Here is a 72,089-nt window from a genome sequence, read left to right on the forward strand (position 1 = left end):
GCAGCGGCGCAAGGAAGGTTTGGAGGAGGACGAAGGTGAACAGGACTCGGGTTCAACCCGGTCCAAACCTTAACCCACTTGCCTGGCCCACTGCCCACTTGACCCAATTAGCTCCAAAATCGGTCCATTCCACTCAGCCCAATAATTAACCGGTCCTGTTAATTGGTTTATCATTAATATGACAACTGATTATAATTCTAATCAAAATAATCCTAATAATTAACCTAAAATATGATAATATCGGTCCTGATTAATCACTCAATTATTACTAATATCACCAATAATAATAATTAATAATAATATTAAAAATAATGATAATAAAACTCCTAATGATAATAATAACCAATAATAAGAAAATTCTAATAATAACTAATACTAATTAATAATAATAGACTGACCATAATATATTATATATAAAAAATGATTAAATCATGAATTTTGCAAATAATATAAAAGGATAATAATGATATTCAATTAACCAACCAATTAGAAATACATGATTAAATGATTAAAACCTTAAAATAAAACAAATGGGCCAAGAACAAATTGGATTCAACATGATTTCTGTTCACACTTTTATTTTATTTTAACCAATTTATAAGAGGATTTTATAAGAGATCAGGTTTAACAATAGATATGTTAACCCCATAGCTCTTAATTTTAACATCCCTTAGTAAAAAGATGTGAATCGTGTCGGGTAAATTTTGGGGTATGACACAGTGATTTCAAGTAAACAACCGCTAGTCCTCCAAATTCTATATGTTTGGTAACTTACAGGATTGACTAGATTGATCCTATGACATGTGTCTAAGTGATGTTATCTTTATGATTGAATTCATATTTTGTATCTACTTCTTTTGACAAAGGTATTCAAGGCTTTTATAAAGGTTGTGATATGGGTAAATAAAAATGACTTCGACTATGAATTCTAAGTAACCAGAATAAAAAGTTTCAAGTTTAAAGTTGGCAGGAAAGTAAAAGAACATGTGAAAAAGAAATAACTTAAAGACTTTTAACTGAAATATAAAGGAAATCGACAGAGATGTATAAATGACTTGTATTGATAAAGTGAAAATAACTTTGAAAGTAATACTGGTGTTACATGTACATTCTCAACGAACTTTTTCTCTTACGCTTGGTACTTGAGTATTTTTTAGTGATTTTGTACAAATTGAACACCCCTGAACCCTAACACTACGATCCCTATTTATACTAATTCGACCCTAACGGTCTCCTAATAAGAATATGCCACGTTCGACATTTCAAATGCTTCGATCTTTTAAAGCTTCCACGTGTCCTTCTAGCCAAAACGTACTTGTTTGAATTTCAAACTTTCCCGCTCGAAGTTTCAAAATGCAACCAACGTGACCGTTGAAGTGTTTCCTCCAAAATTTCTGAAAATATTCTAAGTCATTTTTATTCCTTCAAACTCAGAGTAACTTAGCTTGGACTCCACTTCAACATCATATTAAGTTCTTCATAAGAATGAACTCACAAATGGCCTTATGAAGCCATACCTCATGCTTATTCTTCGAAACATGGTATCCTTAAATCGACATTAATTGCATGTCGAAATCTCCAGCTAACTGTTAATACTTGCACTTTTTATTTCAACTGCACCATGAGGGAAAATATTAATAACAACAAAAAGGGCAACCCACTTGGATCGAAGTTTCTCAGCCATAAATTTTAGGCGGGAGTTAAACAATAAAACTTTCTGGCCAACAAAGAATTCCTTCCTAGAAATCATCTTATCATGGAAGTGTTTAGTTTTCTCTATATAAATTCTACAATTTTCATATGCTTCTAGCCTAAGCTCTCCAAGATGTTGTAATTGGAGTTTTCTTTCCATGCCTTCTTTCTGCATTTCCAAATTATAACTTTGGACCGCCCAATAGGCACGGTGCTCAATTTCTACAGGGAGGTGAAATGCCTTAACAAATACAAGTCGATAGGGAGACATCCCTATTGGAGTTTTGAAAACCGTTCTTTGAGTCCAAAGCGCGTATTCTAGACGGTGGCTCCAGTTCTTTCTATTTTGCATCACCATTTTTTATAGAAACTGTTTAATTTCCCTATTTGAGATCTCAGCTTGCCCATTAGTTTAGGGGTGATATGCAGTAGAGATCTGATGCACAACACCGTACTTTTGTAGCAAAGCTTCCATGGTGCGATTACAAAAATGATTTCCTTGGTCACTTATGACAGCTCAGGGTATTCAAACCTGCAAAACATATTTGAACAGACAAAATCTGCAACAACTCTAGAATCATTAGTCCTAGTGGGGATAGCTTACACCCACTTTGAAACATAATCAACATTAAGTAAAATATAAACAAAACCAAAAGATATAGGGAAGAGACCCATAAAATAAATTCCTCATACATCAAACACCTCACATAAAAGCATTGGTTGCTGAGGCATTTCACTCTTACAAGTGATGGTTGTACCTGCTATCTGACATTGTTTACAAGTGCGGTAAGTCTCCTAAGCATCCTTAAAAACAATAGGCCAAAAGAAACCCGAGTCTAGGACTTTTTCTTGCTTTTATTTGAGTATCGAAATGTCCTCCAACTATAGAAGTAAGAGAAAACTATAAAATAAATTCAATCTCATAGTCGGGGATACATCTCCTAATTACCTGATCACTACCAAAATTTCATAAATATGGATCATTCCACACATAATATTTTGCATCACTTTTGAGTTTGTGAGTTTGTTCCTAGATGCAACTGCAAGTAAAACTCCAACAACCAGATAATTAACTAAACCAGCATACTAAGGAGTTACCTCACGCAACTGTAGAAGCTGCTCATTAGGAAAGTCATCCTGAATTGGAAAAGGATCTTCATGTCGCTCTATTCTGCTCAAGTGGTCAACCACTAAATTCTCAACTCCATTTTTATATTTAATATCCACATTGAACTCTTGGAGCAACAACATCCACCAAATCAATATCGATTTCGCTTCTAGTTTCTTCAACAGGTGCTTCAAAGATGCATGGTCAGTAAAAACAAACTACCTTGGAACCTAGCAAATATGATATAAATTTATCAAGAGCAAAAACAATAGGTAAAAGTTCTTTTTCAATAGTGGTGTAATTAGCCTGTGCAGAATCTAAAGTCCTAGAAGCATAATAAATATCATGGGAAGCCTTGTCAACTCTTTGTGCTAGGACCGCCCCTACTGCATAGTTAGATTCGTCGCACATGATTTCAAAAGGGAGGTTCCAGTTAGATGGCTAGATGATGGGAGTAGAGGTCAGTGCTTTCTTCAAGAAATCAAACGCCTTTTTTGCATTTATCATCAAAGTTGAAAGTGACATCATTTTTTAACAAATTTGACAATGGAAGAGCTATCTTGCTGAAATCCTTTATTAAGCGCCTATAAAAACCTGCGTGACAAGAAAAGAACGGATCTCCCGAATGCAAGATGGTTAAGGAAGACTAGAAATCACATCAATCTTAGCATGATCCACTGAAATTCCTTTTATGGAGATTATGTACCCTAAAACAATTCCTTGTTCGACCATAAAATGACATTTTTCATAATTCAAAACAAGGTCAATTTCAATGCATATTTCTAAAATGATATCTAAACTCTTCAAGCATGCATAAAATTAAGAACCATAAAGGGAAAAATCATCCATAAACATTTCCAAGCATTTTTCAATAAATTCAACAAAAATACTAATCATGCGTCAGTGGAACGTGCTAGGATCATTGCACAGAACAAAGGGCATCCTCCTGTAAGCAAATGTACCAAATGGGTACGTAAAATTTGTCTTTTATTGATCCTCAGGTGCAATATGGATTTGAAAGTAACTTGACAAATCATCAAGAAAATAATAATGTGATTTACCAGCCAACCAATCAAGCATTTGATCAATGAACGGTAAATGAAAGTGATGCTTTCTAGTTGTTTGGTTCAATTGCCTGTAATCAATACGAAATCTCTAACTGTTCTGAACTCTATTGGGAACAAGATCATTTTTTTCATTTCCTACCACTGGGAGACCATATTTCTTAGGTACCACCTATACTGGAGTTACGCAATTACTGTTAGAGATAGGATATATGATACTTGCTTGCAACAACTTGGTTTCCTCATTATTCACAACATTAAGAATCAAAGGGGTAATTCTTCTTTGGGGATGCCTCACTGCCTTAGCTTCGTCCTCAAGTAAAATCTTATGCATACACATGGAGGGGCTAATACCATGTATGTCAGCCAAGGTCCACCCAATCGCCTTCTTATTCTTCTTCAAAACGTGCAAAAGCTTATCTTCTTGATCAAAATCTAGATTAGAGGAAATAATAACAGATAGCATTTCACTCCTCTCCAAAAATTCATATTTCAGATTGTGAGGAAATGGTTTGAGCTCTAAGGAAGGTGGTTGCTCAATTGACAATGTGGTTGGGGTAGCCGGGATGTCGAGAGCTTCAACTACATAAACAACTTCATCAAAACCTTTATCTGTAGGAAAAATGTTAACTTGTAAGGCAGCATCAATCTTAGCACAAACAAAACAAAGGTTAGTGGTAGTACATAAATCACAACAACAAGTATCATAAAAGTCAAACAATAATATAAAATCAACTGAAAATAAGTCAGAATAAGTATCATCAACTAACTCATAAAGCAATTCAATGTGAAAAATATAATGTTCCTTCATGGTATGTTTCATAGCATAAAAAATGTTAAATTTAACAATGATATCACCAAACTCCACGAACATAAATTTTTGTTTTTGCTATTTTCATGAATGGCCTGTCTAAAATGACAGGTGCCCTACTTGACTTAGTTTCTCCTTCCATGTCCAGAGTGTAAAAATAGGCAGGAAAAATCAACTCATTAACTTGAACAAGGGCATCTTTTACCACTCTAACAGGGACGACATTATTTATGTTCGCTAGTTGAATGGTTAAACTTGAATTTTGCAAAGGACCAAGATCAAGATTGTTATAAACATAAGTTGGCATAACATTAATAGATGATCCTAGATCCAACATGAAATTTTCGAGTTTATAATCCCCAATGGTATATGGAAAAGCAAAAGTTCCTGGATCTTTGCACTTTTGGGGCATGGCCTGAGAGAGAGCTGAAACATTTTTCTCAGTTGTAGCTTTTTCAGGTACTATAGGCTGAATGAAGGAAGAAACATTCCTTCTCATATTAACTCCCTTATTCTCCTTCAATCTCCTCTTACGAGTGCATATGTCTTTCATAAATTTGGCATATTTGAGAATTTGCTTAATCACATCAAGAAGTAGAATGTTTACCACTACCTTCACGAATATGTCCAAAATATCGTTATCCTTATCTTCCTCATCCATCTTCATAACTTTCAGTAATCTCTGTGGGAATGGAATGGGTGGTACGTAACATATGAATCAAGCTTAGGTGTAGGCTTAAGTATGGGCTTAACATCTTTGTTATTTTTCCTCGTGTAGGGGTGCTGAAGCGGTAAAGCGGCAAGCAACAAAAGTTTTGGAAGTATTTATCCGGGAAATTATCGTCTCCACATGGACTAGTGCATTGAACTGCCGTTCAACAGTTTCCACAGTTATGAGTTTGGTTTTGAATGAATTTAAATATGAAAACGCAAAAGTAAATATTAACACAAAAGAATTCATTCTTCGGAAAGAAGAGACTTATCAAGCCTGGTATATAATCTACTTCTCACTAACTTAAACTTATCGACCAGTTACACTCAACCTACAATACTCATCAATCTCATCCGGCATCGCTCACACTCTAAGTAATTTCTAACCCAAAATAGAGAGAACTACTATGTCATCTCGGCGACGATCTCTCAACACACCTCAACAACACAGCAGACATCCATATCAATCGTATCGACGATCTCTCAACCGACACAACTAACACGAAAGCATTAAGCTTCGACACCCATAAATATTGTTAGCTCTAAATCTATCTCTAAAACCCAGAAACTAACAGATAATCATCCTAGATAAGGATTCAAGAAGTCTATCTCTAAAACAACCCAAATCCCTAGCATAGAGCAAAAGTCTAAGACAACAATCAACAAAGATTTGTAAAGCAAACTTTATATAACACCATGATCAACAAATATACATGAGTTCAAAGTAACATCATTTACAAAACCCCACCAAAGAGAAATACACAAAGAAGAAGAGAAATGAAGCAAAAATCTCTCGGTTTGTCAGCTCCGATTGATGACCAATCCACCTCTGATCATCCAAATGCAAGCTCCATAGTTGTTTTCTAAGCTAATCTACCTAAAAAATGTTTGGTGATGGAGTGGGAGAAAAAAATACCCAACCCATAACCTAAAAAAATGTGTTTTTGGCCCTTAAAACATGTTTCTGTCAGCACCGCTTCGCGCGGCGGCTCAATGATCAGTGCATTTTGATGCATGTTCCTTTATGTTTGTACTTAGGCATTTCTATGGTTTGGTTTGTTTATTTTTCTATTTTATTATGTTTTTATATTTGAGTTTATTTTTATTGTTATTTCATTTTCGTACTTATTTTTCAGCTTTGGAAGTCTCCACTAAAACGATCATAACTGGAGCTCTGGGAATCAGATCGATGCGTTCTAATAATTTCCGGAAAGATAATAGAAAGAGCTGCAACTTTTATGTTGGAGTCAAAGTCAGATTCGGAGGGCATATTTTCCATAATTTCGTTTGAAGCTGCAGCATTAGTTTTATTTAGTTTTGGGTCATTTGTTATGGGCCTGGGTTATGTTTCCGACCCAGTTTGAGTTAGGTGTGGAAACCCTTATTTTGTTTTATAAGGGTTGGCAGCCGCTAGAATACTTTAGACCGTTTTTTTTACCACAAATTTTACTTTGGCTTTCATGATTAGAATGAAGAACTAATTCCCGAAGGCAAATCTTGCTGCTTATGGGTTCCATTGCTTTGAGGTTATTCTAATACTAATTTAAATTCGATTTCTATTCAATTCTTTTCTATGAAATCATTTGCTTAATTTGATTACAATTGTTTGCTTAATTCGATTGTTGTTCATAGGATAGAATTGATTAAATTCGATTGTATGCATGTTCCTAAATTTAATTGCGTGTTATCGTTTGCTTAATTCGTTAACTCGTCATATTCTTAACCGTTTGCTTAATTCGGTAAATAGGAACGTAACTCGTATGATTTTGATAAGCGCTTGTCTGATTAATCTCATAATCGAATAGGATCGAAGACGTTTAAGGATTGGTGTTATTATAACCGATGATAAGTCGGAACCCGAATCAGTAGGATTAGTCGTTTAGCTTATTTTGATAATCACTTAATTTACTCTGTTTTATAAATTGATTCTAAAACCATAAACCTCCAATTCGATTTTTAATTAGTTAATAATAATACAAGAATCCTTGCGATACGATACTCGAGTCATTGTCGCTAAACTACAGTTTTAAAAATACTCATTTTTTTGATCCGTGCGCGACAGCGGATCACTCAACACAGCAACTTTTCACGTTTTTTGGTCAGTCAGGCTCGCCCGATGAGCCCAAAATTCGCCCGGCGAAACACACCAGAACCAAAATTAATGATTTTTAACATCCTTATTTTGAGCCTTATTCTTTGATGAATTGGTTTCGTTGCTCAAAATCGCGCGTTTGAAGTCATGTCTTCGACACTTTATTGCTCATGCTCCAAATACGCCTCAATACCTACAAAATGAATGGAAAACTATCAAAAGGTATATAAATGAATAAAAAAATACAAGTATACATAAAATTAACGTATTTACACAAAAGTTGGGTTTATTCAACCGAAATTAACAACAAAGAGTCAATAAGTGCACTAAAAAGTATATGCAAAAATAGCTATAATTTGCACTTATCAAACTCACCCAAACTTGAACTTGTTTTTCCCTAAACAAGAATAAACTAACTCAGGGAAACAAAAGCAATATCCAAGAAATTATGCAACAAAAAATTTTGAAAAACGAAAACAAATGCATGGCTCAAATGAACAACAATACACACAAAGAAACATACTTACCACTAACTACGATGATAACATAAACATGTTACAAATGCTAAATACAAAGAATATGATAAACATTCTAAAACAATAGTAGTTCAAAAATGAATCACACCTAGCACACAATCATCGGTAAATGAAAAACACAAAAGTGGGGTATTTTCACTCATCCAACAATCTTGCAAACAAAAGACCAAATTATGCAACCATCCAAAAATCATGTTGAAAACACAAAGGCAAGAATCACAAGGACTTTTCAAGGTTGTAATGTGGCTTGGTTAACAATTAAGGGATAATTCCTAAGGCTAATCGAAACAAAAACTTGCCCAAACCTAAGGGAGTGATCAACTCGTAAAAGTTCAAACACAAAATTTCAATCAAACTTCTTCATAATCCCAAATTTATCAAACCAATCACATACTTATTAACACAACATTATTCCACACTCTTTTGTTTTTCTTTTTCAAAACTTTTTCTCTTTTTTCTTTCTTTTTCTTTTCACTTCTTTTTCACATTTTTTCTTTTCTTTTCACAACCTCATAATCAATCAACTAAAAAGCAAGTAAACATTCTCTCCCCAACTTGAATTCAACCATATTATCAAAGTGTGAATACTCCCTACTTTCTAAGGCAAGGTAAAAATTCAAACCAAAAATCATGGTTGAGGGTTCAAGAAAACAAAGAATCAACATCCATACAAAAATGAGAACCAAACACTCATAGACAAGCATTTAGCAAAAACAACATGGGCATTAACAAAAAGGCTCAAAAGGGATACTAATGATCACACACTCACAAGGTGAATTGAATATATGGCCAAGGTAGTTGCTCAAAATGGAACAAAAATGCCTTGATCACTTTCAAGCATCATATAATCAACACAAATAAAAGATTAAGCATAATAAAATCCAGTTAGAACAAGAATTATGGTCTCCAGCATATGTCAACAATGGAAAGCTACCTCACAAAAAGGGTAGGAACTAAAGTGATTCACAAACGAACAAGTATACAAAAGAATGAATGGCATAAAAATTGTAAAAAGCCTAAGTATCATGAATATGCTATAGTCTAGAAAGCGATAAACACATACCTTGGACATGTACAAAACTTTAACAAAATCATTACCATACACTCGCAAGTCGAAACGATCAAACTTGGAAAATCACCTCAAATTCCTCAAGCTACTCAAAACAAGCTCAAAGACAAACACACAACTATTAATATACACAAACTAAAAGACCAAATGAAATTGTCTAAACAAATTTAAAAGTGAAGATTTAAAATTTAAGAACTGGTCCGATCTAAATTTGTTGAGACAATTGCATTACACTACCTAAACAAAACAAATATTAAAAAGAATAAACATGCTTGTTTTACGTCGTAAGCTCGACGCCTGTTATTTAAGAACGTTTCTCCAAGTTACTTCCGCCCGACTATTCCTAACCACACACAAGCAAACATGAAAAGAACAAACAATGATATAACAAATTCACAAATATAAGTATAAATATAAACAAATAAGAATATACCATATGTGCGATATATACAAAACTCAAAACGTTAGAAACTAATGCGATGCAAATTCAATAAAACATCAATCCCCGACAACAGCGCCATTTTGCTGAAGCAGTAAAGCGGCAAGTAACAAAAGTTTTGGAAGTACTTATCCGAGAAATTATCGTCTCCACAGGAACTAGTGCGTTGAACTGCCGTTTTACAGTTTCCACAGTTATGAGTTTGGTTTTAAATGAATTTAAATATGAAAACGCAAAAGTAAATATTAACACAAAAGAATTCATTCTTCGGAAAGAAGAGACTTATCAAGCCTGGTATATAATCTACTTCTCACAAACTTAAACTTATCGACTAGTTACATTCAGCCTACAATACTCGCCAATGTCATCCGGCATCGCTCACACTCTAAGTAATTTCTAACCCAAAGTAGAGAGAACTACTATATCATCTCGGCAACGATCTCTCAGCACACCTCAACAACACAGCACACATCCATATCAATCGTATCAACAATCTCTCAACTGACACAACTAACACGAAAGCATTAAGCTTCGACACCCATAAAGATTGTTAGCTCTAAATCTATCTCTAAAATCCAGAAACTAACAGATAATCATCCTAGATAAGGATTCAAGAAGTCTATCTCTAAAACAATCCAAATCCCTTGCACAGAGAAAAAATCTAAGACAACAATCAACAAAGATTTGTAAAGCAAACTTTAAATAACACCATGATCAACAAACATATATGAGTTCAAAGTAAAATCATATACAAAACCCAACCAAAGAGAAATACACAAAGAAGAAGAGAAATGAACCGAAAATCTCCCAGTTTGTCAACTCCGATTGATGACCAATCCACTTCCGATCATCCAAATACAAGCTCCATAGTTGTTTTCTAAGCTAATCTACCTAAAAAATGTTTGGTGATGGAGTGGGAGCAAAAAATACCCAACCCATAACCTAAAAAAAATGTGTTTTTGTCCCTTAAAACGTGTTTCTGTCAGCACCGCTTCGCCCGACGGCTCAACACAACAACTTTCCACGTTTTTTGGTCAGTCAGGCTCGCCCGGCGAGCCCAAAATTCGTCCGGCGAAATACACCAGAAACAACAAAAAACTTTGCGTCCGGTTCGAAGCGTTGGAAAGCTTATTTAATGCTCTATGTAGCAATGACAAAATGGCAACCAAATTGATGATTTTTATCATCCTTATTTTGAGCCTTATTCTTTGATGAATTTGTTTCATTGCTAAAAATCGTGCGTTTGAAGTCGTGTCTTCGACACTTTATTGCTCATGCTCCAAATACGCCTCAATATCTACAAATGAATGGAAAACTATCAAAAGTTATATAAATGAATCAAAAATACAAGTATACACAAACTAAACGTATTTACACAAAAGTTGGGTTTATTCAACCGAAATTAACAACAAAGAGTCAATAAGTGCACTAAAAAGTATTTTCCAAAATAGCTATAATTTGCACTTATCAAGGGGCTGATTCAATAATCTTTCTGGATATCAAAGAAATTACACTCACTTTAGAGCCTTTTGGATTCACTAGTGTTTGGGGGAGGTAGTTGGGTTGATCCTTTAGCTTGCTGCATGGCATTCATTGAAGTGGCAAGTTGTCCAATCTATGTCTGAAAATTCTAAATATTGTAATTAGTTATTTGTTAAAATTGGATATTGTGTACAACCATTTGCTTGACAAGGTCCTCTAGTGAAGTTCTGGAAGGTGCGGAGGTGGTTACATGGGAAGGGTTTTGTGGTGGTGACAGTGGTGTCTTCAATGGTATTTGGGTGGGTTGCTATTGTATTGATGGATTACCATACTAGAGGTTTGGATGGTTTCTCCAGTTGGGATAGTACTACCTTTGTTCCTTTTTATAAGAGACAAGTCACTTTTTAGGTTCATTGAATAACCAATGTATTTGGTCTATTTATAGACTAGATACATTGATTATTCAATGAACCTAAAAAGTGAGTTGTCTCTTATAAAAAGGAACAAAGGTAGTACTTATTAGTGGAAAGATCACGGGTGGGATACATGTACTCGTTATTATTCTGAGAGTTGTAAATGTTTTAATAAGGAGACTCGTATTTAATGCACCTTTCCCTAGGTTATTCAAGATGACTTCCAAACCTTTTTCATATTTCCAAGCTACGATCCCGATACATGGAATGCGGCCCAGTTCTCTGAAAGGCTTCTCGCTACTATGCCATGAGAAACCTTAGGTGGCAACTGTTTTGCGTCGGTCAAAGGTCCAATAAGGAAAAACCTCACATTTGATCCAGGTCTTGAACACCTCAACCAACTCTCATATATAAAGTATCCCATGTTAAGGAAAAAGTATGACTCGAATCCATTAACTCACACATTACTTCTTATTCTTTAACGGACTCGGATGTTGAAGTGCTAACCTTGCAGGTTAGCTCCTTCTCCACTGCACTAGAATCATAAATCTACCGCAACAAGACATTACTTTATCATTCACCAATCATTTCTAGTTTTGAACTGAACAATATACCAATTAGGAAAGATGTGGAAGATCTTTAAGCTCACACACAAAGATTGTGTGGATAAATTGGTTATGCTAAAAGTATCATTTGTTTGGCGGTTGTTTAAAAACACTCTCTACAAAAGATAAATTGGTCGTTCCATGAGACATTGGACCCGTTTGTTTTGACTTCTTTTTTTTAAAAATAATTTTATAGTGTTACATAATTTTGTGTAAAAAAAATTTACAAAGAAACTTTTCATAAAAGCTTCAAATGAAAATCTGGTTTTAATAGTTATTATTAAAATGTTATTTTAGGTATTTCATCATTTTATTGAAATTTTTTTGGACATCAAAATTATAAAAAAATACTTATTTTTAAAGCTATTTCAAATAGATTTTTATGAAAATCATTTTTAAAATATAACTTTTAAAAAAAAATTGTTATTTTGAATAATTTTGGTCTTCAATAATGTATGTTTATATTATAGAATGCTAAAATTAGTATTTCATTTTATAAAAAACGAATATTAAAAAATTTATAATATTTTAAAAAACAGTTTTTGTAATTTTTTTCTTCTAAAATGCAAAATAAAAATTCATTTTTTTAAAGCTGTTTTCACTTCAAAATATCTATTATGTTTAGAAGGGTGCATGAAAAATGAAAGCTTTCCTCAACACTTAATTTTTCATTGTGCTTCGGTTGGTTATGTGTGGTATGATCTCTTGAATTAGTTGGACATTTCAAGTGTTCTTCCAAATATCTTCTTTATTTACAAACTATTCGGTGGCGAATGTTTGTGCTTTGCAAAAACAGCGCATCAATAATCATCTCTTATTTTTCTTAAAAAACATCAATATATCACTATCATATTTGATTTTTTTTTTTTGAGTAAATGAAGAATTTTATTCCAAAAACATGGTGAGCACATCAGCCGATTATACATCCAGGCTTCTACATAACAAAGTCAAAACAGAACCTAAAACATAAGATAATTATAACTTATTGCAATAGGTTAACAGTTTATAGTCTAATTCCGCCCGATAGATGATGGTTTCCATGATATCCTTGCTCTTAAGGTCTTCCTTTCTTCCAGCCTTGAATATGATCTTGTTACGGTTTTGCCAAGTAGCATAAATCATCTCTGTAGCTGCCAGCTTCAAGAGACGAGCACGCCCACTTTTCCCTTTTGTCTGCTCACAAATCCACTTGAGTTCCTCATGCCAAACCCTCGGAGTATGTCCCACCTTCATCCAGGTTAGGAGCTGAATCCAAACATTTTTTGTCCACTGACATTCAAAGAACAAATGCCCTATGTTTTCCAGCTGGTCACAGTACACACATTTCCCATCATTTGGTGTCCCAAACCGAATCAATCTATCCTTTGTAGGTAAGCGATTTTGACAAGCCATCCACAAAGTAAAAGCAGCCCTCGGTCTTGCCCTGTTTGAATACATAAGTTGACTCCATGGCACGCTGGGTCTATCTCCTCGAAACATTTGAAACACTTTGTTAGTTAGATAGTTCCCAGTTAAATGAAATGTCTGCCATGTACCAGACTGCATCAAAACCTCTATGTATTTGAAAATTGCTTTCAAAATCCAAGAGCTAGCAGCATTCGGGGTGTATGCAGTCACAGGATTCCTCTTGATATAGTATAGGTGTATCCATTTAATCCACAACTTATCCTTCTTCGCACAGACATTCCACAGCATTTTACCAATTGTGGCACGGTTCCACTCTGCCAGTGATATAATGTTCATGCCACCAGCAGCAATAGAGTCACAAGTATGATCCCAAGATATGGGAGCTTTCCTAGATGCAGCATCTTTACCAGTCCATAGAAATCTTCGACAGAGACCTTCAATGTATGTAATCACTTTTTTGGGAAGGGGGAATATTTGCATCCAGAAATTAGCTATTGAGAACACTACACTTCTTATTAATTGTAAGCGGCCAGCATATGATAGAAGTCTAGTACTCCAATGGTTGATTCTATTCAGCATCTTGTCGATAAGGGGTTGGCACATGTTTATACTTAGTTTCCTACTCGCTAAAGGTACTCCCAGATATTTAAATGGTAAAGTACCTCTACTGTAGTTAGTTTCCTGTTGAATCTTCTCATGATCCTCCTCCTTCCCTCCACCAAAGTACACTTTGCATTTGTGTGGGCTAGCATGAAGACCCGTCACAGCAGAGAATTCTTTAAACTTGTTCATCATCAAATGTACAGAAGCCACATCACCCCTGCTAAATAATAATAAGTCATCAGCAAAACAGAGGTTAGTAATCTTAAGTTTCTGGCATTTAGGATGGTATTTAAAATGAGGCTCAGTATTAAGAGTTTGTAGCACCCTATGGAGATACTCCATGATCATGACAAAGAGAAGGGGTGACATAGGATCCCCTTGTCTTAGTCCTCTCTTGGCTGGCAGGATTCTAGAATGAGCACCATTAACCACATATCTATAAGAAACAGTTGTCACACAGCACATAATCCAGTCTATAAACTTATGAGGGAATCCAAGCTCCTTGAGAATCTGATGTAGGGCAGGCCATTCCACAGTATCGTAGGCTTTTTGAATGTCCATTTGTATCATGCATCGAGGGGATATGTGCTTTCTATCATACCCTCTTACCAATTCCTGAGCAAGCATTATGTTATCATGAATGACTTTTCCTGGAACAATGCGGATTGGCTGTCATCTATAACATCTGAGATCACTCTGCCCAATCTTGTGGTGATGATTTTTGAAATGATCTTGTATAGGTCGCATATCCCTAACAGTCTTTGCCTCTGAAGATTTAGGGATAAGAGTCACCAAAGAACAATTGGCAGCTCTGTATAACTTGTTCTCATTGAAAAATTCCTGAATTGCCTCTTTCACATCTTTCCCAATAGTATTCCAAGAGGTTTTGAAGAAGTAAGCATTAAAGCCATCCACTCCTGGTGCCTTATTATTGCCAATACTCATCAATGCCTCCCAAATTTCCTTGTCCTCAATAGGGGCAATGAGCTTCTGAGCCTGGTCTCTAGATAGAATTTTTCCTTTCTAATAGCATTAAGGTCAATACTCTTTAAATTCTCAGAATTTGTGCCAACCAATTGCTTATAAAACTCCAGAATTTCATCTTCAATTTGATCCTGAGCAGTGAGAATCCTCCCATCCAAAGCATGTAAAGTATAGATTCCCTTCTGCTTGTTCTTTTCCTTGACTGCTGCATGAAAATATGAGTTATTACTGTCTCCAAGTTTCAGCCATGTGACTTTAGATTTCTGCATCAGCATCTCTTCCTCAACCTGATTTAAATGAAGCACCTTCTCATAACAACTCTTAACCTGGCCTCTTAGAGTTTCATCAAACAAATTTTGGTTCAGCTGCTCTTGTGCTTGTGTGAGGTCATGCCTTTCTTGCTGAATTTGCATTTGAATGTCAGTGGTTTTTCTAGTAAGAGGCTTAAGAGTATGCTGCAAATATTTCAGTTTACTCCACAACCTGTACATTGCAGTGCCTCTAACAGAGTACTGCCATCCATCCTGAATCACCTGCGCATAAGATGGGTCCCTAGTAATACAGTTAAGGAATTTGAAATGATATTTCCTCTGAGGTATATGCTGCTCTAGCCTAATCCTTAAAGGAGCATGGTCAGATATGTGAGGAAGGAGGACCTCCACCAAGGTTTCATTAAACTGTAGGAACCATTCCGCATTGCCAATCAAATGGTCAATTCTAGAGTAAATCAAACCAATGCTATGCTTATTTGACCAAGTGTAGTGATTGCCCCTAGTTTTTGTTTCAAACAGTCCAACCCTTTGCATCATGTCAGTCAAATCCTTATATTCTGCAGTTGTAATCAGGTTGCCTCCAATTCTACCTTGGCTATTGATGACATTATTGAAGTCCCCCATGACAATCCAAGGGGTGTGCAGGTTGGTGCCCAAATTCTCAATAGTGTTCCACAGGATTTTCCTCTTTTCAAGCTGGTTAAAGGCATACACAATAGTAGTAGTGTATTTAGTTTTCTGATCTAAACTACTTACCTCGGCATGAATGTATTGATCACCCATCTGAAGGACATTCACACTGACCAAATTATCCATCCACATGAGCCAAATTCTTCCATTATCATGATGGGCATAATTATCCACGAATTGCCATTTAGCTCCCAACTGCTTTCTTATTCCCTCTGCATTATGCTTCTTGACCCTCGTCTCAAGCAATGCAATTATAGGCACTTTAAACTCAGAGAGGTAGGAGCTGACCTCCCTATGTCGAGCTTTTTTATTAATGCCCCTAACATTCCATGTGACTAACATCCTCCACTATGCTCCCCTGCAGGATTTTCTCCAGTCCTTAAGGGAGTAAAGGGATTTTGGAATTCCCATATCTGTAGCTGTGTAGGAGTGCTGTTTATTGGTCTTTTTCCTCTGTCCCCCTTAGAAGTCACCAACTTCCAGTCAGTCTTTTCTGTAGGGTTTGGTTCTTTTTCAGGAATAATAGGCATTGGCACATCTTCCTCCTTCTTTTCTTGCACAGGTGGTTTCGGTTGCCACACTTTTTTCTGCTTCCCAGTTTTTTGTGTTGCACAGTCATGCCCTATCTTAAGGCAGGAGTGACAATAACTCGGCTTCCATTCGTACACAATCTGTTGTTCAATCATCTTACCAGTATGGTCCTTAATGGTTATAGAATCTCTCAATTTCTGTGTAATATCAACTTCTACTAACACCCTAGCATACGAAATACGTAGCTTCTTAGCGGTGCATTCATCAGTGGTAATTGGCTTGCCTATAGCACTAGTAATTTTGGAGATACTACGTTTCCCCCAAAGGTATAGTGGAAGGTTGGGCAGAGTAATCCATAATGGCAGAATGCGAAGTAAATCCTCTTTAATCTCAAAATTTTCAGACCAATGTTTAAGGAAAAGAGGTTTACCGTAGATAAAGTAAGGTCCCTGAGCCATGACTTTCTCCATATCTTCATAATTCCTAAATCGAACAATGAAGTAGCCAGCATCGTTGTAGTACAACTCGGGTAGGCCAACAAAATTCCAAGTCTTCTCCATAAACTTCTTCACGGCGTGCATCGAAAGTATTTCACCCAGCGCAAAAAGGATTATTGCATTTTCCCAATATTCAATTTCCTGAGCAACATCATCTTCCTCAATTGCAATTTCAATTTCTCCATTGACAATGTTAGGTGCTATGAAATCCACAGCCATTCCCCTGGACACATCTCGATTACCTTGGATGATCTCCACCCAAGGTTTAGGGTTCGTTGGAATCGTCTCCGTTGAAGGAGGGTCATCTTCTTTTGGAGAGGGTTCTTCAGTCTTCTCTGGTATCTTCAAAGAGGTCTCTGAGCTCGCGGGAGCTAGTTCTATGGTTGCTTGAGTCACGATGGTTCTTTCTGCCGTGCGTTGGAGCGCCACCGCCAATTTTTTCGGCCGGCCGACACCCCTTCGTGGTTTGGTCATCAAACCCTAGCAGAGCAAAAATTTATATTACGAACAGAGGCCGCCACTTTCATATTTTTAACTCCTTCAATTTAAATTTAATACCAAATTTATATATTGGAAGAAAATAGGGTTTCCTTACATTTTTAACTTTCAATTGTTCCTCCTAAAAAATATGTTGAAGTTAGAAAACAGTCTAATCGAATAGAGTCAGCTATACTTCCATTTTTTCCTTTACTGGTCGTATGCAGTAAGTATTTTTGGAAACAGAGCCTAGAATCAATCTTATTTGAATTCTCTAAAGCAACTTGCAACATACCCTCAGAAGTTGTTGATTAATTGAATCTTCATTCATTTTCATTTCTCTTCTAGTTAAAACCTCTTCACATATTCACTAATGTATCATGAATAAGATAATATTAGCAATATGTTCTTTCTCTACTCCATTCACAAGAATGTTGTCTCTAAGTTTTTCATATAATTGAGATATCGGCAAAATTACCATATATAACATAAAACTTCTCCCCCGATTCTTTCTAATCGAGCCTCTCGATCCGTCATTATACCCCTAGAAGTAGAAAGAATTACAATCCCCATCCCTCCTAAAACTTTCGGAATTTTTTGATAGTGAGAATAGATTCGTAGACCAGGTGTACTTATCCTTTTTAAATTTAAAAAAGTTTTATATGATCCTTTCCTATTTCTTCTATAGCGTAGAGTTAAAACTAAAAAGTATTTGTTGCTTTCTCGATGTTTTCTGACGTTTTCAACAAAACCCTCTCGTAAAAGAATTTTTACAATGTTTTCGGTGGTATTAGTAAGTGGTATTTTAACAGTTCTTTTTCTATTCATGTCAGCATTGCGTATCAAGGTTAGTATATCAGCGATAGTATCTTTACCCACAATCGATTTTTTCTCCTTACTTTCGATATAATCAACGTGCTCCCGTTTTTTGATTTTTTGATTCAATAAAATCTCTATCTATATTGAATAGAAAATATGAGAATAGAAGACTACTCTATATGTATAGAAAATTTGATTGTAATTAGGAGAATCTAAATATAGAATATTCTAAAACTAAAAAAAAGATAGAAAGAAAATGAACGAATGACCTATTCGAAACTATAGAAAGAATCTTATATGGAATTCGAATTCTATGTTTTTATACAAATAGAATTCGAAATTTTATTTTGAAGATATTGAATTGAATATCGAATATAGATTTTATTCGTCTTCTAATATATTTCCTTCCTATTCATTCAAGTCATAAATAATATAGTTCTATCATGATCTCTTATTATTATAATACCTCGGGTGCTAATGAAACTATTTTAGTGAAATTGAACTGTCTCAATTCTCGGGCTATTGCGGAAAAAATTCGAGTTCCTTTTGGATTTCCTTCTTTATCAATGAGAACCGCCGCATTATCATCATACTTTATTATTATACCATTACGACGTTTTAGTTCTTTACAAGTACGTACAATTACAGCTCTGATGACTTGAGATCTTTCTACAGATGAATTTGGCACTGCTTTTTTGATTACAGCAACAACAATGTCACCAATATAACCATACCGTCGATTACTAGCTCCTATGATTCGAATACACATCAATTCGCGCGCTCCGCTATTATCGGCTACATTTAAATAGGTTTGAGGTTGAATCATATCCTTTTTTCTTATCTTTCAGTCAAAAAGTTGAAGTAAAAAAAATATTCTGTGTTCAAAAGAAAAAAAAGAAACGGAGAATTGCCTTTTTTCATACTAAAGACCTCTTTCGTTCTAATGATTATTTGGAAAGAATGAATTGAGTTCGTATAGGCATTTTGGATGCCGCTATTGAAATTGCCTTTCTAGCGATCTTTTCTGGGACCCCTCCCATTTCATAAAGTATTTTGCCGGGTTTAACGACAGCTACCCAATATTCGGGCGATCCTTTTCCCGAACCCATACGCGTTTCGGTAGGTCTTACTGTAACAGGTTTGTCTGGAAATATGCGTACCCATATTTGTCCACCCCGGCGAACATTTCATGACATTGCCCGTCGACCCGCTTCTAGTTGTCTAGATGTGATCCAAGCGGGCTCAAGTGCCTGAAGAGCATATTTTCCGAAGCAAATTTTATTACCGCGAGAGGCTTTTCCTTTCATTCTTCCTCTATGATGTTTACGGAATCTCGTTCTTTTTGGGTTATAGTTGATGGTTATTTCTCAATTCCATCTCTATTACAGAACCGTACATGAGAGTTTCACCTCATACGGCTCCTCGCGAATAAATAGATTGAAAACTATTGAACCGATAAAATAATAATAATGAATACAATAAGATACATATGTTTAATAAAATGAAATAGAATATAATCGCGGGATTTTTTGACATTAAATAGAATCTATCGATCTATTATAATTTTTTTAATCTTGCTTTGATATATAAGGAAATATGTATTTTTATAGACCATTTTTGCTATCCGGATCTAACTAGCTAATATTTTTGAATATAAGGTTCTAACGAATCCGTATTTGTCTTTTTTTATTATTATCATATTGGATTGGGAAAATTTTCTAAATTCAAAAAAAAAAATACACATTTTCGCGGGCGAATATTTTCTCTCTCATTATAAATTCAAGATGTAATGTTGGGTTAGTCCACAACTCCTGAAAAAACAATGAATTCTTAGTTCCTTCCGCCATCCCATCTAATGAATCAGTAAGATTTCTAATTTTCATATAATCTTTTGTATTCACAGGTTCCGTCGTTCCCATCGCTTTTCAATTTATGGTTAGGTCTAAATTCTACAATGGAGCCTCTTTTAATAATATTCATTTTTTTTTTGAAATTTGAATCTTATTTTATTCTTTTTTGTTGAATCAACCTTCTCAGTTTTCTTGATTCGTGGCTCTTGATTCATTTATTCTATCAATTTTGAATATTGATGCTTTATTACACTACTTTTTATGAGATGACCCATAGACCTTTACATAGTAGAATTCTATATCATTGATATCCTTTTTCTATCTTTCTTTCACCCCTTCATTTATCTGTATATTCTTATTGCTTTACAACTAATAATCTGATTTTTTTTATTTCAGTTGCTATAATTAAAGCACCGCATCGATCCTTATTTTGATTTTCGATTTTTGGCGGTTCCTTATATCTAGATAATGGGAAGCGATGAGTAGGTTATTTATTCTTTAGTAATGAATTCTACGAATTTTTGTAGAAATTTAACTACTCTAAAAAAAACCAACGAGTCACACACTAAGCATAGCAACTCCTTATTTATAAAATGATTTATTAATTTTTTTTTTGATTCAATCTTATAAAATGTTTCATTTATTCTTTCAGAATCAGAATGTAGTAAGAATTCGTCATTTTTTGTTTTATCAAAAGATGGAACGTTATAAAGAAAAGTTTATTAGTCGTTGTTTAGAAATATCCAAACTTTGATTCCTAATACCCCATAAATAGTTCGAACTGGATAGGAACAATAATCAATTTTAGCTCGAATGGTTTATAGAGGAACCCTACCTTCTCTGATCCATTCGACACGTGCAATTTCTTTTCCGTCGATACGTCCCGCAATTTGTATTTGAACTCCTTTTGTATCTGCCTCTTCAGCTAATTCAATAGCTTGTTTCATTGCTTTACGAAACGAAATTCTATTCTTTAATTGTCCGGCTATAAATTCTGCAAGAATATTAGGGTCTCTATAAACATTTGGAATTCTTGTAATTCCTATTTTGATTTCTCGGTTCACACAATTAATTTTTTTTTGCACATTTGTTTTTAATTCTTCAATTTTATCCTCTATTAAAGACTTCTCCTCTATTCCTAAGTTTGGAAGTCCGATATAGATTATTACGTGAATCCAATCGATTGTTTTTTTAATCTTTATTCGTCCAATTCCCTCGAAATCAACACCGGGGGATAGTCTTATCGTTTTTTGTATATAATTCTTGATACAATCTCGTATTATTTTATCTTCTTTTAGATTCTCGGAATAAATTCTTGGTTGTGCAAACCAAATAGAATCATGACTTTGAGTTGTACCAAGTCTGAAACCAAGCGGATGTATTTTTTGTCCCATAATCCCTCACTACTCTATATAAAATGATACGTCTTATTTGTCTACTTTTTTATCTATATCTTTTCTTTTTTTATATTCAAATATCTTTATATATCTTTTTCTGCTCCAGACTAAAGCAATTCAAAAAAAAAATGGAATAAGATGCCCAACTCCATAAAGCATAAGTTCTATTATCAAAACCCTTTCAATTTTGGACTATTATTAATTACCATTCACGCGCTTTGTGTTGTGAATAGACACAAATATTTTTTGAACAAAGGGTTATATTTCTCTGTATTGCTTCTATTTTCACGAAAAAATGAAATGCGTTTTTTTGATTGCAGAATAATACAATTCTTTTTGAGTAATTTATAATATTTGAATATTTAATTCATATTTAATTTATTAATGACTATTACTAAATTTACGTTCAAATGAATGTTAACGACGAGATCTATTATCATTTTTCCCAAAGCCTCGGAAGTTTAGAGTAGGTGCAAATTCGCCCAATTTATGGCCTATCATACGATCTGTTATATAAATAGGTATATGCTCTTTTCCATTATGGAGAGCAATGGTATGCCCAATCATTATAGGTATAATGGTAGATGTTCTGGACCAAGTTTTTATTATTTCTTTTTCTCCTTTTGTGTTAAGCTGATCTATTTTTCTTACTAAATGGTACGCTACATAAGGATTTTTTTTTCGTGAACGTGGCATAGTTTATAATTCCTCCAATTTCTAAAAAAGATAATTTTTTCTCTTCTATTTTATATTTTAATTTTTTCTCTTCTCTTCTATTTTATATTTTAAAATCTAGAATCTCTAAAAAAAGAAAATCATATAATGTCATAGTAAATCGGTCTTTTCTTTTGTAAAGACGAAGAAACAAATTCTATTTTATCTACTCTCCACTATTTACTACGGCGACGAAGAATCAAATTATCACTATATTTATTCCTTTTTCTAGTTCTTCTTCCAAGTGCAGGATAACCCCAAGGAGTTGAGGGTTTTTTTCTACCAATTGGGGCCCTCCCTTCACCACCCCCATGTGGATGATCTACAGGGTTCATAACTACCCCTCTTACTACAGGCCGCCTGCCTCGCCAACGTTTAGCTCCGGCTCTGCCCAAACTTTTCTGGTTTACCCCAACATTCCCCACTTGTCCGACTGTTGCTGAGCAGTTTTTTGATATCAAACGGACCTCTCCAGAAGGTAATTTTAATGTTGCTGATTTACCCTCTTTTGCAATAAGTTTCGCTACAGCACCCGCTGCTCTAGCTAATTGTCCACCCTTTCCAAGTGTTATTTCTATGTTATGTATGGCCGTGCCTAAGGGCATATCGGTTGAAGTAGATTCTTCTTTTTGATCAATCAAAACCCCTTCCCAAACTGTACAAGCTTCTTCCAAAGCATACGGCTTTCTGGATGTAGATTATAATATCTATACAGATGCATCTTATATATCGTTTATTTCGTATATTCTATATGACATAACGAAGTACCATACCACATGAGTGGATATAGAATATACGAATCCAAATCTTCTACATCCTAGGTCTTTCTGTTCCTTCATCTGGCTTATGTTCTTCATGTAGCATTCAGACCGAATGACTCTATGAAATTACGTTGCTACTTACACATAGTACGGGTAACGTAGGAGACATTTCTATTTTTTTTTCCGGGGGAATCCTTAGAATTACCACTGCTTAGCTTTCAATTTGCCTTTGACCATCAAATGAAATCTGAATAATCCGTGTCTTCCCATTATTTGAAACAAGGAGCGCTTCGTGTTCTGTCGGTGCTTTAAACAATTTTGTCTTCTCCATATTACTATATCTCTAGGGTCAATAATTTTCTATTAGGAACTACCGAACTCAATCACTTGCTGCTGTTACTCTTCAGTTTTCTGTTGAAGTCTATCCTGTAGAGGTACTCAAATTGGAATTGGATCAGTGATCGATTTATAGGTTTCGCCATAAACCTAATTGGTTACTTCCAATTACGTAAATCAATAGTTCAAACCGCACTCAAAGGTAGGGCATTTCCCATTTTTATAGGAACTTCTGTACCATAAACAACGGTATCTCCAATTCTAGCCCCTCTGGGGTGTAAAATATATCTTTTCTCACCATCCCCATAGTGTATGAGACAAATGTGTGCTTTTCGATTAGGGTCGTATTCTATAGTTACGATTCTACCATAGATGTCTTTTTCATTGCGTCGAAAATCAATTTTACGGTATAGACGCTTATGACCTCCCCCTCTATGCCCTGCGGTAATTATTCCTCTGGCATTACGCCCTTTACCACAATGATGCTGTCCAGAAATCAAACAGTTTCGTGAATTGGATTTCACTTGACTGTTTACGGCTCCATTGCGTGTGCTCGGGCTAGTAGCAGTTTTGGATAAATGGATCGCCATGTTATTAAGTGTATTTTTATTTAAGTTTTTTTCGTTCTAAGAGGTGGAATAGAATAACCCGGTTGAAGCGTAATGATCATATGTTTGTACTGCATTGTATGTCCCATAATAGGTCGCATTCTTCTACCCTTTATTTGGAGTCGATGACTATTCATAGCTATTACCTTGACACCAAAGAAGAGTTCGACCCAATTTTTTATTTCTGTCCTAGTTGATCCTGATTCGACTTTCAAAGTATATTTATTTTTTCCAAATAACGAAATTCCTTTGTTTGTAAATACTGCATTTTTTATTCCATTCATAAATCTATTTTCTTCTTTCTTCCCTATGAGTTCTAGTCTCAATAAGAATACTAGTTTTTTTACTGTTCATATATTCAAATTTGAATATACCACATCAATTTGTTATGTATGGATGATGAGATTCCATTGATACGGATCCAATCGATCTTTTTTCTCGGACACATGGTCAGAACTTCGTCTCGATTCAAATACTACTAAGCTAAGAGGTCTACTACAGATCGGAAATTCTTTAAATAAAGAAATTCTTTATTTAGAAATGATGAATTCTTAATTATTGAAGTTGATATTATTTAGAAATTATTTGAAAAAGAAGAAGAGAAAGATGTTTCTTTGTTTTGTTCTTTCGCGGCAATCGGAAAAGAAAGAATATAGTCAAGATAGTAAAGATAATCATGTATTTACACATGCTTAACACATGTATTTACAAAGGAATGTCTCAATTCATCTATTTCATCCGATGGAGGATGTGATAGGGCTGCAAAGGATAAACTTTTGACAGTTCAAAATAATATTTCATTCTTGAACAAAAATCGAGTTTATTGGGGGGGGAGATTTCTATTGGCATGCATCCAGTAGGAATTGAACCTACGACTTCGCCAATTATGAGTTGGGCGCTTTAACCATTCAGCCATGGATGCTTCGAGGGAACCCTCCGACTTCATGAATAACCAAATTTCAATTGAAGTGGAATCTTTTGGATAGATCAATGTAATAATGAAGAAATAGATCAATGTAATAATGAAGAAATAGATCAATGAAATAAGGATAAACTTAGGAATTGGACTTGAATGGAGAAACTTAGTAATTTCAATTGAAATACATAGAAATGAAATCAATATATAAAATATAAATGAAGGAATTGGACTTGAATGGAGAAACGAAGGAATTCGATTTGAATGGAGAAACTTAGTAATTTCAATTGAAATACATAGAAATGAAATCAATATATAAAATATAAATGAAGGAATTGGACTTGAATGGAGAAACGAAGGAATTCGATTTGAATGGAGAAACTTAGTAATTTCAATTGAAATACATAGAAATGAAATCAATATATAAAATATAAATGAAGGAATTGGACATGAATGGAGAAACGAAGGAATTCGATTTGAATGGAGAAACTTAGTAATTTCAATTGAAATACATAGAAATGAAATCAATATATAAAATATAAATGAAGGAATTGGACTTGAATGGAGAAACGAAGGAATTTCAATTGAAATACATAGAAATGAAATCAATATATAAAATATAAATGAAGGAATTTGACTTGAATGGAGAAATTTAGTAATTTCAATTGAAATACATAGAAATGAAATCAATATATAAAATATAAATGAAATAAAAACATATAAATCAAATGAATATAAAAAAAAATATTTGAATTTTGTTATTTTAAGGGGGTTGTATGAATAATAATAAAATAGACTATTGGGTTTTAGAATTGAGAGAAATTTATAGAGAGAGCAAGAATTGTGCCTATTTGTTAGATTCCTGGACGCAATTCAATTCAGCAATATCTGTCATTCACATTTTTTTCCATCAAGAGAGTTTGATAAAAGTCTTAGACTCCAGAATTTGGAGTATCCTAGTTTCACGCTATTTAAAGGGTTTAACAAGAAATGGATCTTTCACGATTAAGAATTTAGTACTTTTTGTAGTAGCGATCCTTCTATATCGTATGAACAATCAAAGGATGATCGAAAAAAAATATTTATTTGACAGGGCTTCTTCCTATGCAAATGAATTCCATTGGATCCACATTGGAAGACTCAAAAGATTCGTTCAATATCCATAGGTTTATTGTTCCGCTCCTGTATGGTCCAAAAGAAAAAAAAAATCTATGATCGCCCTTTTTTCTCGCGCAGATGGTCAAAAGTTCCTTTCGATTTGAATCCTACTGAGAAGTCCGCTCGAGATCTTCAATTATTTAAGAAAGAAGAAGATATTTCTTTTGTTCTTTCGAGGCAATCGGAAAAGAAAGAAATAGCCAATATCGTCAGGATAATAATGTATTTACAAAGGAATGTCTCAATTCATCCTTTTGGAGGATGTGATGGGGTTGCAGAGGATAAACTTTTCACAGTTCAAAATAATATTTCATTCTTGAACAAAAATCGAGTTTTTGGTTTATTTCATCTATTCCATGACCGGAATAGGGGGGTAATAAAGTATAATAAGAAATAGAAATAAAAGAATGAAAGGCCTGATTATATCTTAACGACCAATCGACTATAAAAGAGAACGTTCCATCGGAACAATTATTTCTTGCTATTTCAGGATACTGGGTCTCTCTTTTTTTTTTCAAGTGTGGGGATAAATGACAAAAAGATATTGGAACATAACTTTTGAAGAGATGATGAAAGCTGGGGTTCATTTCGGCCATGATACTAGGAAATGGAATCCTCGAATGGCACCTTTTATATCGGCAAAACGTAAAGGTATTCATATTACAAATCTTACTAAAACTGCTCGTTTTTTATCAGAAGCTTGTGATTTGTCTTTTTATGCAGCAAGCAAAGGAAAACAATTTTTAATTGTTGGTACCAAAAAAAAAGCAGCCGATTCAGTAACACGGGCTGCAATAAGAGCTCGATGTCATTATGTTAATAAAAAATGGCTCGGAGGTATGTTAACGAATTGGTATACTACAGAAACGAGACTTCTTAAGTTCAGGGACTTGAGAACGCAGCAAAAGACGGGGAAACTTAACTCTCTTCCAAAAAGAGATGCCGCTATGTTGAAGAGACAATTATCTCATTTGGAAACATATCTAGGCGGTATAAAATATATGACAGGATTACCTGATATTGTAATAATCGTTGATCAGCAAGAAGAATATACGGCTCTTCAAGAATGTATCACTTTGGGAATTCCAACGATTTGTTTAATTGATACAAATTGTGACCCAGATCTTGCAGATCTTTCGATTCCGTCTAATGATGATGCTATAGCTTCCATCCGATTCATTCTTAACAAATTAGTTTTTGCAATTTGTGAGGGTCGTTCTAGCTATATACGAAATTTTTGATTAATAATAAGATAAATCAATTTTTTGATTTGGTTAGGTGGGCGGTCATAGATTTTTGGAATTGGTTATTCTAGCATTACAAAATTGTGTAAAAAGAAATATTTTGTGATTAGTAGGTATTCAAAATAGAAAATCAAAGTAAAATAAGGAAATGGTTGAATCAAAATAATTCCCTTTTAAGTTAGATTTTTTTATTTTAGAGGGCAGGGCAATATGAATGTTCTATTATGTTACATCAACACATTAAACAGATTCTATAATATATCTGTTGTGGAAGTAGGTCAACATTTCTATTGGGAAATAGGGGATTTTCAAGTGCATGCTCAAGTACTTATTACCTCTTGGGTTGTAATTGCTATCTTATTAATTTCAACCATTCTCGTTGTTAGAAATCCGCAAACTATTCCCACGTCTGGTCAGAATTTCTTTGAATATGTCCTTGAATTCATTCGAGACGTGAGCAAAACTCAGATTGGAGAAGAATATGGTCCATGGGTTCCGTTTATTGGAACTCTGTTTCTATTTATTTTTGTTTCGAATTGGTCAGGGGCCCTTTTGCCTTGGAAAATTATAAAGTTACCTCATGGAGAGTTAGCTGCACCCACAAATGATATAAATACTACTGTTGCATTAGCTTTACTTACGTCAGTAGCCTATTTCTATGCGGGTATTTCAAAAAAAGGATTGGCCTATTTTGGTAAATACATCCAACCAACGCCAATCCTTTTACCAATTAACATCTTAGAAGATTTCACAAAACCCTTATCGCTTAGTTTTCGACTTTTCGGAAATATATTAGCCGATGAATTAGTAGTTGTTATTCTTGTTTCGTTAGTACCTTTAGTAGTTCCTATACCTGTTATGTTCCTTGGATTATTTACAAGCGGTATTCAAGCTCTTATTTTCGCTACTTTAGCTGCGGCGTATATAGGTGAATCCATGGAAGGGCATCATTGACTAGTTATCAAAATAGTATTTTAGCCCGCGACAAAGTATGTGTGGCTCGCGATAATCTACTTAAGGAACATAAATCAAAAAATCCAAATAAATTTTCAAAAGTTTTAATAACAATTAAAAAGTAGAAATAAAATGAAAACGATTACCAGGGAATTGTAAAAAAAAAAATCGAGATTAAATTCAAAAGGTTAAGGGGGTCAAACTAGGTGTATATAGAATCTAATCGTTATAAGACAGCTGGGGGATTTCCAAGAATGATTCTCGAATACGATTGAATCTAAGATACAACTAATTGGTTTACGGTATGGAACAAACACATGTATATGTCATAGTAGATATTCATTAGTTATCTATGACTATCTATCTAAATTTGTCCTGCTACTACTCTAAATTTAGGTAGGGATTCAAAAAAAGAGCCGTTCCATCTCTTGTAATTGTGAATTGAATATAAAAAATGACTAAAAAAATGAAATCAAAGAAAAAGAAAGGTAAGATAAGACCAAAAATTGTATGTATTCACAAAAAACTACAAGGGTAGAAACGAAAAAAGTAAATATCGAAATAATTGGGATAATTCAAGAAAAATTATTCAGTTTGAAATTTTGAATTACACTTCGACTAGATAAAGATAAATATGAAGAATGAAATAATTAAGTCATAAATTTTTTGTTGATTATATTATTCACTATTTCTTTATTTTCTTTGGAATAGGAGAAACTTATCATGAATCCACTGATTGCTGCTGCTTCTGTTATCGCTGCTGGGTTGGCCGTCGGGCTTGCTTCTATTGGACCTGGAGTTGGTCAAGGCACAGCTGCAGGGCAAGCTGTAGAAGGGATTGCGAGACAACCGGAAGCAGAGGACAAAATACGGGGTACTTTATTACTTAGTCTGGCTTTTATGGAAGCTTTAACTATTTATGGGCTGGTTGTAGCATTAGCCCTTTTATTTGCCAATCCTTTTGTTTAATATTTATTTTATAAAAAATAAAAAAAAATACATATTGTTTTTTCCATGGACTTTCGTTGCTCCTCTTGCTTTTTTTTTTTTATTATATTTGGATTCTACTCATACAATTTTTTATTCATTCGGATTCACATACTGATTTGCCTTCTTCCGTCCCTTTATTTAGTATTTAGTCCAACGACCACCCCTTTAGTGTTGAAAACAACTAAGTAGTTTGCAATTTACATAATACCTAGTATTGACTTCTAAGAAGTATCATTCTTCTAGGGAATCTTTCAATTTACTAACCAATTCTAAATATAGAATAGTATTCTTAGTATATTTTTATTCTTACTAATATTCTTACTAATATATATATTCATTATTAGTAAGAATAAAAATAGAATAATTCGATATATTCATATTCAATAATTAGATTCTAGAATAAACTATCATATACAAAAACGAATAAAAAGAACTTGGAATCGTAGAAAGAAAATTAGTCTATCCATAAGAGGAGATGCGATCATATGAAAAATATAACCGATTCTTTTCTTTGCTTCATTTACTGGCCATCCGCCGGAAGTTTCGGGTTTGATACCGATATTTTAGCAACAAATCTAATAAATCTAAGTGCAGTGTTAGGTGTATTGATTTTTTTTGGAAAGGGAGTGTGTGCGAGTTGTTTATTTCAAAGAATACATTGGATCCAACCAACTGCACTTTTTTTGTTATAACTAGGAAAATGTGCATGATCCGGCGAATGACTTCTTACTAAATAACGAAAAAAATAGTTAAGAACCATAGCATTTCGCGATTCATTGGTAAATCTACTTTGATTCTCTATCAACCATGAATTTTGGAACATTACCATGGTTAAAGCTAACCAGTTTGAAGTTTCGACGCAGTCTAGTATTCTTTCTACCACTATGTTAATAGGGAAATTCGAATTTTTTTGATATAGAACACTCATGTCGATAAAATGACTTGAATTCTCTTTATGATGAAAAATAGGAAAAAAGGTGTTTTGTTTAACCCCTTCGTTTCTACTTTTCTACAATGCGGAATTGATGACCTACGTATAAATTAATCAGAATTCTTTGGATTTAAAGAAAAAAAAAAACAACTTTGCTGACAATTATTTGTTTGGTTAGTCAGAAGAGTCCTCCAAATATTAGGGTCTTGTATTGATAATCATTTTCAAGATTTTTAGAAATAGAGAAAAGAGGGTAGGCTCATTTCATAATAACTATCAGGAAATTTCCTATAAGGAATTGAGTGTGAGAGCCAAATGAATTGAAAGACTCATGTTTGGTTCGGGAAGAGATCATAGACATTTCATTTTGAAATGAATGGAAAGAGAATCTACTTTCATTAATTGATTTATTAGATAATCGAAAACAGAGAATCTTGAGAACTATTCGAAATTCAGAAGAACTGCGGGAAACAGCCATTGAACAGCTGGAAAAAGCCCGGGCCCGTTTAAGGAAAGTAGAAATGGAAGCAGATCGGTTTCGAATGAATGGTTTTTCCGAGATAGAACGAGAAAAATTGAATTTAATTAATTCAATTTATACAACTTTGGAACAATTCGAAAATTACAAAAATGAAACCATTCATTTTGAACAACAAAGGGCGATTAATCAAGTGCAACAAAGGGTTTTACAACAAGCATTAGAAGGAGCTCTGGGAACTCTGAATAGTTGTTTAAACAATGAGTTACATTTACGTACGATCGGTGCTAATATTGGTATGTTTGGGGCGATAAAACAAAAAAAGAACTGATTAGATTAGTTGTTCTACGATTAGATTAGTTGTTCTACTAGAATAGAGAGTATAGGCAGGCGGCCTTATTTTTGTTTTTTCTTCGAAAAACAATCTAATTCACAAATATTCATGGTAATTTTTCGTGCAGATGAAATTAGTAAAATTATCCGTGAACGTATTGAGCAATATAATATCGAAGTAAAAATTGACAATACAGGTATCGTACTTCAAGTAGGCGATGGCATTGCTCGTATTTTTGGTCTTAATGAAGTAATGGCAGGTGAATTAGTAGAATTTAAAGAGGGTACAGTAGGCATTGCTTTGAATTTGGAATCAAAAAATGTTGGTGTTGTATTAATGGGTGATGGTTTCATGATACAAGAGGGAAGTTCCGTAAAAGCAACAGGAATAATTGCTCAGATACCAGTAAGTGAGGGTTATTTGGGTCGTGTTGTAAATGCCCTAGCTAAACCTATTGACGGTCGAGGAGAAATTTCAGCTTCGGAATCTCGGTTAATCGAATCTCCCGCTCCCGGTATTATTTCCAGACGTTCCGTGTATGAGCCTCTTCAAACGGGACTTATTGCTATAGATTCTATGATCCCTATAGGGCGTGGCCAGCGAGAATTGATTATTGGGGACAGACAAACAGGTAAAACAGCAGTAGCTACAGATACGATTCTCAATCAACAGGGACAAAATGTAGTATGTGTTTATGTAGCTATTGGTCAAAAAGCATCTTCTGTGGCTCAAGTAGTAAATACTTTACAAGACAGAGGAGCAATGGAATACACTATTATAGTGGCTGAAACAGCAAATTCCCCAGCTACATTACAATACCTCGCGCCTTATACCGGAGCAGCTCTGGCTGAATATTTTATGTATCGTGAACGTCACACTTTAATCATTTATGATGATCCCTCCAAACAAGCACAGGCTTATCGCCAAATGTCTCTTCTATTACGAAGACCACCAGGTCGCGAAGCTTATCCCGGAGATGTTTTTTATTTACATTCGCGTCTTTTGGAAAGAGCCGCTAAATTAAGTTCTCAGTTAGGTGAAGGAAGTATGACTGCTTTACCAATAGTTGAGACCCAATCAGGAGATGTTTCAGCTTATATTCCTACTAATGTAATTTCCATTACAGATGGCCAAATATTATTATCTGCTGATTTATTCAATGCTGGGATCAGACCTGCAATTAATGTGGGTATTTCCGTTTCCAGAGTTGGATCGGCGGCTCAAATAAAAGCCATGAAACAAGTAGCTGGTAAATTAAAATTGGAATTGGCACAATTCGCAGAATTAGAAGCTTTTGCACAATTCTCTTCAGATCTCGATAAAGCTACGCAAAATCAATTGGCAAGAGGTCGACGATTGCACGAGTTGCTTAAACAATCCCAATCAGCTCCTCTTACTGTGGAAGAATAGATAATAACTATTTATACTGGAACGAATGGTTATCTTGATTCATTAGAAATTGAACACGTAAGGAAATTTATCGTTGAGTTACGGGCTTATTTAAAAACGAATAAACCTAAATTCAACGAACTCATATCTTCTACCAAGACATTCACTGGCGAAGCAGAAGCCATTTTGAAGGAAGCTATTCAGGAACAGATGGAACTCTTTTTACTTCAGGAACAAGTAGAAAAAAATTGATTCCAATTTTCATACATTTATAATTTCTATAATTACTCTCTTGAAATATTTACAAAAGAATAATAAAGATAAGAAATTCACAATATATTTTTAGAAATATACGAATTCAATCAATATATATGCAATTGCAATAAAGAATTCAATTAATATATATGCAATTGCAATAAAGAATTCAATATGTAAGAAATTTGCGTCCAATAGGATTTGAACCTATACCAAAGGTTTAGAAGACCTCTGTCCTATCCATTAGACAATGGACGCTTTTCTTTTTTTCTTTCACTTTTCACGAAATTGTCGTGAAAAGTGAAAGAAAAAAGAATTCTATAAAATCTCGATCGATCTATCAAATCTGTATCTATCAGAATATAGAAATAATAAATATTATAAATAGACTAAGACTGAATCATTCAAATTGTTGACTATTTACTATTCTATTCATAACTCAAACTAAAGAAATCAATTTATTAAATAAAAAAGAGAATATATTGAGAAATAGAATATAAGCGGGTAGCGGGAATCGAACCCGCATCGTTAGCTTGGAAGGCTAAGGGTTATAGTCGACGTTTATGAATGAACGTCTCTAATTCAAAACCGAACGTGAAACTTTTGTTTCATTCAGCTCCTTTACAGAATAATTTAAGAGAGAGATGGAATACATTAAAAAAAATGACCCATAACATCTATGTCAGCCTTTCGGTATGAATACAATTAACGTTGCTTTTTAGATGATCCCTATAGAAAAGGAGTATTCGAACAATCTCTTTTTTCTAGTTACTTCGTTCTCTATTTCTATTTCATAGAATCTTTAGGAAAAGAATTAAATTTCCGTCGAGGTAAAAAAATCTGTTGATGTTTCTAGTAAACTAAAATAATCGTTTCAAAGCTATTTTGCTTCAATCTCTCCTATACAAAAAAAATAATAAAAAAATTGGAAGATTTAGTTACGATTGGAAACAAATTTTATCTATCTTTTTCCCTGGATCCTTTAACTTATATTGAAAAATTGGGATTCTTGATCCAATTGCAAAAACTTATGTTTCATAATTTTAGAATTGATTCTAAAATGTATACAAATTACGATAATGTATATTATTCCTCGAATTGTTTGTTAAGAGGTATAAAGGATTAAATCCCGTTAAGTAAGAAATAAAGTTTTTGATCGTGATATGAATCACGCAAGCGACCCCTTAACTATTAAGGGATCGATAGAACGAATCGCACTTTTACCACTAAACTATACCCGCTACAATACCATTATTGTATATAAAAGGATCTTTTGTCGAACAAGGGAATCAGTCATAATTCTGAAATAGGTGTAGAATTTCCTGATAAATAGAGTGTTCACATGTTTCGTAAAGGGCCCCCTAATGAAATTTAGAAAAGGGGGCGAATCTCATTTTTAGATTTTGTTGAAGGTATTTTGACAGATAGATCTCGACAAAATTACTAAACTCAATTCATAACACAAAAATGAATTGTGCAAGACGCCAAAGTTCTATTTCTTTTTTAGATACGTTACCTGATGAATTCGTATGATATACGATCAAAAAGTAATTTGTTCTTTTTTTTTCTCCGAGGTATCATAAGCATAATCATTCCATTTTTTCAATTGGGGAGAGATGGCTGAGTGGACTAAAGCGTCGGATTGCTAATCCGTTGTATGAATTTTTGTACCGAGGGTTCGAATCCCTCTCTTTCCGTTTATTGATGATTTTACATTTTTGAACTTATGGAATTTTTTTTATTCCCTGTTTGTTTCATTTTTTACTAGTTCAAGATCTAAAATAGATATACAAATGAAAAATATTTCAAAATCCAGCACAAGTAAGGCAAAGACAAAAGATTTTCTTATTCTTCACGTCCAGGATTACGTCCTGGATCATTAGATAGGAATCTGAAGATGAAAAGAGAAACAAAGAATATCACTATCGTGTAAACAAATAGTTTTAGAGTAAGCATTACAAAATCTCCAAGATAATAAAAAAAACGACAGAGAAAGAGAATAGATTCTCTTCTATTTCATATTCTGTTTCCTTTGATACTCAGTTTATAAGATGATACTCAGTTTAGAAGAAATAAACTGATTTCAAAAAAACTTAAGAAATTAATTTGTAGTAAGAGTAAGAGTTGAGCCTTTTTTTACCATTACCAAAAATTTTCTTTCATATCCACAATAAAGATCCACGTATTGGTGGTAGACTCAAATCGAATAATATAATTTCTATAATGGAAAAAAGGAAATGATGAGATAATCCATATTTTTATAATCACAGATTCACACTGTAAGACTTATCTGATCTTTCAAAATGTTCAATTTTGAGTTTTCTAATAAATTCTATGACTTTTTTTAGGACATTATTCAAATTCAAGATCTTAGCGAAAACTTACAGCAGCTTGCCAAACAAAAGCTAATAGAAAAAAAAGTAAGGGTATTACTGGCATAAAATCTACAATTGGATTCAAAAAAGCGTAAGCTTCAGGTAATTTCCCCAAGAAGAAACTACTTGAATAAAGGACAGAATTAATACAAATACAGACCAAGCTAAAGATATTAAGCATAACAAAAATGTTGTTCTTTAAGAAAATGAATTGTATTTTTTCTTTTTCTTTTTTTGAATTCTAATTTTTATTGTATTTTTTTTATCGTATTATTATATATATGATTTATTATATATATATTATTCTTATTATTCTCTATTTTTTTCACAATTTAGACTCAGAATTAAAATAAAAAATTTTTTTTGACTTCAGGTAATTTCCCCAATAAGAAAGGTAATTTCCGCAATAAGAAACAAAGGACCGAATGGATTCTTCCCAATTTAGACTCAGAATTAAAAGAAAAAAATAAATTCTGACTTCAGGGCATTTCCCCAATATGAACCTACCTTCGTAAAGGATCGAATGAATACGAAAACCGAGCGAGCTAAAAAAGTTATGCATAACAAAAATGTTGTTGTTTAAGAAAATGAATTGTATTTTTTATTTTTTTTTTGAATTCTAATTTTTATTGTATTTTTTTTATCGTATTATTATATATATTTATTATATATATATTTATTATATATATATTTATTATATATATATATTATTCTTATTATTCTCTATTTTAATTTTTGTATTATCCTTTTATTCACAATTTAGACTCACAATTAAAAGAAAAAAATAAATTTTGATTTCATTTATATAAAAATAGATATCTATAGAGAAAAATAGATATCTATAGAGATAGAATAGAAAATGAAGAATTAGAAAATCGAAAAGAAAGAAAATGAATAATTTGAAAATAAAAAAGGATAAAAATAGAATATAATTCAAATATTGAATTAATATTAATATCTATAAATATTACTAAATCAGTAATAAAACGAAAAAAAAAGATGAATCAACTAAGATCAGACCCCCAATCCCTTTTTGATTTGAACTGAATAAGTTCAAAATAGTTTCATTCTTAAATCAAAAAGAGAATAAATTCAATATTCATACAATATCTTAATTGAATTCTATGGAATGATCAATCAATTTAGTTTAATTCGATATCGATGCATATCAAAATTCTAGCAACAATTTATTCTATCGAATCAATAGAGAAGTGGAATTGACGAACAACCCATAATACTATTTATTATTTATTAGTATTGACTTAAAAATGGGGCGTGGCCAAGCGGTAAGGCGGCGGGTTTTGGTCCCGTTATTCGGAGGTTCGAATCCTTCCGTCCCAGATCATATATTTTAGAAAATAGAATAATAGAAAATCCAATTTTCTAACTATTGTAATTTTTCTATTACAAATAGTTATCCATTTTCTATTCAAATAGAAATGAGAATTTTTTTCAATACTTACTCGTTCATTATTATTACTGATTTATTAATCCTAGCGATTCTATTTCTATACTTCTTCGATAAAAAAATTATCATCAAATGACTATTCATCTATTGTATTTTCATGTAACTAGAGGAAAAAAGATCTATGGAAACAAAGTGGTTCAATTCAATGCTGTTTAATAGGGGTTTAGAATACAGGTGTGGTTTAAGTAAATCAATAGATAGTTTTGGTCCTATTGAAAATAACGGTGCAAATGAAGACCCATCTATTTTAACTGATATGGATAATAAGATTGATAGTTGGAAGAACAATAGTGAAAATTCGAGTTCCAGTCATGCTGATTATTTAGTAGATGTCAGCAACATACAGAATTCCCTATCTCAGAAAACTTTTTTAGTTAGCGATAGTAATAGGAATAATTATTCCATATCTTTTTCTATTAAAAATCAAATTTTGGAGATTGACAATAATCATTCTTTTTTAAATGAACCAAAAAGTTTCGCTAGTTATCAAAATTCTAGCTATTTGACGAATGTCTCTAAGAGTAATGATCCTAATGATACTAAATCGAATTGGAATCATCACATTAATAGTTGGATGGAGAGTTATCTTCGTTCTCAAATCTGTATTGATAGTTCCATTTTAGATGATAGTGATTTTACTCAACAAATAGAAAATGATAGTGATTTTCCTGAAATAGAAGATTATGATTATGATAATGGTAATGAGTTTCCTGAAATAGAAGATTATGATTATGATTTTCCTGAAATAGAAGATTATGATTATGATAATGGTAATGAGTTTCCTGAAATAGAAGATTATGATTATGATTTTCCTGAAATAGAAGATTATGATTATGATAATGGTAATGAGTTTCCTGAAGTAGAATCTGAGAGTGATTTGACTCAAATCGAAAATGATAATGATAGTGATTTTATTCAAATAAAAAAGGAGTTTCTTCCAATAGTATATGATGATAATACTAGTCCTTTTGCACAATTTGATCATTTATGGGATGTATGCGATACTTGCTATGCACCAAATTATAAGGAATTTTTGAAATCCAATTTGCATATTTGCGAATGTTGTGGAGATTATTTGAAAATGAGCAGTTCAGATAGAATTGAACTTTTGATTGATCCTGGTACTTGGAATCCGATGGATGAAGACATGGTTTCTCTGGATCCCATTGAATTTGATTCGGAAGAGGAATTTCATTCGGAAGAGGAAATTGGATTTTATATTGAATCTGATTTGAAATTGGAACCGCTAAGGCCTATGACTCGGCAAGAGGTAAAGGAATTCAATGCGTTATTTAATATGAATTTAAAATATAAAGGTTCGGACGAGGAAGAGGAAGAGGAAGAGGAAGAGGAAGAGGAAGATAAAGAGAAAGAGGAATGGGAAGAGGAAGATGAACCTTATCAAAATCGTCTTGATTCTCTTCAAGAAGAGACAGGATTACCGGACGCGGTTGAAACAGGCACATGTCAACTAAATGGTATTCCTGTAGCAATAGGTATTATGGATTTTCGGTTTCTGGGGGGTAGTATGGGATCCGTAGTGGGTGAGAAAATCACTCGGTTGATCGAATATGCTACCAATCAACTTTTACCTCTTATTATAGTATGTGCGTCTGGAGGAGCGCGTATGCAAGAAGGAAGTATCAGCTTAATGCAAATGGCTAAAATTTCTTCTGCTTTATATAATTATCATATTTGATTTTTCTTAATTAAAAAAAATCATATTTAAGACTGCTCAAACCTTGCCATATGTTCTACAAGAAAGTTTCAAAAGAAATTAAGGAATTGCTGAATGAATTACATATGTTGCAAACAAAATTCTTTAGAAGAGTCCAAGACAACGAAGACAACACATAGCTAGCGATGGGTTCTACGAGGAAGTTTCAAAAATAAATTAAACAAATCATAGTTAGAAGAGTCCAACAAAGATGAAGAAGAGTATTTTTGAAACACAAATAATCGTGGGTGGGTCCTTATGGTAGTTGAATTCTTCAAATAAAAAACAATTAAGAAAGCATTTTACCTAACTCATCATTCTAATTGGCTGTATAATGAACTTTAACAGCACACAAACGTACAGAGCAGAAACATCCTACGACGGACTCATTCATATGATATGATTCGGGACAACGTCGGCATAACTGTTTCTCAAGCTCCACGTGTTCACGTTTTTTGTGGAGCCCACGCGCTTCCATAACCTTATAAATACTCCGCACCGTTCCACCATCAATCCAACAACATACACAGTTTGTATAATATAACTTCTTCATTCACAAATTTTCACTGTTTTTTTCATCCTCGGATTTCTCTATAAAATTTCATAGCTTCACCATGGCATCATCATCTTCTGCAATGAAGTTCTTCTCCTTCCTTTTTGTATATGTATTTGCAGCCGCCGTAGCCTCAGCCCAAGACCTCAGTCCCTCGTTGTCTCCAGCTGCAGGTCCTGACGCCGGAGCTGCCGGATCAGTTACAAATTCAGTTGCTATCATCGGAGCTTCAATTGTGTTGTCAATGTTCGCCATTTTCAAGCACTGAGAGTGAGAACAAGGTGGTTCCACTATTTTTATTGTGGATTCAGTGGAAACACAACACAACTCACATATAGTCGTTGTTATTTATTATTTGTACGTTGATCTATGTATACATGAGAACGTGAGAAATTTTACTGTATTTATCAGGCATGGCAACGGGGCGGGTCGGAGACGGTTTTTACCTCCCCAAACCCAAACCCGAATTCCCAATCAATCCCCGTTATCCGCCCCAAACCCAAATGGGGATGGAGAATTAAAACCCAAAACCGTCCTTAACGGGTTCGGGTTGGGTTCGGGTATCCCCGCCCCGCCACCATGTATTTCGTAAAATTAATTTTTTTAATGAAAATATTTACTTTTTCAAAAATCAAATTACATTATAAATAATAAAATAAAACAATCTCAAAAAATTTCATACATATATTTCAAATATTTAAAATAATAAATACAAATTAAATTATTAAAACATTAGCCACATATTTAATAATATAAATTATAAAAATATAAATAATAATGTACATATTGAAATAAACGGGGCGGGTTCGGGGTGGGTACTAGTGTCCCCATTACCCGACCCATCCCCATGTTTTCTAATCGGGGAAAACCCAAATCCGAACCCAAACCCAATCAAAGCGGGTTTTCCCCGTCAACTTCGGAGCGGGTTCGGGTGGGTATCCGTGGGTCTGGGTTTTATTGCCATGTCTAGTATTTATTTTATATTTCATTATTTATTGTAATTAATGAAGAAAAATAAAACGATTTTATCATTTTAATATTCTTGTTCAGTTTTCTTTCATTTTTAATTATTTATATAGTTATGATTTTACTATATTCAATTTTGTGTTTAATATAATCCATGATTTTTGGATGTTTTAAAAACTGATTTCAACAGGTGGGTAGTGGATTTGCGGTAAATATTGAATCAGTTGTAATCATAATGGTAGAAATCGACACAAACTGGCCATAATAATATTTATTTATAAAAAAACGAAAAAAAAATTAATAATTTTTTTTATTGGATTTCAGTATCTTTAATGGAAATTAATTTAATATTTTAATTTTATTATTAAATAAAATAATTTTAAAAATTAAAATATTATTGAATAATATTATTTTGTTAGATGAGTGTATCTCTATTCATTTAAATTTAAAAGTATCATAGTGTTTATTTATAAAAATTCCCGTAAATTGGAGACGATATCGGTCTTCATTCTTGTTTTCCTACCTTTTTATTCTTTTTTCAAAAGGTCTATCGGTCCTCATTAAGGACTCGGTGAAAAGAGGCGATATCCACGGTGTTAAGATGTGCAGAGGGGCATCCAGTGTGTCCCATCTGCTTTTTGCTGACGACTGTTTTCTATTTTGCAGTGCCAATTTATCGGAGGTACATAATCTTATGAATTCGCTAAAAATTTACGCGGAAGCGTCAGGTCAAGAGCTTAATATGACAAAGTCTGAAGTTTTCTTCAGTAATAACTTGAGCAATCCGGCCAAAGAGGATCTAGCTGGTATGATGGAAGTTCGTCACGTCCTAGGGACAGGTAACTATTTGGGGCTGCCTTCCATGATTGGTCGCAGTAAAAATGCTATGTTCTCTTATATTAAAGATCACATTTGGAAACAGATTAATTCAGAGGTCGTCCACTATCAAAGCGGGTAAAGAAGTTATGGTTAAATAAGTGTTACAGGCTATCCCGACATATATAATGAGCATTTATATCATTCCAGATTCAGTGGTAAACGAGATTGAAAAGATGCTTAACTCTTTTTGGTGGGGTGGAGGAAATAATAACAAAGAAATCAGATGGATGGAATGGGTGAAGCTTACTTATTAAAAGAAGGAAGGCGGTTTGGGTTTTCGTAACTTTAGAGCATTTAATATGGCGATGGTTGCGAAACAAGGTTGGTACATATTGTATAATACCCACGCCCTAGTCTCCCGGATCTTCTCGTCAAGGTATTTCCCTAGAATTTCTTTCCTTGATGCTAAACTTGGATATAATCCTAACTTTGTTTGGCGAAGTATTTGGAAAGCTAGAGAAATTCTAACGCTTGGCTGCAGGTGGTGCATTGGTCATGGTAGTAATATGTCGGTGATGAATGAACCTTGGATTTGAGGGTATCGTGAGGGGTGTGTGAGTGGCCCTCAGAAACAAGGTGCGTACACTATTACCGTTAATAATATTATGTTGACCCATGTTAAACAATAGGATGTAGAGCTTTACGTGAGTTGTTTGATCGTGTAGTGGTGGAGGAAATTATTCAAGTCTCGTTAGTAGAGGAGGTTATTGAAGACAAATTAATTTGGAAGGAAGAGAAAAGTGGTTGTTATAGTGTGAGGTCAGGGTATAGGCTATGGAGGAATGCAATCAAAAGAGGTCACGAGATGCCCAATATACATAATTGGAATAGTCTTTTGAGTATTAAAGTGCCGGCTAGAGCTAAGCATTTTCTTTGGAGAATTTGTCATGATTGTCTACCCTCTCGAGTGAGACTTCGTCAACATCATGTTCTATACCCGGTTGAATATCCTTTTTGCAATAATAGTTTGGAGGATGCATGGCATATTTTCTTTGGAAGTGCGGAAACAAATAAAGGTTGGCAGGCAGCAGGTTTGAGTAATATTATTGATCACCGTGTTCTTGCTTTTGATGATGTAAAGTTACTAATCTTTGATAAATGAACAAAGGAAGATAGAAATACAGCTGGTAGAGTTGCAGTTATGTTAGAAGGTTTGTGGAAGAATCGGAACGACTTCATATGGCATAATGAGAGGGAGGAAGCAACAAAGGTTGCGTGGTTGGTGTACCATAGTTGGCAGGAGTGGTTTACGGTTTAGAATAAATCAGAGGATGACCATATTCCTCAACATAGGCATATATGGGAACCTCCACCTCCTGGTTGGCTCAAATGTAATGTGGACGCCGGATTTAACAAGAATTGTAGCACTTCTAACAGAGGGTGATGCATCCGTGACAGTTCGGGTAATTTCCATACGACAGGTACAACATGGGATGTTGGTGAGGTTTCGGTCCTTGAAGGGGAAGCATTAGCCCTCAAGGACACCATTCATATAGCTATCTCTATGTGTATAGACCGCATCATCTTCGAAAGTGATTCCCTTCGGGTAGTTCAGGCTCTAAGAAATAAAATCATTCGTAATTCGGAATTCTTTACTACTTTGAGAGTCATTCAATCTACTCTTTGTAATTTTCCCAACTTTGAGGTAAAGTTTATCAAACGTCAAGCGAATATGGTTGCTCATTCGTTAGCAAAGACGACAAATTCTTGGGCTAGACGTAGTATTACTCATGATATTCCTCCTTGTATTGATCTCTTGATTTATAATGAAAGAAGTTAGTTTTGTTTTGCTAAAAAAATGTTAACGCTTTTTTTATTAAAAATTTATTCCGTGATGTTTTTCATAATTATTAATTTTTATTTTAAATAAGTTTAATAGTTTATTTAACTTGTATATAAATTTCTATTAAATAATTAACAAGATATTTTTTTTAAACTAAAATATCGTAATGAATCTTATTAATTTTAAGATTAATTATGATATTTTAATTTAAAAGAATATCTTATTAAGTATTCCCTGGTACTATTTATAGAAAGAAAATTGCTTTTAGATTTATTAATAAAGTAATGTATTTAGTCAACATATCGTCCAGATACATTAGTTATATAATATATCTAAAAAGTTAATTTTTTTTAATAAATAGAACCAGAGAGAATATTTAATAGTTCAAAATGTTAACTTTAGTTATTTCCATTCATTATTTATGTATTTAGCGATTAATTTTCAAATTTTTTTCGTTGTTTTGAAATGTTAAGTACGAATTTTCAGTTAAGAGACAAAATTAATAATACTTCACAACTAAAATTAAATTTTATTAATTCAACATTCGTTTTTATTTACGAAAAAATTGGAAAACTATATCAATTGTTTGCGATATTTTTCACAATTTTCAAGTGTCATGTTTTTTAAACGTTTTTTAGGTTAAGTCATTTGATGAATTTGATTTAACATTTATACAATTTTGTTTTTGAGACCGAGTTATATGATCGAGTCATTCGATTTTCTTTGAATTAGTCGTCTGATTTAACCATTAACTTTTTGGTTCGACCCTTTGACCATGTCACCTTGTAATTAGAAGGTAGAACCAAATTTTAGAACATTAATTTTGGCAATATATCATTTTTTCTTATTTATTAAATTATTTTTCAATTTTTTTATTAATTTACTTTATTAAGAAATTTATATTATTATTATTATTATTATTATTATTATTATTATTATTATTATTATTATTATTATTATTATTATTATTATTTGTATTTAATAATTTTAATCTTCTATTTCAGTTCATTCAGATAATGGATACTCTTATTTTAAATCTAAACAACTTTGACCTATTTTAATATTTTTTCATTCAAAATAGATGGTATTTTTATTTTTAATAGTGTGTCATGTTATACGGAACATAAAAGATATTCCAACTAATACACCAAAATCAATCTATGATTAGCATTAAAGTGGGAAGCATCTCCCCACCTTCTAAGAATGACTCTAGACCTCTCACTAAATCAAATGCTTCAATCCAAAGCCAAATAAAAATAGATGAACACTGACATCTTACTAAGATCAATTTTTAAAAACTGAACTGAATAGTCTGATTTAACTGGTTGAATTGAAAATCGAGGTAATTTCGGTTAGGTCAGTCATGTAAAATTATAGGTGGGTCAAAATCAAAAAATCAAAAAAATTAGATTGAACTGCTCAAAACTATTCGAATCGGAGCCGGTTTTGTAAAACCACCCGGTTCAAAGAAATGTCTGTCATTCGCCAATTTTAATATTTTTAATTAAAAAATTAAAAATAATTATTATGTTAACATCAATACTTAAATCATTTCTCTTTTACAAAAAAAGAAACTCTTCTTTAACACAAATTTCTAAGTTATAACACTATGTTATAGTTTTTTTTTATAACTATGAGGGCCAACGCCCAAAAAAAGAAAACAACTACACAAGGGCTACATTATAGTCCAAAATTCCAGAATTATATATCATTATCGAAAAGTTCTTTAAGAACCCCTGGAGCTTGATTATAAAAAGTGATGTTATTCTCCCTACTACCAATCTTTGCTAAAGCATCAGCACAACCATTTGCGCTCCTATAAACATGCGAAATAATCACCACTTCCATCGTGTTCATCTCCGTCAGTATCTGTCGAAGAATAGCAATATATTCCATTTGCCCAACTTTTCCTTTATTAATAGCTTCAACTACTTGTGAAGAATCCACATTGATTTCCACCCTACTATAGTTTTTTCTTTAAGCATACCATTATATTGTATAATTATTATATTGTATAATTATGACTATCATTGATGTCATAGAATTAAGTTTGTAATAGAATTTTAACTTTATTTTATTATTTTGTGACTTATCCATAAAATTTAGCTTTATATTTTTTTATTTATTTACCAAATGGTTTGACCATAAGTTTAACCGGTTGAATCAAATGAATCTTAAATCAAAAGTCTTGCTAGTTTGACCTCCAGTCCGATTTTAAAAACATTGCATATGACAAAACTAAGGGCATTATTTTATCCGTTCTATGGGGTGAGAGTGAATAAACCGGAAATTCAAATTTATTCTTTTATATTTTGGAGATGCATCTTTAGATGCACTTAATACACATAAAAAGGGTGTGGTAAGTGAGGAACACCCCATTTATGCCAATTTTTTTTCAGAACTGCATCGTTGGAATCATCATTATATGGTACTTTCAATACATACATAAAGGATGTGGCAAGTGAGTCACCCTTAATTAAATCAGGGACATTCCAGAGATACATCTTTAGAAATATGTTTTTGGATATTGTCAAGGTCGAGTTTCAATTTTTAGTTTATTATTCTATTATTGCATGTAGTTATGAGGCACCCTAATACTTTTTTTAAAGTTACTGTCTATGAGGATGTTAAATCGGGTGAAATGAATGATGATGTTAAATTGGGTGATGTCTAAGACGATGTTAAACCGATTGATATTGAGGTGGATGTTAAACTGGTTATTTTTGTTGAGGTAGAAGTTTGTGAACACTTTACAACTAAACAAGAGTTTGTTGAACGTGAACATATGCTTCAATGGATCCGCACGCATGCTGCCAAACTTCGATTCAGTGTTGTAATTTGGAGGTTTGATAATGGCTCTACTAAAAGACAGACATTTGTAACAATGAGATGGGAAAGAAGTGGCACGTACCAACAACCTATCCAGAAATTGACACGGGATGACACCGGATCGTGAAATTGTGATTGTCCTTTTATGGTTCATGGAAATCATAAGGCGAATAATTCATGGAAATTTAATGCGGTTTCTAGTATGCATAATCATTACTTGTATCACAAGTTTGTTGGTCATCCCATTGTATATCTCCTTAATATTGAGGAGAACGTACTTGTTGTTGATATAACACTGAATATATGTTCCTCCAAAAACATACTTAAAACGTTGAAATGAAAAAGACCTCAAAATGTCTCAAATACCAAGAAAACATAAAATGTTTGTGTTGTAAACAACAAGGAGATATGAGGACCAAGAACTGAAATGCAACATTTGTTGAAGCTTCTCGATGATGATCATTATGTTTCTAGGTACAGAGTGTGTGAGGATAGAATCACAGCTCGAGATGTATTTTATACTCATCCTAATTCCATCAAGTTGTACAACACATTCACTGTGCTTATAATTGATTCAACATACAAAACAAACAAGTATAGGCTTCTACTTTTAGAAATTGTTGGTGCTACTTCGACGAAGATGAGTTTTTCAATGGGTTTTGCACTTTAGGAAAGTGAAAAAGATGAAAATGTTACATGGGCTTTTCTAATAGTGCAAGACTACTTTGAAGGACCGGGAAAATATGCCAAAGGTCAATGTAATCGATCGCGATACCACACTAATGAATTCAATAGCAAAGATGTTTCCTACATCCTATGCATTACTTTGTAGGTATCGCATAACCAAAAATGTGAGAAACATACTTAAACCGGCATTAGGGACTAAACAAATCAAAGGTTAAGATATAAAAACGATCAAAGCTAGTGTGGTAGTGGAAAGAAAAATGGATATTTGGAAAGGTGTTATAAATTCTTCCACGTAAGAGTTATATGCAGAATATGTCATACAGTTCAAGATAGTGTGTGTGAGACATCCAAATTTCCTAAAATGAGTTGAGAGTACAATTCTAGACTAGGTGAAGAATAATATTATATGTGTTTAGATCGATCAAGTTAGACATTTTGGAAATACAACAACTAACAAAATTGAATCTACACATGTTATACTGAAGAATTGGTTGGGAAATATAAAAGTGATTTTTGTAGAGGTTGGAACTCTGTGAACCAAATTATTTGAAATTAACATAATAAGATACAAACTTCTTTTGGTCAGAGCATATTTGTAGTAGAACACTAATTCAAAGATAACATCCTTTATTCATGGTTGGTTGACAACATCTCTCAGGAGGGATTGAATTTTATTTTTCACGAAGCCAAGCGAGCATAGAAAATAGGACTAAATTGTTCAAAATATGGTTGTACACTTAGGTAGATGTACAGTCTTCCATTTGTTTGTTTAATTTCAAAGAAAATAAGGTTGCTACACTAATACATATGAATGAGATTTACACACAATAGAAAAGGCTATAGTTTGGTGATGATGGTGTGATGAAGGATGATAAATCAAACATATCTATCATGACCAAGTGGAAAGTGATCCAAGAGAGATTCATGATAGCTGATGACAACATGAAATTCCACATCAAAGAGAAATTAAGGAAGATTTTCTATCCTGAAACCACATATTTGAAACCACCCTCGAAGCCGGTTAAAACAAAGGGTTCCTCTAAAAATGTCAAATCGACCGAGAGTGAAATTTCTACAAAACGGTCTCCTTTTTACTTTGAATATGTTGACTAACATTTTCCAAATTTTCCAACTCAAAAATCTAAAAAATTATTTTCAAGGATGATCACATTAGCAAACCATCTTCTTCACCAGTATTACCAAAAATCATTCACATTAAAAGATGTCACTTTTTAAGCATAAATACATTGAGTGGATTGTAGATGTTAAATGAGATTGAAACTTTTATTTTTGAGCTGTTCTGAGTTAGCTCGATAAATGAGAGGAGAATCACACATTTGCCTGCCACCAGCTTATATAAGAGTTGACGACACATACGGAATCATACACATTGCTATACAGGAAAAAAGAACATTGCGATTCAATTATTAATGATCTTGTTCCTTATATTTATGGTAAGATGCCGTTTGAAAAATGAATGCACTTCCCTGAAATGGGGTATCTTAAAGCAATTGTTTATGATAGGATATATGACGCCTGATGTTCATTTTTATTGACTTGTTTTCTCAGTTTGTTTTTTTGGCTCTATCATTGTGCACAAAGATTTATAAGCCTATATCTACATAATTTCCACCTTCTTTGGTTAATGACGCTAGTACCACTTAACTTGGCCATAAAGCCCAATTATTTAAGTCCTACTATGGTTTTACTAAGTCTAAAGTCTTGGTGACCACGATAAATCTCAGTAGACTTGATAAAGAATCAGTTAATTATTGCTAGACTATGTTTGCACTCTCTTCATTTAGCTTCTCCTCAAGGTTCTCTCCAAGTTACAGCTGGATTGGTACCATTTTGAGGTCTGCTCACTTATCTGTTGGTATGAATGGCAAGAAAATTGGTTTTTTCAACTGTCTCAATGGTGTGAGACAAAGAGATCCATTATCTCCTCTTATTTTCTACTTAGCCGAAGAAGTTTTAAGCAGATGAATTTCTAACTTGGGAACAAATGGGGATGTCAAGCTCATTGGTGGTATTAGAAATTGTAATGTACATTCTCATTCCTTATTTGTTGATGACATAATGAATTTCTATAAAGGGGATATCAAATCTATAAGATCCATTACTCATCTGCTCAATAGGTATGCATGATTACTCAAGCAAAGTATGTAACACACAAATCCTTAATCTATGTTGGGGCTATGAATCATGACAGAGACAAATATCTGGCTTCTATTCTTGGGTTTGCAATGGCTCAACCTCCATTCATATACCTTGGTGTTCCAGTCTTTAGGGGTAAGCCTAAAGCTAAATATTTTAACTTCCTTGCTGATAGGATCAAGCTCAAAATCTCTAGATGGAAGGAACCTCTCCTCTCCATGAAAGAAAGACTCCAACTAGTCAAATATGTGGCCCAGAGTATAATCCTCCACTCCATGAAAACTTATGGATGGCCTGTGAAACTTCTTCAAGATATTAAAAGGTGAATTAGAAATTTCTTATGGAAGGGTGATGTAGAGAAAAGAAAGCTTATTACCGTGGATTGCCATAGATGATGAAAACCATTTAAAGAAGGGGGTTGGTTTGAGCTCCCTCTTATCACTAAACTAGGCTACTAACTTGAAACTTTGTTGAGATTTCCTTAATGAGGAGATTATTTGGTGCACTCTATTAAAATTTTTAGTGTTAAGGAATAAGAAACCAATCAAAAACAACATCATTTCATCAATCTGGTTTGAGAAGAAACTTCAATTCATAACAATTATTGATAATTCTTCTTGGCTTTTAGGCAATAGAATGGAAGCAAATTTTTGGCTTGACAACTGGTGTGGCACCCCTTAGGTAGGTAGATTTAACATACCAAACATGTACCACAAGCATCTATTAAAAATTGTTGGTTAAGTTGCCATCATAGAATGAAACATTTAAATTTTATGATCACTCATATCTATCGGGAAGGAAATATGTATGCGGGTGGTCTTGCTAGCGTTGGCTTGAAGAATAGAAGTTCATCTTTGTATGATAATATTTAAGAGGCTTTCTTGCATAAAGTTTTGATTCCCCAAACTTAGATGAGTATCCCATCAAGGGTTTAGTATTTGTTTCCACAAAAAAAAAAAATTCTCTACAAACAATGAATGATAACAAACAAAACCCTTCTTTAATCAAGAATAATAATTTCTCCTTCTTCCCAATATCTATTAAGAAACTTCTCCTCATCCAAATCTGTCACTCCCATAAACTCATCTTTTAACACTAACCCCGCAAATTTCTTCAATGGACTTATCTTGTTGCAATCTCGCAATGAATGACCACACAATCTTTCCAACTCCTTAAAATAGAACAAATCTTCATCAATAAAAACCGTTCTCTTCATATTTTGTATCATCACTTGAGCATCTTTCTTTTGTTTCTTCCTTTCCATGCTAACATTATTGTAACCAAACAAGTCTCTTTGTGAAGCCAATATTTTATCCACCACAAGTTCCTTCTTAACCTTTTTATTTGATAAATTTGAACACTGGTTCTCTTTATCATATTCAAATTTTCTTTTATTTCTTTCTCCATATTCCGATCGACGTGACTTTGTAACATTTTTCTTCAATTCTTCCTTTAGTTTTTCTTCAATTTTCATTTGTTTCTCAGCTTCCCATTTTTCCTCCAAGGACTTCCACTTCATCTCAAAAAGATGACTTAGCTTCATTGCTATTCTTTGAGTTTTCTGATTCACTTGATGTAATACAATGGTATTGTAAAATAGGTTCCTTACATCACTTGCAAATTGATCTATTGTAAGATATAAACCCTTCTCTAACTTCAACTTCACAGTCTCAAAGTTCATCAAGGGTTCACCTGTTTGTAGATTATTTTCAAAATTACAGTATGAGTTAGAACTTATTCCATGCAAATCACATACATTATATGTTTTTATTAATCAATTATAGAATAGGTAGAATTTCATTTCTAAAGTATTCTTGGATAGGAAAATTAAATTTGTGATGGAAATTTAACATACTAAAATGTATAATATTGTTGTGTAAATAAATTTAAATTTTGAAAAGATAAATTTTTTTTAAGTCAATACATCTTTTTTGTACTTAGACATAGATAAAAAATATATATTTAAAATATATTAAATTATATCTATAAAAATAAGGTAATAATTTATAAACTTATTTTATATTGTTTGTTTATAATTAAATTCAAATTTAAGAAAAAATAAATTAAAATAACAATATAATCAATTTTACAATTAATTTATAATGTCATGTTGTTTCAATAAACACTCAGTTGATAAAAAAAAATTATAATTATAAACTTTTATCATGTTAATCAAACAACCTTTAAATAATCTAAAGTGTATATAAGATATTGAACGATGATTATTTGTATCAGTTCTTACATTATTATTTTTATTTTACAAAGTTATAAAGAATGTATAAAAAAAAGAGAAAATGGGTCATGCACTGACAGTGTAAAAAAGTTTTACACTGTCAACCAATCACGACCATGTATCCTACCAAGTCATACTGTTATTTTTAAATTACTGAGATGACATGGCAGAATGATATATTCTCATTGGATGACAGTGTAAAACTTTTTTACACTGTCAGTGCATCACCATTAAACCCTAAAATAAAAGGATATTCTTTTAAAATAAATTATTTCGGTTAAATATTTGTACATCAATTCATACTTTAAAAATTATTTCAATTAAAAAAAAAACATCAATGGAAACACATTTAGAACATTAAAGATACCTTTAGAATCATGATTAGTGGATGCCTTTGAATCCATTGCATTCTTAAAATCTTTTCCATCTGGATTTATCATTAACCTCTTCAAAGTCACAAAACATTGTTGTTTCTTGAAAGAATTCATTTTGTTCACGTCCAATATTTTTCTTGAATGTATTACAGGAACATCTGAAATCAATTATTTTGGTTGAAATGGCAAAATAAACTTCTAAAATAAATTCTTTCAATTTATAAAATAAATATTAATTAAAATGGATTTATAGCAAAGATACCTGAGATTAATGTATGTTTTCCTGAATTTGCCATTAGAACATATATAAGTGATATTGTTAATAGTACTATGGTTGTGTGGAAAAATTTTAGGTTACCGTTCTAAATAAATAAAAAAAAAACAAAACAAACCAACACAAACTTAGGGATCCAAATTTTGAGAGAAATATCTGCAATAAAAATTGGGCATTGGATAACAACTTCAATTTCTTTAATATCTCGATGGATTAAATATTTTATCATAATTTCAATAATTTTATTTATTCTTACAAAAAAAGTGTTGCTTTTATTAAATAATTTTGTATAAAATAATAAAAGAATGTTATCATTATTATATTTTTAATTTTTAAAATATTATAACATAAAAGATGTTTGGAAAATCTATGTAAACCTCCAAAATCCAACTTTAATACAAATTTTGAGTTCTCTCAAATTAGGGGATTTTTGGTGTTATATATTATGTATAAAAACTAACCCTCATAAACGGGTGCAGTTACCGTGCATAGATAAAAACATATGCACCATGCATAGATTATTATGGACCCTTGGATCATTGGATCAAATTCTAGACATCAATTGTTAATACTCAATACTCACCACTCAATACTCAATACTCAATACTGGATTAAAAACATGATCCAATGACTTATGTAGGCTTATGCATGGTGCATAAGTAAAATCCTTATGCATATTAGCCAAAGCCCTCCTAAACCCTTCCAACCAAAATCCTTCAATTATTTTCATTCAATCATTCTCTTTTTTCAAAGCACTCCACTTCATTCCCCTCCAAACTTCCAAACAAACCCTAAAGGCACGAGAATTACTCAGATTATCTTGCACGCAAGTGACCCATGATGAGACAGGATGTCTCACAGAATTAAGGATATCATGCTTAGCATGTTTCTATTTTATTGAAGCGCCTGGATCACATATAAACAATATGCTTCACATCTTGGTAGAACATCTTGCCTCACATTTTTCTTATAAAATATTGTCATTCATATCTAATAAAAACATGCCCTTTAGCGCCAATTTTTAGGAAAATACAACATGCAAGATGCGAGGCACAATCTAAGTGACATTCTTTAGGACATTCTTACAAATCTTTAGAGTACGACGAAACAAAATAAGTAGCATGTTAACTAACTAAAACCATCTTCATATGATTGATAGAAAAATAGAAGATCTCAAAACATCATATAAGCACAACATTAGAGAAACCAGACTTGCATATCAACTTGCATATCAACTCCCCCTATTTGCCGCAAAATGGACAAGGGGTTTTAAAGTAATATCCATCCCAGATCAGGAAAAAGTGCCAAAAAAACCAAAAGAAATAATCCTATACATGATAAAGGAACCATTATCCAGCCAACGAATGGCAATCATATTATTAGAACCAAAAGACCCACACAAGGGCAGAGAAAAGAACTTAGAATCCTACCAAATAATTGGATTATACAACAATTAATCAATTGTCAATAAAAACTTCATCATTCAATAATTTGTCACTGCAAGTCACCATCGAAGATAAATTCGTACTCTACTTCTTCACGACTTCGTTCGCCATCTTCACTACTAACTTGTTCTTCATCTTTACCTAATGTCTCAGCAACCTTCTCAGCATCCGGGCGTACAGTTTGAGAGGTGGAAGTTGTTCCATTCAGGAACCATAAATGGACGTGGCCAGAAAATTGATGATCTTGAACGGTGGTGTTGATCTCTATTATGGCGGAGCAGGATGGACCTGCATGGTTAGTACTCAAACGTCTAAGTCAATTCAAGATTCAAGTTCAGTGTATTGAAAATTGGAGATCAAATAGAATGGATTTAAGGAGAATTGGGCCTTGGTCATTTTGGGCCTTTAGCTGATCCAGAGCAGAAGCCTAAAAAAACTTTTGGATTGATTATTTAAATATGATTACCAACCTTACTCTTCCTTGTTGTTGAGGTAGCAATTATTTCTTGAAGAATCTTGGAGACATGTATAAGCTCATTTATAATATCCCTTTTTGTAGCTCCTGACATGGGAGGGACCTCCGACAGGTTGATACATGTTGAAAAATATGCTTCATCAAAGTTTGGAAGGTTGCAGAGCACTATGTTTGGGACATGTTTCATAACAAACAACTTATAACTAAAATTTAGGGGGCTAGGAGGATCTCCAACAACGTCTTCGTCAATCAAAATATATGGTTGTTGTTTCCCAAGAATACCAGTAATCGGAGAAGGAAAGGAAATTGGTAGCTTTATATTAAACAATTTAGCTTATTTTAAAATTTGCTTAAAAAAATACTTACTAAAATCAAACGCGTCTCTTTTACTTACCTACTATAGTAAACTAGCAAGAGATGGGGTGATACCCGAACCATGGTTATTAGGCGTCCAATTTTCCATTCCTATTTTGTTGAGGAAATCATACTTCACACTTAAACTTGATGCAAATAGGAGACTTATAGCAGGCCACTCATCAAGAGCATTTCAGATTATTTCTTGTGTTATAATCTTCAAGGATGGAAATACGATCAACTGTTATGAGTTTACCTCTTCCCAGATAATCATTGATGATGGCTAGGGAGAATTCATAGTATTGGCCTCTCACATGAACCTTCCTGAACTCACTACTTCCTGCATCGTTGAATGCTCTTTGGAAGATCCATTATGAATTCGTTAATCAGCTTGTGATAGAAAGGACCAATGTCTGAAACAGTCTTCTTGACCTGTGTATCCTCTAATATCATAAAATCTTAATGCTTACTCTGATATATATATTTCTCTCTCTCAAGGGAAATTCTTTTGTGGTACACATATTTCCATATCAACACACTCTCATCAGAATGAAATGAGACAGTGTTATTGGGTACAACTGGAATTGTCAGGAAACTTTTTGCCTCCCACGATCTTCTTACTTTTCTTGTTCAAAGGAACCAACATGTCATACGAGTTGTTATTGACATCTACCTCTAGAATCTTCTTTCTTTTTAGTACAAAATTTTTTTGCTAGTAGATTTTTCTATAACAATCTTCTTTCTTCCAGACTTTTTTTCTTTGTAAAATCCTCCTTCTTAGGATTTTCATCTTCTTGTTTTGTGTGGTTGATTTTTTGGTAGGGTTCTTCTTGGGTTTAAATATCGATTTCTTTTTCTCAACTCTTTTCTTGGATACTTTTGCATATTTGGCTGTGGTTTCACGATCATTAACAGTCGAAGCAGCAACATCAATATTGTAAATACTCTTGTTATTGACATCATTCGGGACTTCATCAACTTTCGGATTTTTTGAGATAACTTCATCAACATCTTTCTTGGTTAGAGGGTCAGTATCCAACATATCCTCCATATTGTCAATGACATCTGTAGAAGCATCCCTATAGGTAATATTAGTTTCCTTGTCTATATCATTGTCTTTATCTTCTTCCCTTACATCTTGACTAAGAACTTTGCTAGTTCCATGGTTTTGGGGTTGGCAAAAATTTTGCTAAAACATGGTTCTAGACAGATGCTGAGCAAGATGTCGCAACATCTTGACAATACTGATATAGCAGAGTTTGAGCTTATATTGAAGACAAATGTTCTAACAGATGCCATGACATTCGAAACCAGAACATCAGTACAGGCTATTTTAAATCTTAACATATTTGATTTGATTTTGTGATTTAACTTTCAGATATATATCAATAATATTCGCAGGCCAAGAAGATTCAATCTGGAACTATAGAATCAATTCAAGTCAGAATTAAAGTTTCTAAAATTGGTTGATTAGACAATTTAGGAAATTTGAAGATTTGTTCCAAGATTAGAAGAGATTTCTCTACAGACTTTGTTTTTGAAAGAGGTGTAAAAAACAAATTCTTTGTTTTGAGCAAGCAAACTAGGATCACTACCCTATACTTTGTCTTTTCTATGCTTTTTAAATTTCCTAGGACTAACCATACCATTTATGGGTAGGTAGTTCCTTTTTATTGGAAGTGCGGGACAATTGAAGGGTCATCGGAGGTCGTTGAAGGCAACAAGTAGAGGTACCTTTAGCAAATTTGAAAGAACAAATCATCTCAATCGAGGGACTAGATCATGCATTTGTAGGCAGCAATTCGAGGGTCATCAAGGGACCATGATCTTTGATGATTTTTTTTGGTTATCGAGGGACGTTTGCTTTAGATACCTCTATATTCGAGGGACACGACCTTTATTCGTAAGGCAACCAAGAGGGGCGTACCCTAGAGGTGTGTGAGTGCGAGTGTGTTAGATTCGGATATTTTATCTTTTAGTTAGTGATATACGATTGCGATTTATGTCTTTTCACACCCTAATTTACTATCACACGCAGATAAGTATTGCAAGAAAATAAAAGCGGAAACATAAAAATCCCAGCTATTATAGGGATTCGGGGAGGGGGATTTCAATAAAATAAAATCGGGGATGTGCGGAAAATAAATCCTAATTTAATCTATTACATAAAAAACTTGCAACCTATACAGGATCTCTAGAAATTTTAAATAAGAATAATAATAAATAAATGAATACGCGATTAACATCGAGGCCTCGAGAAAGTGGATGAAGATTTGAAGGGCGAGATTAGGGTTAGTAAAACAATTATGTTAATGGTTAATTAAAAACCTAAACTAAATTATTTATTGAAATATTCTAAGTTAACTACTAAATTAAAAAAAATTCTAATTAACTATATAATTCTCGTTATTAATTAAAATTAGTCCAAATCCTAATCTATTAGAAAAACTAGTTTAAATGATTAATCAACTTAAAAGGAAAACAAATATTATTATTATTATTATTATTTTATGAAGGAAAGTAAAATTCTAATTATGAGTCAAATTAAAAAAATTAGTAAGAATACAATTTGCAAAATGTGGAATGATTTTTTAAATTAATTCTAATGGTTGTTCCTAATTAATGGTTAATTGTATTTAGTTGGTTAATTATAAAAAATAATTTAGAAAGAAATAGAAACAAAAGAAAGTTTGAAAAACAAGAAAGGGATGGTGTGAGGATCGAACCGACCTCTTAATGGTTACTAGTAGTCTTTGCTGCCAGTTGAGCCATTATTGATTGGTGCTAGTAAAACGATATAAGCAAAATAAGTAAGAAGACAAATGTGAATGGTGGAAAGTTTGAGGGGTCCCGCGCCTTGTTGACTGGCCAATCACATGCAGAGAGAGGGAGAGAATTTTCGCCTAGCCACTCAAGCAGCGCCACGCGTGTTCCAAGGAGTCAACGTTCCACATCATCATCTTCTTCCTCCAGCCCTGCGGATTTTGCTGCGGATTTAGCCACGGAAATACCTGCGGATTTTTCTTCGAATTTCGTGCAATTTCAAAACTAACATGATACGATCCAAACAAAGTTAGAGGGGACCCAGATACACTAAATGGGTGGTTGCGAGTTCAATGGTGCCGTTATTTTTGTCTAATACAGCCTGTAGCATATAGAACGAAGGCTTCACACGTTTATGCCCTAATCATGGAGTTTCTATATTCAAGGCCCTAGACTCCTGTATCAAGCATGAAACCTGTTCTAAAACTCACCACAAGCATGTTAAAAGCATCAAATTAGATTAAAATGCATGGAATGAATAAAAACGAAAACCAAATTTTTTTGAATGAATGTGAACAACGTGATATGGTATTTAAAATAGAATGGGGACCATGTATTAGTTCATGCTCACCCTAAATCACCTCAGGAAGAGAAATATGACGTTATTTGGGTGTGAAGGATGCTGCAATTGGTGATACGATTCTTACACCTTTTTGGGATTTTCTGCAAGTGTGGAAGAATTGTTGGAGGCTAGGGTTTCGTCCTCTTAAGGGCTACAGATGCTAGGTATATAATAGGGAGCAAATCAGGCCATGTAAATGAGGGAGTAAGTGACACTTGAATGCAAAATATTTTCTTGAAGCTTTTTGTCAAAACCTGCCATATATGCTCTTTTCTTCCCTTTTGAAGCTTGTTCACGAATTTGGAAGTTTATGTGGGCTTCCTTGGTTCTTAAGATGGGTAGAAATCAGGCCCAATTCAACTTGTCCCTTACTTTTATATTTTATTCAATTAAATTTGAATTTTAATGAAAATAATTCAAAAATAAATGAAATAAATGACAAAAAGACATGCTCTTGGACTTGGAGATCGTGGATGGGCTTATAAATAAGTTTAGATCAAAATAACTTGGGCCAATTTGGGAGAAAATTCAATTTGACAAGTATTTCTCTTCATGCACCTCTTTAAAAATGCTTAACTTGTGAAATTTGTATCTTGCTCAATTTTTATCATTTTGAGGTGTTCTTGGACTTTTTGGAAAGCTCAAAAAAGCCCTCTAAACACTCCTTTTGGTTTCATCTCCATTGAGGTTTCCATGCTCATGTTATGGACTTTTGAAAAAGATGACCTTTTAATGACTTTTTGGAGGAACTGTAATGTTTTTGGGTCATATCTCTCAATTGGTGCATTTCTTGACTTTGGACCTAACATCAAAGTTGTAGAGAATTGAATTTAATTGAGAATGAGCTTTGGTTGGACAATTTAGGATAAAGTATGAGAGAGTTATGCCCAGTCAAAGTTGAGTTGACTTTTCACCTAGAAACCCTAATTTAGCAACTTTGGAGATTTGCTGATTTTGGATCTTTCCTTGATGAATCATGATAAACCCTTTATCAAATGATGAATAATATTTCAAGAGGTTGATGTTGACAAAAAATCAGGAGTTTTGACGGTGGTTTGATCCTAGTTGACTTTTAGGTCAAATTGGTCGATTGTTGATCATTTGAGCAATTGAATGAGCAATCCTGTGAATCAGGGCTTGAAACTTGGCATGAGGGTCCTTTGAGGCATATGAGAGGCCATGGAGCCCATTTGAGGTCTTAGAATTTTATTTGACCTTGAGAGAATCCAAACCCTAGTTTTGGTCTTTATTGCTTAGGAGGAGAGTGATCATGCTTTCAGTTAGAGATTGCATGGGCCTGTGGAGACTATCTGAGCCCAACTATATTGAAATATAGTGGGAAAATTTTGAGGTATGACAGGTGCCCCTGTTCAATTTTCTTAAACCTGAGGATGTAGATTGGCTCGGGTGCCAGTCGGAATCTGAAGGTTGAAGGAGATTGAACACTAGAATATTGAGAAATTTGCCCTTGATGATGTAGGGACTTTTCAGAGATGGGCTTAAAGATGCCATCCAGCTATTAATAATATGAAAGTCAGAATGAGTTGTACATTAGACTATATCCGAGCTTGAAGCATTGATAAGTGTTTGTTGGAATCTGAAGGAAGTGTCGGAAAGAGCCATACATTAGACTACATCTGAAAGAGTCAGCCGTACATTAGACTTCATTTGAAGAGTAAACCATACAATATACTTCATTTGAGAGAGTGAGTCATTCATTAGACTCTGTCAGAAGGAGAATATCAGAACGAGACATACATTAGACTATATCCGGTAGAGAGTGCCAGAACGAGTCATTCATTAGACCATATTTGAAGAGGAATACCAGAACGAATCGTACATTAGACCATATCTGGAAGTATGACGTTAGAACGAGTTATTCATTAAACCATATCTGAAGAGGAATACCAGAACGAGTCGTACATTAGACCATATCTGGAAGTAGGACATCAGAATGAGTTATTCATTAAACCATATCTGAAGGAGAATATCAAAATGAGCCATACATTAGACTATATCCAGTAGAGAGTGCCGGAACGAGTCATTCATTAGACCATATCTGAAGAGGAATACCAGAATGAGTCGTACATTAGACCATATCTGGAAGTAGGACATCAGAACGAGTTATTCATTAAACCATATCTGAAGGAGAATATCAGAACGAGCCATACATTAGACCATATATGATGAAGGATGTCAGAACGAGTCGTACATTAGACCATATCTGATGAAGGATTTCAGAACGAGTCATTCATTAGACCATATCTGAAAGAGCCATACTTTAGGCTGCATTTAATTTTGTTGACGATAGTTGCCTGACCGATTGGTCGACTTGAAAGGTGAGATTAGTTTTTATGCAATGTCATGATGCATGTGTGATGAGGTTATCGAAATAAACGAGGATGATGCACGTTATGTATGTGTTAGAACAAGAAATGTTCTGATCAATATTCTTAGTTTTGATGATAACATTATGTATGAATTTTGTATAAGACAATGTGGTACTCTAATTCTTTACAATTTCCATTTCAGGAAATATATAAAGAGTATGCACAAATCAGCGCTCAGAAGCAACTGACTCAGAAAGTTCTGGATGGCTTCATCAGAACATGCTCTGGCAAGACATCAGAAGATGGTCATGCAGAATCAGAACATGAACTAGAAAGCATCAGAAGAATAGAAGTCAGAAGAACAAGCTCTGAAGTTCTGATGGTATCACGCTCAAAGCTCTTCAAAGTCAGAAGACAGAAGATGCTCTGCACCAAAGCTGATGGCTCTGATATTCAAACGTTGTTATCTACAAATATGAGTCCAAAAGAAAGTACAATATGAAAGGCTTTAACGTCAAATCTCTTACTGACAAAAGGAACGTTAGAAGCTACAAAAGGCAAAGTCAGTAAAAGCAGCAAAAGCAAGGCTCGAGGTAGTTGACAAAAGTGTGAAACATTAAATGCAGCGTTATACTATTCACGCAAAGCATTAAATGCACCCCAACGATCATTTCCTCTCAAGCGCCCATAAATAGAAGTTCTCATCAGAAGCTGAATAAAACACTTACGCAAAATATACTGAAACACTGTCAAATTCAAAAGCTTATGAACTTCATCTTCAACCTCACAAACTCTTTGTAATATTTAGTGAGTGTTAAGTTTAGAACTTAAGAGAAATATCACAGTTGTGATTACAGCTTTATTAGAAGCATTCAAACTCTTGTAAACTTTATTTTACGTTGATTGTAAAAGGATTCCTAGAGTGATCAAGTTGTGATCTGTAGACTCTAGAAGACTTAGAGGTTATCTAAGTGGAAAACCATTGTAATCAGTTGGATTAGTGGATTAAATCCTCAGTTGAGGTAAATCACCTTGTCAGGGGTGGACTGGAGTAGTTTGGTTAACAACGAACCAAGAAAAAAATATTGTGTTGATTGTTTTTATCTTCCAAGTTTTTTGAGATACACTTATTCAATCCCCCCTTTCTAAGTGTTTTTCTATCTAGAGGTAAACATAGCACTGATGGCCACTGTTAATGAAGAATCAGAATCTACATCAGACTCAGATTCAGAAGAGGTATTTTCTGAACTTTCTAGATATGAGTTAGTTTCCAGCTTAACTGAATGATCGGTAAATTAGCAAGTGTACTAATCTGCCAATGTAGTAATAATAGGAAATCCCAAAGTATCGATCTCAAGGACTGGTACCAATACAGAGTTATGTTTTAATTCAATTAAACAAAAGGCCTTAGGGGTTTTTGATTTAGAAATTATGAATTCAATTGCAAATAAAAGTAAAAGACGTATTTAGCCAAATATGAGTAACATGCCAGGGTAGGTGTGTGCATTAACATGTAACAATTCTGAACCCTTGTTTCATAATAAAATCCAACTTATCAATTACCGGTTCTTAAGGGTGTTTGCTCATAAGTCCTAAGTGGGCAAACCTTTGAATATTCATCCTAAAGCCTAATTCCTTAGCGAATTATGATGAAATCAAGCCTTTGAATTATCAAGAATATTCCGGTTACTATAGGGTATCCCTAGTCCTAGGTGATATATACTATAGTATAATGGTACAAAACCCCTAACAATGGAGGTCCATCCTAATTGTTAGTCATATATCAATCCTGTTGGTCCGACGAGGAAAGCGTTAAAAACCTTATACCATTAAATTGAACGTGAAAGATAAATATATTATTGAAATTCGGAATTCAAAATCATCACAAATGTTAATCAGGGACACCCCCTAGCATTGGGGGGTTTAGCTACTCACAGTATTCAAAGAAAACATAATAATGAATAAAGACATTACAAGAAATTGGAGGGGATTGAATCTTCAATTGCTTCCATTCATGAAGATCTTTTTCTCTCCCAAACCCTTGCTTTCTCCAATCCTCTATTGTATTCTTTTCTCCCCTATGTCAAAAGTCCCGTTTTCCTTACATAAACTTCGTTTAAGTAGCTTTAGTATCAGTCTCAGTGTCAGCAAAAAGTCCAAAGTACCCTTAATACAAGACAGAGTAAAATAGATCAAAAAGTGAAGTTTCTGTCCGCACCCAAAAGCATGGGCCGTGTTTTTTCACACGGGTGCCCGTGTTTATTTTCTGATTCACGTGGTTTGGAATTTTGCATCAGGCCCAAAAGCACGGGAAGTGTTTTTTCACACGGGTGCCCGTGCTTTTCCACTGTCTTGATGCCTTTTTGTGCTTTCCCTTGGCTTTTCCACATGGGCAGTGTTTTTTCACACGGGTGCCTGTGTTTTTCCTCCTGATTCCTCATAAACTTCCATCTCTCCGCCTTCCAAAGTCCTCTAATTGCGTCCATTGTTTCCTTTGATCAAACACATCAACCTGAAACACTAACGCTACCAAACAAAGGCATAAAGATGCTCTTTTGACATAAACTTTAAACAAAATGATATGCAATACTATAAATTAATAAACATGATAAACTTGACATAAAAGCAATAAAACAACCGAATGTGTTACCGAAATGATGAATTTTTGCCGGATAAACGACGGGAACTTAATAGAAATGGTGACCGATCACAACCCCAAACTTATCTCATTGCTTGTCCTCAAGTGATGTATTGAGACCAAACAGAGGTCACCCACAGATTTCTCTTTTCCACAACACAGCCTGTGTCTTTCTCAATTCGCTTCCTTCCTTCCCGCTTAAGCGTCTGGCTTTCCGAATCGAACTATATACCACACTTTCACATTAGAGGACTTCTTTACCTGCAAACTTTTTCACACTCTCACCAGATCTCTCGGGGTTAAAGTGTTTGCACTCACAGTACCAAAGTATGCAATATCAACTCTTAATTTTGAATGTATTCTATTTTCACTACACACACAAATTCCACACACTTTATGAGGTCTTTTGGGTTGTAAAGGGGCTTAGGTACGGTAGGATAGACAAATAAATGGATAACAAAGGGGTTTGGATTCGGCATTTATGATGTTTTTCTCACTTTTGTGCCTAACTAATAGCTCGGGGTTTTATTCAACTTTGACTTTTCTTCACTCAATTTTTCAATGAGCATGTTGGGGTCTTTAGTCACGGCAAGTGCTTTTCTCTTTTTTTTTTTTTTAATTTTTTTTAAGCACTTACCCTTTCTCTACGTATTACCACCCCAAACATATCTTTTCGCACACTTTATAATTTACAACAATCATGCCGAATAGGGTAGGAAGTGTATAGTTACGGATGAACAGGGGTTTAATTCAAACAAAAAGGCTAAGGCTCAACGGGGTTCACAAAGGATAAACATAAAGTAAAGGATGGATAGAAAGGCTAAGGGTTAAACAAACAACATGCCTCAGTGTGTGTCCTCATGTTGTGTTGTGTAAAAAGAACATACGCAAAATCAGAGTGATAAGGTCTTACCTGACTGAACTCTCATGATGATATTTTAGTGTTTGGCTTTTGTACTCTCACCATGTTGGTTATGCTTACAAGCTCTGAAGCCTCCTCGTGTCATGTGGTTTCTTTTTCGACTCGGGTACCAAATCGCGTCTTGGTCCGGTGTTACCAAATCGCGTCCAACCTTTAATTTTATCATTTCATGGCTGGATCAACTTCCGGGGTGCCTCGGGAGATCAAGTATGGGGAGTATCTTTCATCCACTAGCTATCAATCTCGGGTTCATCCAACAACTATCTGTCACTCTGTAACACAATGGTACACCAAAGACGAATAGAAATGCTAAAAACAAAATTAAAAACAGAAACAAAAGAAAATGCAAGAAAACCCCCCCACACCTGAACTAAACATTGACCTCAATGTTTTAGCCCAACTGTGGAAAGGACTCACATAGGGTACATCAACTCCAGCTGTCTCTTTCAAGATTTCACCAGAGAAATCCCCTTTTTATTACCTGAAATAAAACAAACAAAAAGGCAAATTATTTATTAAAAGTGTGGGTTGCCTCCCACAAAGTGCGTCGTTTAACGTCGCATGGCTCGACGGTCCATCACCCTTTATTATGGAGGGTATTTCCTCTTCCAAACCTGGTTGCTTTTCACTTCTGAAACCATGAACTCATGAAGATGAAAAGCATGGACAACTTTTCTCTTCAATTCACTTCCCACATTCTTCTTTTCATCTTTCTTTTTCTTAGAACATTTGATGGCTATATGCGTTGGTTCCACCTGAGAGGCTATGCTCGACACTTTTTCTTGGAGCTGTTTAGACCTTTTGTTCTTTTCCTCACTTTCTGTCACACCATCAGAAGTTTGATCATTTACAACCGCCTTGTGTTTCTTCACTCCTAACATCTTCAAGGCTACTTCTTTATCAAATGATTTCAGCGTTAGTGTCCCTTTTTCAATGTCGAAATTGCAGCGGCCTGTCAACAAAAATGGTCTCCCAAGAAGGATAGGAGTCTCTTCATCTTCCGGAATGTCCATGATGTGGAAGTCAACCGGGAATACAAACTTATCAACCTCCACTAGTACATCTTTAGCTACCCCATATGATTTCTTAACGGTGTGATCAGCGAACCTTAACTTTGTTTTACTTTCACTAATCTGTCCCAATTCAAGCTTTTTGAAAATAGATAGTGGCATTAAACTCACACTAGAACCAGAATCGATGAGTACCTTTTTAAATATTATATTCTTGATTGTGCACGGTATCGCCACTGCTCCAGGGTCTTTCCTCTTGATTGGGATCTTTCTTGCTGACGAGACTATACCACACTCCTCAATTTCAACTTTTGGTTCTCCTCCCAGTGATCTCTTTTTCGCCATCACCTCCTTCATAAATTTCTTATACAAGGGCATGTGCTCAAGTGCTTCGAAGAAGGGTAGATTTACCTCTAAATTTTTGAACAAGGCAGTAAACTTCTCAAAGTCTTTCTCTTTTGAATCCTTCTTTGTCACTCTGGAAGGGAAAGGTAGTTTGATCACCGGTTCAACAGCTTTCTTATTTTTTTTCTTCAAATGGTTTACCCGGCGGTACCACAACTTCTGGCTCTTTTGGATTTTCTCTTATTTCCAAATCCACCTCTATTACCATGGGGTCATCTATTTCCTTTTTTTCTTTTTCAGATTCTGCCACTTTCTTACTTCTTGTAGTAACAGCATTAATCTTTTCTGGGTCTTTCGGATTTTTCACAGTTGAGCTCGGAAAGGTACCTTGTGCCTGTAGAGTGAGATGCTGTGCTATTTGTCCCACTTGAACTTCCAGATTTTTAATTGAGGCAGAGGTGTTTCTGTGGTTGTTTCTTGTTTCTTCTTGAAACTGAGAGCATTGTCCAGCCAATCTCTCAATAGCTACTTCCCACTATGCCTTCTGAGGATTTTGTTATTGATCTTTCCAAGCGAAGTTGGGATGATTCTTCCACCCTGGATTATAGGTGTTAGAATACGGATTGTTTTGCCTCAAGAATTTGATTTCTTCAATTTGCTTGGGAGTAGCAACACAACACACGGTTTGGTGAGGGCCATTACAAATTTCACAGATTACAGGTTGAGCTTGTTGGACTTGAGCAACCTGTTGAGTACCTATATTCATAGCCAATAATCTCTTTTCTACCTCTGCAGCTATAGCATCTTCAACCCGAATTTTTGATGTTTCCAGCTTAAGATCAATGATTCCTTCCGGTTTGCAAGCACACTTGTCATACAGCTCCAAATGCTCATTTGCAGCTATTGCTTCAATGATTTTTATGATGCCGGAGGCTGTTGTGAAATTTGTTGAGCCTCCAGCTGCTGTATCAATCAACTGTTTTGTTTTCATTCTGAGCCCATTGACAAATACTTGCATCTGTTCAGTCTTGTCCATAATATGAGTGGGACATGCTACTAGAACTCTTTTAAATCTTTTGTAAGCATCTCCTAAGGGTTCACCCTCCTTCTGCTTGAAGTTTAGGATGTCGTACCTCTTCCTTATAAATACAGATGCAGGAAAATACTCATTTAAGAAAGCTTTTTCCATCTCTTCCCATGATGTAATGCTTCCCGCTGGAAGGGAATAGAACCACTCTTCTGCTTCTTCTGCCAAGGTTTATGGGAACATTCTCAGCTTCTTTGCCTCTTCTGTATGACCTTCTATTTTTAAAGTTGTACTCATGGTTAGAAACCTTTGTAGGTGCTTGTTTGCATCTTCATTAACCTTTCCGGTGAAAGGTTTTCTTTCAAGCTGATTTATCGTGCTCGGATGCAGTTGAAAGTTAGCAGCGTTCACCGGTTGGTTGACAATAGTTAATCTCCCTCCCGGTGTGTTTCTAGCACCATAGTCTCCGAGAAGCCTCTCAGGAGGAGGAGGATTTTCACCCATAATATCTGGTTCACTTTCAGATTTCGAACTTGAATGAACTGTAATCACTTCTTCCTCGGATTCCAGTTTAGCTTGACGAACTTGTCTGCGCCTTGCGTACAAAGTCCTTTCAATTTCTGCGTCAAAAAGAAATTCTGCTGAGGCCTTACCTCGCATAAACAGATTAGACAATTATTAGAATGAGGAACAAAAATAAAATAAAATTTTTTTTCGCAGAAAATAAAATTTTAGTCGCAGAGCAACAAAATTCTAATTGAATTAAATCTAAAAAATCTGTAATCTTCGGCAGTCCCTGGCAATGGCGCCAAAAACTTGATCGGTAAATTAGCAAGTGTACTAATCTGCCAATGTAGTAATAATAGGAAATCCCAAAGTATCGATCTCAAGGACTGGTACCAATACAGAGTTATGTTTTAATTCAATTAAACAAAAGGCCTTAGGGGTTTTTGATTTAGAAATTATGAATTCAATTGCAAATAAAAGTAAAAGATGTATTTAGCCAAATATGAGTAACATGCCAAGGTAGGTGTGTGCATTAACATGTAACAATTCTGAACCCTTGTTTCATAACAAAATCCAACTTATCAATTACCGGATCTTAAGGGTGTTTGCTCCTAAGTCCATAGTGGGCAAACCTTTGAACATTCATCCTAAAGCCTAATTCCTTAGCGAATTATGATGAAATCAAGCCTTTGAATTATCAAGAATATTTCGGTTACTATAGGGTATCCCTAGTCCTAGGTGATATCTACTATAGTATAATGGTACAAAAACCCTAACAATGGAGGTCCATCCTAATTGTTGGTCATATATCAATCCTGTTGGTCCGACGAGGAAAGCGTTAAAAACCTTATACCATTAAATTGAACGTGAAAGATAAATATATTATTGAAATTCGGAATTCAAAATCATCACAAATGTTAATCAGGGACACCCCTAGCATTGGGGGGTTTAGCTACTCATAGTATTCAAAGAAAACATAATAATGAACAAAGACATTACAAGAAATTGGAGGGGATTGAATCTTCAATTGCTTCCGTTCATGAAGATCTTCTTCTCTCCCAAACCCTTGCTTTCTCCAATCCTCTATTGTATTCTTTTCTCCCGTATGTCAAAAGTCCCGTTTTCCTTACATAAACTTCGTTTAAGTAGCTTCAGTATCAGTCTCAGTGTCAGCAAAAAGTCCAAAGTACCCTTAATACAAGACAGAGTAAAATAGATCAAAAAGTGAAGTTTTTGTCCGCACCCAAAAGCACGGGCCGTGTTTTTTCACACGGGTGCCCGTGTTTTTTCACACGGGTACCCGTGTTTATTTTCTGATTCACGTGGTTTGGAATTTTGCATCAGGCCTAAAAGCACGAGCAGTGTTTTTTCACACGGGTGCCCGTGCTTTTCCACTATCTTGATGTCTTTTTGTGCTTTCCCTTGGCTTTTTCACACGGGCAGTGTTTTTTCACACGGGTGTCTGTGTTTTTCCTCCTGATTCCTCATAAGCTTCCATCTCTTCGCCTTCCAAAGTCCCCTAATTGTGTCCATTGTTTCCTCTGATCAAACACATTAACCTGAAACACTAACATTACCAAACAAAGGCATAAAGATGCTCTTTTGACATAAACTTTAAACAAAATGCTATGCAATACTATAAACTAATAAACATGATAAACTTAACATAAAAGCAATAAAACAACCGAATGTGTTACCGAAATGATGAATTTTTGCCGGATAAATGACAGATACTTAATAGAAATGGTGACCGATCACTGAACTTCTGGAAATCAAGGCTAAACTTAGTGTCAAATACAAAAAGCTGAGAAAGCTCTTTGCATCTGAAACTAAGAGACTTGAAGTAGAAAATTCTGAACTGAAGAAAAAAGTTTTAAAACAATCTAAAGATGTTGAATCATCTTCAAGTTCTGAAAAGTCTATTCCAAGTGTGAATAATATTCTTAAGGAATATGACTTGAGTTTCAGGAAGTTTCTATCTTGAGGTATTGGCAGAAGTCAACTAGCCTCTATGATATATGGTGTAAGTGGAAACAAGAGAATATGCATAGGATATGAGGGTGAAACCCCATATAAACTTGAACCTGTTGATGAGATGATTATCACATACAAACCTCTGTATGATCAGTTCAAGTTTGGCCATTCTCATGATATAAAGCCACATCTAATTCTAAGAGTTTCCACATAACACACACCAAGAAATATGTTGCACACACCAGAAAATCTTATGATTAATATTTTGCTAAACCTCAGTTCAATCAGAACTTGAGGAGAACTAACCCCAAAGGACCCAAAAGAATGTGGGTACCTAAGGAAAAGATTATCCATGTTGCAGATATCCTTTAAGGCTCAAAAGACAAAGGCAAACATGTCATGGTACCTGGACTCTGGGTGCTCACGACACATGACGGGAAAAAGGTCTATGTTCCAAGACCTGGAGCTTAAATCTGCTGGAGAAGTAAAGTTTAGAGGGAACCAGAAGGGCAAGATCATTGGCTCTGAAACCATATGCATTGGTAACTCTCCCTCTATAACTAATGTACTTTTATTAGATGGATTAGCTCATAACTTATTATCCATAAGTCAATTAAGTGACAATGGTTATGACATAATCTTCAATTAAAAGTCCTGCAAAGCTATCAGTCAGAAGGATGGCTCAATCCTATTTACAGGCAAGAGAAAGAACAATATTTACAAGATTGATCTTCTAGAACTTAAGAATCAAAAGGTAACTTGCCTTATGTCTGTTAGTGAAGAGCAGTGGGTCTAGCAAATAAGATTAGGTCATGCTAGTTTGAGAAAGATTTCTCAGATTAACAAACTTAATCTAGTCAGAGGACTCCCTAATCTGAAATATAAATCAGATGCTCTTTGCGAAGCATGTCACAAAGGGAAGTTTTCAAAACCTACATTCAAGTCTAAAAATGTTGTCTCTTCCTCTAGGCCGCTAGAACTTCTGCACATTGATCTTTTTGGTCTAGTATCTCTGATCGAGCCAACTTCTGTTAATCAATCTCTAGAAGATGCTGACTGGATAATTGCCATGCAAGATGAACTAAATCAGTTTACAAGGAATGATGTTTGGGATCTGGTTCCTAGACCAAAAGGATTTAACATCATTGGAACTAAGTGGGTCTTCAGAAATAAGCTAAGTGAGAAAGGTGAAGTCGTCAAAAACAAATCCAGACTGGTTGCTCAGGGCTATAGTCAGCAAGAAGGTATTGACTATACAGAAACCTTTGCACTAGTGGCCAGGTTAGAATCTATTCGTCTATTAATTTCATTTGCCACTCAGAACAACATCACTCTGTATCAGATGGATGTTAAGAGTGCCTTCTTAAATGGTTATATAGATGAAGAAGTATATGTCCACCAACCTCTTGGTTTTGAAGACTCTAAGTCTCCAGAACATGTTTTCAAATTAAAGAAATCATTATATGGCCTGAAGCAAGCTCCTAGAGCTTGGTATGAAAGATTAAGTTCTTTCCTTCTGGATAATGGTTTCACTATAGGACAAGTGGATACAACTCTCTTCTGTAAAACCTTTAAAAAGGATATTCTAATTTGTCAAATATATGTTGATGATATTATATTTGGAACATCTAATGCTACACTTGGAAAGGATTTTGCTAAGTCTATGCAGGCAGAGTTTGAAATGAGCATGATGGGAGAACTCAAGTATTTCCTTGGGATCCAGATCAATCAAACTTCTGAAGGAACTTATGTTCATCAGACCAAGTATGTGAAAGAGCTTTTGAAGAAGTTTAATCTTTCAGAAAGCAAAGAAGCAAAGACTCCTATGCATCCAACGTGTGTATTAGGTAAGGATGAGGTAAGTAAGAAGGTAGATCAGAAGCTCTGCAGAGGTATGATTGGATCTCTTTTATATCTTACTGCTTCTAGACCTGATATTTTTTTCAGTGTATGCCTGTGTGCTAGATTCCAATCAGCTCCTAGAGAATCTCACTTAACTGCTATTAAGAGAATTTTGAGGTATCTAAAAGGTACTACTAATGTTGGTTTAGTCTATAGAAGATCTGAAGATTACAACTTAGTAGGATATTGTGATGCTGATTACGCTGGAGATAGAGTTGAAAGGAAAAGTACTTCTGGAAGCTGTCAGTTTTTGGGAAGTCATCTGATCTCTTGGTACATCAAGAAACAAGCCACAATTTCCCTCTCTACAATGGAAGCATAATATGTTGCTGCTGCTGGATGTAGTACACAGATGCTCTGGATGAAGAGTCAGCTAGAAGATTATCAGATATATGAGAGTAACATTCCTATAATCTGTTATAATACTTCTGCTATTTGTTTATCTAAGAATTCAATTTTACATTCCAAAGCTAAACATATTGATATTAAACATCACTTTATTAGGGACTGTGATCAGAAGGGTGTTCTTTCTTTAAACTTTGTGGATACAGAATATCAATAGGCTGATATCTTCACAAAACCCCTTGTTGAAGATAGGTTTAAGTTCATTCTGAAGAATATCAGTATGGGTTTATGCCCAGAATGAAAGGATGAGAAGATCTCATATATTGATTAGATTTGAAATGCTTATTTATTTTCTTATCAGATGTTCTAGATATGTTGTTCATTTAGATATTCTGATTCTGTTATTGCTAACGTTTCATATGTCTAAGTTGACTCAGAATTTTTGTTAAATCAAAACAACTGTCACCAGCTATTCCAGATGATGAACACATGTTCATTCTGAAGGGACAAGCATGCACGCAGTTGATGAGACGCCGCCCTAGGTAACTGTGCAAATCATTTCAAATTTCACATTATCTCTCCTAACGTCATTCAACATTAAATGCAAATTGATTCAATTTCTGTAATATCTCTCATTCAGAATTTCATTGCATATTATTTCAAATTTGTGCCTATATAAACGCATCTCTCTATCATTTCATCTCTTTCCATTCATCTTCACTGTTCATTGTGTCTGTATTTTTTGCCTCTTTTTCTCTCTTTTCACAAACCCTAAAGTTACGTAACCCAGTAATCTCAGTTGTGATTCAATGGCTTCTTCATCAAATGTTCAACGCAAGGTTTCGTCTTTAAAACAAGAACAACAAAAGAAATCTGCAACTACTCCATTGAAGACGTGTTTGATTCCTTACGACGAACTAGAAGTTCTCTGTGAAACTATGGTGGATTTTGAAAATCTTCTAGCCCATGATTTCAAAATAAAAACTGGAATGTTGGTACAAGGATGGGCAAACTTCTTTGAACGTTTAATTGGACCAGTTTACCCTCTCTTTGTCAAGGAATTCTGGACTCATGCCACTGTTACTCCAACTGCTATCATCTCCTTCGTGCTAGGTCATGAAGTGGTTGTCTCTGAGAAACTGATAAGGAAACTAAACAGTCTTGAAGGTATGGGTGGTGTCATACCCCAAAATTTTCCCATCTCATTTCACCTTTCAAACTCATACCAAGGTTCAAGACTCAAGGACATACTCTCCTAAACAATGACCTCCTGAACTAGGGTTTTGATTTCTTTGAAGGAAATGAATGAATCAAGATCTCCATTGGATTTCATATGGCTTATGATGTTTTCAAATTATCCCTATGACAAAATTCAGGCTTCAATTCCAAGGATTGCTCAATCAATTGTCCAGAAAGTCAACAGTCGACGAGTTTGACCTAAAAGTCAATTGTGGTCAAAGTACAGTCAAAATTCCTGATTTTTGGTCAACATCTTTATTTTTAAGTATTATTCATCATTTGGTCAAGGATTGGTCATGATTCATCAAGGAAAGTTCAAGAATCAACAAAACTCAAAGTTTCTAAATTAGGGTTTTTTGACCTAAAGTCAACTAAACTTTGACCAGCCATAACTTTCACATGGAACATCAGAAATTTTCCATACAAAGCTCAATTTGAAGGAAATTGAATTCTATACAACTTTGTCTCTCACATGCCTAGTCTAAAAATGCTTCATTTGAGAGGTATGGATCAAAAGATTATAGGTCCTTTTTGAAAGTCAACCAAAAGCAGTTTTTTTGTCAAAGCCTATATCATCAAGATAAAATCTTTAAATGAAAAACAGCTTCCAAAGTGGCTTGTAGAGGACATTTTTAGGTTTCCAAAAAGTCCTAGAAATCCTCAATATCTTAAAAATTGAGGGAGATATGCCTTGTCAAAGTTGGACAATTTTTAAGGAGAAAAATGTGAAAGAAAAGGCCTCAAAATGAATTTATTTGCAAATAGGCACATATTCTTAGGATCCAATCTCCATCCTCATGATATGTAGAGCCCAAAATCCAATTGCCATGAATTTATTTGATTTATTATGGATTTTTATTCATTTAAAAAGTGATTAAATTCAAATAAATCAAGGAAAAAAACAAAGATTTAATTTGGCTCATAATTCTAATCAAATCCAATCAACATTAACTCCAAAAATCAATCAAATTTCGTGCACCAAATCATTGGAAGAAGATTGGATCTATTTGGCCAAATTTAGAAGCTTTTAAAATCATATTTTCAATCAAAATTTTCAAATTGGCAATCATGGATTCAAAGGGATTTGCTTGAGTTGTATTGACCTAAATCCTTCACCTATATGAGGGCAATTATTCTAGACCCCTAATTCACGAAATTATGGCCATAAGAACCCTAACCGAATTGCTCAAAATCAAGAAAAAAGCCAATTGCAATTTTTGTGCTAGAGGCCTATTCAAAGAGTTAAAAGATTCAATCACATTCCCTAGTGTTTCTGGAA

At 34.1% G+C, this 72,089-nt stretch overlaps 8 protein-coding genes and 2 non-coding genes across 10 annotated transcripts; 4 read left to right on the top strand and 6 right to left on the bottom strand.

The window, feature by feature from the left end:
• Positions 1–14,704: 14,704 nt before the first annotated feature.
• On the bottom strand, positions 14,705–19,071 carry LOC131625594 (uncharacterized). Its single transcript, XM_058896441.1, has 7 exons — positions 18,769–19,071; positions 18,258–18,440; positions 17,602–17,625; positions 16,319–17,486; positions 16,045–16,238; positions 15,106–15,984; positions 14,705–15,055 (listed from the first exon to the last, which is right to left on the bottom strand). Exons 1-7 carry the CDS (start codon positions 19,069–19,071, stop codon positions 14,705–14,707), a joined length of 3,102 nt encoding a protein of 1,033 aa, XP_058752424.1.
• Positions 19,072–20,281: 1,210 nt separating this feature from the next.
• Positions 20,282–21,964, bottom strand: LOC131625589 (small ribosomal subunit protein uS3c-like). Its single transcript, XM_058896436.1, has one exon. It carries the CDS (start codon positions 21,544–21,546, stop codon positions 20,971–20,973), a length of 576 nt encoding a protein of 191 aa, XP_058752419.1. The 5' UTR covers positions 21,547–21,964; the 3' UTR covers positions 20,282–20,970.
• Positions 21,962–24,950, bottom strand: LOC131625591 (large ribosomal subunit protein uL2c). Its single transcript, XM_058896439.1, has 2 exons — positions 23,557–24,950; positions 21,962–22,885 (listed from the first exon to the last, which is right to left on the bottom strand). The coding sequence occupies exons 1-2, from the start codon at positions 23,948–23,950 to the stop codon at positions 22,440–22,442; spliced, it is 840 nt and encodes a 279-aa protein (XP_058752422.1). The 5' UTR covers positions 23,951–24,950; the 3' UTR covers positions 21,962–22,439.
• TRNAM-CAU (transfer RNA methionine (anticodon CAU)) lies at positions 24,817–24,890 on the bottom strand. The gene has a single exon. It is a non-coding gene; the product is annotated as a tRNA-Met (tRNA).
• A 1,469-nt stretch (positions 24,951–26,419) lies between the features above and the next one.
• Positions 26,420–27,283, top strand: LOC131625588 (small ribosomal subunit protein uS2c). Its single transcript, XM_058896435.1, has one exon. It carries the CDS (start codon positions 26,573–26,575, stop codon positions 27,281–27,283), a length of 711 nt encoding a protein of 236 aa, XP_058752418.1. The 5' UTR covers positions 26,420–26,572.
• A 37-nt stretch (positions 27,284–27,320) lies between these two features.
• On the top strand, positions 27,321–28,951 carry LOC131625587 (ATP synthase subunit a, chloroplastic). The gene has a single exon (XM_058896434.1). The coding sequence runs from the start codon at positions 27,497–27,499 to the stop codon at positions 28,238–28,240; it is 744 nt and encodes a 247-aa protein (XP_058752417.1). The 5' UTR covers positions 27,321–27,496; the 3' UTR covers positions 28,241–28,951.
• Positions 28,952–29,205: 254 nt separating this feature from the next.
• On the top strand, positions 29,206–34,792 carry LOC131625590 (ATP synthase subunit alpha, chloroplastic). The gene has a single exon (XM_058896438.1). The coding sequence runs from the start codon at positions 31,082–31,084 to the stop codon at positions 32,381–32,383; it is 1,302 nt and encodes a 433-aa protein (XP_058752421.1). The 5' UTR covers positions 29,206–31,081; the 3' UTR covers positions 32,384–34,792.
• TRNAR-UCU (transfer RNA arginine (anticodon UCU)) lies at positions 32,804–32,875 on the bottom strand. Its single transcript has one exon. It is a non-coding gene; the product is annotated as a tRNA-Arg (tRNA).
• Positions 34,793–35,710: 918 nt separating the features above from the next.
• Positions 35,711–38,159, top strand: LOC131625595 (acetyl-coenzyme A carboxylase carboxyl transferase subunit beta, chloroplastic-like). Its single transcript, XM_058896442.1, has 2 exons — positions 35,711–37,646; positions 37,854–38,159. The coding sequence occupies exons 1-2, from the start codon at positions 36,582–36,584 to the stop codon at positions 38,157–38,159; spliced, it is 1,371 nt and encodes a 456-aa protein (XP_058752425.1). The 5' UTR covers positions 35,711–36,581.
• A 10,872-nt stretch (positions 38,160–49,031) lies between these two features.
• Positions 49,032–50,752, bottom strand: LOC131625611 (transcription factor GTE12-like). The gene is made up of 2 exons (XM_058896458.1): positions 50,632–50,752; positions 49,032–49,723 (listed from the first exon to the last, which is right to left on the bottom strand). Exons 1-2 carry the CDS (start codon positions 50,750–50,752, stop codon positions 49,032–49,034), a joined length of 813 nt encoding a protein of 270 aa, XP_058752441.1.
• Positions 50,753–72,089: the final 21,337 nt, after the last annotated feature.

This window comes from Vicia villosa, unplaced genomic scaffold (assembly GCF_029867415.1).
Source record: "Vicia villosa cultivar HV-30 ecotype Madison, WI unplaced genomic scaffold, Vvil1.0 ctg.000227F_1_1, whole genome shotgun sequence".
Lineage (NCBI taxonomy): Eukaryota > Viridiplantae > Streptophyta > Magnoliopsida > Fabales > Fabaceae > Vicia > Vicia villosa.

Excerpts from the sequence above, each read along its gene's own strand:
- LOC131625594 (XM_058896441.1), bottom strand. The coding sequence starts at position 19,071 with ATGTGTATTCGAATCATAGGAGCTAGTAATCGACGGTATGGTTATATT. Across the intron at positions 17,626-18,257 it reads CTAATACCACCGAAAACATT|GAGGAACAATTGAAAGTTAA; the intron begins GTAAAAATTCTT and ends CATATTTTTTAG. Across the intron at positions 15,056-15,105 it reads TGGAGTTTTATAAGCAATTG|AAAGGAAAAATTCTATCTAG; the intron begins GTTGGCACAAAT and ends TAATGCTATTAG.
- LOC131625589 (XM_058896436.1), bottom strand. The coding sequence starts at position 21,546 with ATGGGACAAAAAATACATCCGCTTGGTTTCAGACTTGGTACAACTCAA.
- LOC131625591 (XM_058896439.1), bottom strand. The coding sequence starts at position 23,950 with ATGGCGATCCATTTATCCAAAACTGCTACTAGCCCGAGCACACGCAAT. Across the intron at positions 22,886-23,556 it reads GGGAAATGCCCTACCTTTGA|AATCTACTTCAACCGATATG; the intron begins GTGCGGTTTGAA and ends ATCAAAAAGAAG.
- LOC131625588 (XM_058896435.1), top strand. The coding sequence starts at position 26,573 with ATGACAAAAAGATATTGGAACATAACTTTTGAAGAGATGATGAAAGCT.
- LOC131625587 (XM_058896434.1), top strand. The coding sequence starts at position 27,497 with ATGAATGTTCTATTATGTTACATCAACACATTAAACAGATTCTATAAT.
- LOC131625590 (XM_058896438.1), top strand. The coding sequence starts at position 31,082 with ATGGTAATTTTTCGTGCAGATGAAATTAGTAAAATTATCCGTGAACGT.
- LOC131625595 (XM_058896442.1), top strand. The coding sequence starts at position 36,582 with ATGGAAACAAAGTGGTTCAATTCAATGCTGTTTAATAGGGGTTTAGAA. Across the intron at positions 37,647-37,853 it reads TTGAATTTGATTCGGAAGAG|GAACCTTATCAAAATCGTCT; the intron begins GAATTTCATTCG and ends GAAGAGGAAGAT.
- LOC131625611 (XM_058896458.1), bottom strand. The coding sequence starts at position 50,752 with ATGAATTCTTTCAAGAAACAACAATGTTTTGTGACTTTGAAGAGGTTA. Across the intron at positions 49,724-50,631 it reads CACTAATCATGATTCTAAAG|GTGAACCCTTGATGAACTTT; the intron begins GTATCTTTAATG and ends ATCTACAAACAG.